Genomic DNA, 64,009 nt, shown 5'->3' on the forward strand with positions numbered 1-64,009 from the left:
TATATATATTCAAGCGCTTGTCGAGTAGTCTACCAATAAGGAGATTTATTCACCTATTGGAATTTGCAACAAGATTTGGCACTTACATGTGTGAATCCCAAACCTACACAAAAGTATCTTGAGGCTATCTCCTTCAACAACTAGGAGGTCAGCCATTTTGAATTGAGCTGAAAACCAAAACCTATACAATCATGACTTTTTTGACCTCCTGTCAGTTTGAATGTTTCCATGTTCCTCACTATATTTATGAGATTTGTGGGGTTTAAAGTTATCAAATGTTTTTTGGCAGATGCTTGCCTAATGTCAACTTCTGAAATCTCAACATCCATCCATTATCTAAACACGCTTTTCCTTGAAGGGTCGCCACGGGGCCTTGTACCTGTTGAGCGAGAGACGGAGTATGCCTTGGACAAATTGGCAGTCCATCACAGAAAATCTCAAGGTAAAAGACACATTTTTCACAATTCACAGAACGTCAGAGTCACCCCAAACTTCCCAAAAATGATTCAGATTTAATCTCCAACAAAACTAAATTTACAGTCTGACATCACCTGTAAATGCCTGGTTCACTGACAACAGGAAGTTACATATATTATTAATGTACAAGTCATGGTAAAATGGATCTACAGCACCACCTTTAAGAGGCATTCAGTTCTCTTGCTGCTTTGACTGATGTAAATGACATATGGATCACATGTATTTTCCTAGAATCAACAATAGAGTCAAAGTCCAACCAAACCCTACAGTAGGTCAGCCATTTTGGATCAAAGCTTTAATTTTCTTCACACTTGAGACTTGAGATTAACTCTGCTTACCACCTTAAAAAGTTTTTTTTAAAGGCATTGATGACTAAAGTGATGAAAAGGCTGACTCTAAGCCATGTGAGTGTGGCCACGCTTCGAAATCTGACTTCTAAATATCAAAGACGGAACTGCTATGCCTCCCACATACAAAATCCAGATAACCACCAACATTTCTGTTGTCATAAAAGTCCACTCCTCACAGATCTACAAGATATTTTGGGGATTTTCTGTGTCATCATTTAAGTCCTACCTACTAAAAAAAGAGAAGTCTCTCTTAAAAATTCTTAATCACGTGAGATTCAAACTAAGCCTGATTAAAAAATATTAAATTGAAAAGTTATTTTAATCTAACCCAACCATACCTCCACATAAATTTATAGGTATAACAGTATAGATTTTCACCCTCACCCCACTAAACTGATAGATTAAAAGATAGGTTAACTTTTAAATAGTTTAATTTTATTTTTATTCAAACAGAGAAGAAGGTAGAGGAGGGGTGCAAACAACATGTTTTGTATGATTTTTATATATATATTTACAGTCATGTCCGATCTGGAAATTTCTCCCCTTTTTGGTACCACAGCAACCTCGACACTTACTTCCCCTTCGCCAAAACCCCTTGGTGTCCCTCTTCTTCTGGTTCTGCCCTCCGCCGCCCTCCCTTCTTTCTCTTCTCCACAGCTTGGTTTCTGTTTTATTTGTTTCTCTCCTCCTCTCTTAGCACCCTACCCCAGAGTTCTTTCGACAAACTTGACCAGCTTTCCATTCTTTCCGTACACAACTTCTGCTCGCTGACATCTCGTTTAAGAAAGAAGCAGCCACTGAGAAACAAACTCTCTTTGCCATCACCTCTTCTTCTTTTTCTCTTTCTTGTTATTCTTTGCCCCCTCTCTCCCTTTCCTCCTTTCAGGACTTGCTAAACAGGACAAACATCATGTGGTTCGGGTGAGAAAGGAGGACGCTTGTGAGCGATCACTATGAGTCTCTGTTAGATACTTTAGGCTCTTCAGCGAACACTGGCCTCTGCAGAACTCTGCATGCATCTAAGAGACTCTTTTTCAGAATGCAACTTTAATAATTACAACTCACCACTGCTGCAAATCCGTATTTATAATGCAGAACAGGCAATGCAGAACTGCAAAATCGATTTGAGGCAAGCACTAAAAGACACGTGTGTGGGACATTGATCAGCTCTCACAAAGACTCTTCTTCTTATTCGGCTCCCAGCTGTGTGAACTTGGCTCACTAGATGGCTAACAAGCAGCCAGAAATGTTTGGTGTACAACCCCAACTGGAAAGCCCCACTCATACCCACCCAGCCACATGCACATGCATACACAGAGGCGCTTCAGAAACAAAATGTTACTCTGAGCAAGGGGCAGACAGAGGGACGGGCCTCACCCAAAAGAAAGAATGGTTTAAATTCCACAGCTGATAGAAAAACACTGAGGAGTGGGCAGGAACAGAGGAACTGATGTCAGCTCTCTCGAACCATCCCCACACCCACTCCATTTTCGGGGCTTTGCGGGGAAGGAATGATAAAGGCAGAGAGAGGCGAGGAAAAGAAATCCAGGAAATGGCATGCAGGCAGCAGGGATATATGTGTTTTGGCTGTTGTCACAGATACAGAGTTTCCTTCCAGGCTTGGGCCAAAAATTGCAGCAATCCAAACTGCAGTCTGTGAACACAGAGAGTGACTTCAGGCTGAACTCACTAATGCGTGGTGCAAGTGGAGGAAGGATTTAACTTTGTGTTTAACTAAGCTGAAAAACTAGTTGTTTTGCAAAACTAAAAGGATTTTTTTTTTTTTATTGAAAATAAAAACACACTTTTGAGGGCTACTTTATAAATCTCATTACGTGATACGTTTCAGAGTAAAATCATTAGACGTGACATTAAAAAGACAACTGAGCTATGCTGACGTTGACTTTGCATTCATTCTTTGAATTCTTTATCATTCCATGGTTTTTCTCAGAAATCTCTTTCAGGCTAAAAAAAATAATAAATGTTTTAATTCAAGAACCAAGCCTGAAACTTTGGAGGGCGAAAAGTGTCACCTAAGCCAGTTTCATTCACTGCTTCCAACTCGTGCCATATCAAAGCCTTCTTATCAGGCAGGTTCAAACTAGCACGATGCACACACCACTAACTTGTAGACAATATTCTATCTTTACTTCCTCCTCAATACAAGACAAACCACTGTTAGGTCTTCACCGTACAAGCTCAAATTCTAGACGGACTCTTCGCAATTTCTTTCGTGTGACTATTCTTGTTGTCAAGGCATGAATATGTTTTTCACTGTGTCTCTCATAGGGGGAGATAATGCAATTGTTTACATACAGTGTATTCAGTGGAGAAGAAAAAGAAAAAGAACTGAAAGATAAAGCCAATCTCCCCACATTATGTTGGTGGAAAAACAACCATTTTTGTCTTTGTTTAGCTCCAGATTGGACAGGCTGTTTTCATTACCATCTGGAGACAGACGTCTTGTTTTCGCTGTCTGCACGCACAGCCAGCTTGAACACAAAAATCTGGAATGTGCATCGGCACCCATCAGGAAATCTAGCGGACCCCAGGGTCCAGGGTAGGGATGTCCAAGCCTTTCATGCTCAAACGGACAGTAGAGCAACTGGGAAACTGACCTGCCTGGGATAGTGTTTCAGATGTAATGCCTTCCCACTTTAGCAACTTTTGTCTGGTTATTCAGCTACATTATTCCTGTTATTTTTGGAGGGGGAGGGGTCGAGGGGGGTCGTTGTTTTTTTGTTTTGTTTTATTTACTTTTTTATATTTTCGGATATTATTAGCATACCTATATAACTACAAGCTCAATCACAACTGAAAAAGAAATTCATCTGATAAAAAAATATATTCATGCCCTTTAAACAGGCATCATATTAGTGGATAATCTAGTTGTTTCTATATTGCATAGTGTTATTTATGGATCTGTTAGTAATTTTAGTCAATTGACCACACACTTAAAATAAACATGTAGCGACTGCTTTAAATTGTGGCACTGTTGGTCCTCCATAGAAATTTTTTGAAACGTTGAAACTGTCCCACTCACACGTTCTCCAACGTTTGCTGTCACTTGTGTGCAGGTTTTGTCTTGGACTAATTTCAAGTGACACACCCATGCTATTTTATTTATTTATTTTTTTTTTTTTTTTTTGCAAACTTCCATAAAAACAAAACAGAAACTCTTAAGTTAGACCATTAGCAGAACCTTAAAGTGCCTAAGCTTTGCTGGGAAATCAATCATTGTGGAGCAGAACTTTAAAAAGCAGTGGGATTATTGTGCAGGTCCTGGGTAAGGTTTGTCGATAAAGTGCAGAGCAGTTGAATAGCCCCAACTGAACCGTTATGCAACCCCCCCTCGCTGTCTGTCCACATGTAATCTGCTCTATCCTGCAGATTCTTTTTTTTTTTTTTAGGAGCATAAAGATTATATCACAAGTCCTGCATGGTGTCTCCTACCTTTTAACGCATTAGCCTCTGTGTTCAGCTCAGGTCTTGACGTCCGCTCTGACTTCACACCTCTTTTCTCTGATCTCTCCAGTTTACTCCGAGCAGCGCTCGTCCCTCGCCTCTCTCTATTAAGCTGCAACGAACAAACAAACGAGGTCCCTTCAGAACAATGCTGTCCCGCCTAAGATGACAGCATCTAAGATCAAAACTGACATATTGTAACACTTGCGGCGTTTCTCTTTTTCCCCCCCTCTCTCTCTCTCTCTCTCTCTCTTTCTCTCTCTCGCTTTAGCCCGGACTTGCAAAAAGTCTTCAAATTATCGGTTCAGCTTCGTGTCGGGTTAAGATCTGCCAGCGCTGACAGGAGAAAAATATCCCCGACTTCTGTAGTCGAGAGACGCCAGGAGGAGGGCAATTACACGAATACTGCTGCATATTGCAAAACCAGCAGACGCACTGTTGTTTGCAAGCCCCCGACACCCCGCCCCGCCGCTATTGTGTGCTCTGTCTGGGCAGACTTGTCCCGCTTGTGGTCCTGATGCGAGTTTGCTCCGCGTCCCTTTGTTGCTTCAGTCACACCTACAAGGAGGGATCGCATGGGGCGGAGGGAGACCTCGCATCGACTTTCTTTTGTCTGCCAGTTTTTACTCCGTAATATTCCTCACCGCATTGGCTGCAGCATATAGTCCAACCTTAAGCTAAAACCATCGATCCGATGCAGACACACACACACACACACACACACACACGCACGCACACACACGGCGGACGAGAGGATTTTACCAACTCGCACCTGATCATCACATGATTTACACTTTCGGTGTAAAGTGAGCACGCATATCAAAGCAAAAACTCGTTGTGCGCTCTGTTTCGGTGCACCCTACGTTTGTGTCCTCACCAGAATGTCACCCAGAAGTTTGGTCCTCGCGGGGCAGTGGGTGAAGACGCTGCGCTCTCCACCTCTCTCTCTCTCTGTTTTCCTTCCCTTCGTTGCCTCTTGTGACCGCCGTGGTGGAGGTGCAGCTGTGTTTCACTCCGGGACCATCCTTCACTCGCAGCACGCCGTTAGCCTATCAACAAGCGCGGTGACGACAGCCTCATTATGGACACTCATGCCACACCCATCCATTCATAAAGTGGAGCCAGCCTCTCCGAGCCGGGATGGTGCGCGCAGACGTGAGGCGGTTCAATTTCCGCCGAGTTCCTATGGAAGCTGGGGATAAAGGACGGAGCATCGTGTAGTGCTCGATGATTGTGTGACTCTGACGCTCACTGCTGTGTTCGTCCATTGACTTTTTGTTGAACCCTGCGTGCATTTACAGTTCTGCTTCATATAGACGCGTCTAAAAATATTATCAACAACAACAAAAAAATGGTAATTTATTCAATATTTAATTGTTTTTAAATAGATTCGCTGCAAGCAAGTCTATGATTTAGTTTATTTAAATAATAACACATTTAATCTAAAATTAAGGTTTTGTTGAATGGGCTTGTCATTCTGTTGGGGGAGGGTCAACAGAATCGGGTTGCACATCTCATGAATAGACAGTAGATGGATGTGGCGGTAAACCGTTTGGCAAATTTTGAATCTCACATGTTTTGGGAATCGGTGCAAAAACATTACAATTTTTTTCACTGGGGCACTTTAGTACTTGAGCGTATATCTCAAGCTTATATGCTCAGACTTTAGCATGTCCAACCAAGTCAGTCTGTTTATGCAAGGCTGGAGAATGCTAACCAATTGCAATTAACTGAAAGCCTTCACCGGTGTTTCATCATTGCCAAAGCTGATGTAAGACATTTTGAAACTGTTGGGTGGACCATGGATATAGATCAGATTAGTACAGGTGTTTTCACCATGTGGGAGAGGTTATACCAACTCAAACTATTGTTTAGCAAAGACTTAAAGGAGTGTTAAGTGGAAAGTATTAATCAGCAGTCAATATTCATCAGTATGTCTAGGTTATGATTTCCAAAAGTATTTCAGACTGTTTCTCATAGTTTTTTACCCATACGATAGATGCATCAGTTACCGGTTGAAACTCATTCGAATTTGCCAATAGAGAAACGTCAAATTGTGACTTATTGTCTGTGACTGACTTTCCTTTTATTTTGAAGAGAGCACAGTTTGAACTTGCTATCAATAGAGGTCTTCATGCTGTGCAGACAGACCTACACAATAAATACGTGACAACAGGAAAAAGGAACAGCAACAGCTGCAATATTTAGACATCCACTGGCACAGCACCGCTGCAAAGTAGAAGCAGAAGTCTGCCATAAACTCCACTGCTTGCAACAGTACTAGTTACTTCCAGATGTGAAAGTCTAGAAGCATTCTTAACATAAATAATTGACTAAGTTTATCTTTTTGCTAAAAATAGCCTAAGAAAAACATCACTACAACAATTTTCCTTTGTGTAGCTCAGGAGTCCGAAGATTTCTAATTTATAAACTTTTACTGAGTCCATCAGCAAAAGATTAGGGGGAGCAATAAGTACTACAAGAACGGAAATTAGTCCTAATTCATCCATATTCTTTTTAATATTCTTTTGAAAAAAACATATGTCTCTCTGCAATTCCCTATAACCTACTTGCAGCCAAATGATTAAAGCAGTCATTGTCCTAGGCAGGTAATGGAACAACCTGCCCAGGCTTGCTTCAGTGTCGGCATGGATGCAGGCTCTTGGCAACCGCCCCAAGCTGTGGCCACCAAGCATGGAGTCATCTCACGTACGCACGGGCACACACCCACAAGTGGTGGACAAGTAGTGGAACATGCTGTAGTCATGTATCAGTTTAGGATAAGCATTTCAAGCAAAATTATGCTGACAACTGCAGCTCAAAGGACACATCACTGACAGTGCCATTTGTTTGCTTCCGAACATTTGCTATGCTCAGTTTCTCCACTCTTCTTCATTTCACAACATAGGTGCTCCCAGCTTTTATCTCAAAGTGTCATCTGCAGCACTTTTCTCTTGCCCGTGGACACGGCAATAGCACTATTGATAGAGCCGCATGGGGACAATAGAGGTACAATGAGGGATCCACGTGGTTCGGCCCTCACTCTTTCTCTTTTTCCAAGAGGAGTAAACTGCTGATCCCAGTGGTTATAAAAGGCCCATATCAGCTAAATTTATACGGATAAATATGGCTGGATCTATGTGTTGCACTTCCAGCTCAACCAAATGTGCAGAAACAAATAACCTGCAGCCAAACAAACCGATCACAGACTGCACAGATAAATCCAATCTTTGACCAGCTCAGATCAATTTTCACTCAGAAAATCTGAACCTCCACTGTGGCGAGCCACAATGGCCTTTGACACAGGCCATTAAGTGACCACAATGCTGTCGAACTTAGGGTGCTGACACACTACAATGGGTCTCTTTTTGCCATGGAGCCTCTATTTTTCTTCTGCCTGATCTCCCAAACAAAGCTCTATTATTGTTGCACCAATTGAGCTTGAACAGTCAGGCACAAAAGAGTCTCTGACCTGACGGTTCAAGCCTTCTCACCGACTTTACCACCCTCTGGACATTGTGGTGACAGTAAACCGACGTAAGAGTTGGGTTGTAAATTTTCTCTTATATTTTTATTTGCTAATCACAAAGAACCACAATTGTGAAATGTCCACGTGAAGCTTGCTTTAACAACAACAAGAATTCAATAAAATTCTTGAATTCTTGTTGTATATATGTTAATATCTATATTAACATATATATATTAACATATGTTAATATTAAGTTGCAGAGTTTTATGTACTAAAATTACTAGCACGCAATTGATTTACTTTAGGAAATAATCCACACTGAAAGACTGGAAAGCAAAATCTGTGAGCCTTTACTGCAATAACGTAATCTCCAAAAAGTAATTTTTAAGTCCAATTTTAAATCAAAGAGCAAAAGGCTCTCACCAAATAAAAATGAATTTCACCTCTTCAGCTCAACAACTTTTACAAATAAACTTTTATATTATATTCTCTCCACTCTTCTTCATTCAGAGTCAGAGAGCTGTAGAGACGAGTGACCTCTTTGGGTCACTAAGTCTTTATTATTGCAGTTAGGCACCATGTAGACACCAACTGGTAGAAACACCAGTTCAATTATTTTCTATTTCTTTAAATATTGCCGTGGTTGTTAAGGTAAAGGGGTTTCGTCTTGTCTGGTCTGACTGGTAGCTTTACTCGAGATCAATACAGCTAAGAGATAAGTAAATCCATAGGACAGCTCTGTTGTCCCAATCACGCTTTAATGATATCAGTGAGTAAGGAGTTCCACAGGAGATTGCACATTATCCCAGCAAAAAGATATTGGAAGAACGTTTTTCTTCCAATATCTTATCTTCTACTTTCTAGACTGACTGTCTAAATTAAAGAGGTCAAGCACAGCCTAACAAACCTGCTAGACGCTTCATTGATAGAGTCCTGACATGCTGCTAAAGAGTGACTAGTGACTAATAGTTTCTCTTTCCTGCCGTTCACAATGGTGTTTCTGCTTAGCAGCTTTAACTGGCATCCACCCAGAAACTGGCAACACCTACAGCAAACTTCTATACAGGAATATCTAGACAATCCTGAAAATGTTGTCACTCATTTCAGAAGCTGACAGTCATTTATTTTGTATTTACATCATTGCACATAGAGTAAAAAAATAAATAAATATATAGGCCTTTATTTTTTGGAAATTTTATATTTATGACTTACAGATAACGAAAGCCCAACATTCAGTGTTTCAGGAAATTTAAATATTACATTATGTCAATAAAAAAAAATCAGATATATATAGTATGTTCATTTCTATGCAATCAGAATCTGGGTGGTCCTACTTTTGTATGAATTACTTCATCATCTATAATAAGCCTGTGATTCTATGGAGGGGCATGCCCAGGTTGCTTCAGGTCGTCCACGTTGCCTGGTCTGGTGTATTATCGTCCTCTTGACAGTACACCATGGCCTCTTCATGGGGTTCAGGTCAGGAGAGCATGCTGGCCAATACAGCTGACAGTAACACCAGGGTGACTAAATCAGCTTTTGGTCCCAATTGCCAGTTTGAGTATGTGCCAAGTCTTGTTGGAATATGAAATATTCACAAAGCTTTTCCACAGGAGAAAGAATGAAGAGACTGAAAAGTTTCTTAGTAGATGTCTGCTTTGACTGTGGACTGTGATTTGGCAACCCGAATCAGCACTGACTTTTAAACCTCACACTGGACTTAAAGCAACATGGATTCTGTCCCTCCCGGCTCTTCCCTTCAGACTCTGAAACTTGATTTCCAAATGTAAACTTTCCCTTCTGGTTGAGAGGAATGTGATAGTGAGAAAACTTTGAAATGTGTCAACTTTAATTTAAGATTTAAGTTGGCTTATAGAATTGTGTGTGTGTTTTTGTTTTGTTTTTTTTAGATCCTTGTAGACAGCTTTGGATCACCAGGCATAAATAGCAATTTTGTTTTGAATGCTTACGATAAAGTCGATCCGTTATTAAAGTTTGATATGAAGTGAAATTATATCTCTGAGAGGAACAATAATGCAGCGGGGTTTCAGTTCCCGGTTTCCCTTGACTCCACAACAAGCATGCATATGGGTCAGAGTTTGAATAAGTTTTCTCTTTGTCCTTTTTGCTCTTAGGCCAAGTAAGACGGTTGTAGCCAATGAAAATACTTTGTTGTTAAGATGTTTGCCATTTAAATGCTTTAAAAATGTGTGCTAAGGTGCAGTCATAAAACACACTGGGAGGCACTGAGATTTTATTTTTATTTTTTTAAAGGAGGAACGCTTGTCTTAAATTGAATGCCCATGCATATATGAAAACTTTGTTTATGTGTTTGCTTAATTTGAGACTATAGATACTAGAATTTATGCAATTTTACTCTGATGACTGAGGGGCCAGGTGACAATTTGTCAAAATGGACAAAGATCAAAGAAACTGTCATATAAGCCCTTCCAAGAGCTAATCCCTTAATCTCTCCAAGCATCCATAGACTCATTCAAGGGGTGCTATGCAGACTGTGGCCAGTTGGGCTCTTTGGCCCTCTGGCCCACTATCAGGGCTCCCTGTGGCCCCCCCGGGGTGCCTCTTAGGTGCTATGAATAGACACGGGCGTGTGCTCCGTGCTGTTGGCTGGGCTTTGGCACACAGGCCTCATGTCAGCACGGATGCCATGTAATACTCCCGAGCGGCGTCACTTCACCAACTGCACATTTGGGTTGCCATGGAAACACAGCTACCTCTGCCCTCCCATCTTTTGGCCGCATTTTCCAGACAAACTGATGTCCTTCTCAACTTCTTCCAGTCCCTCTTCCCTCATCTCTCCGTGTGGCTCTTGTTTACGCAACTTATGACGCTGAGCAGGGAACGGGAGGTTTGGAACTTGATCCAGAGGGCTTCCAGTTCCTCGGTTTTACAACTAATGAATAGGTTGTTCTTCTCTTTCTTATGAACGACATGTGGAGTACAATTACGATGCACTTAAGACGGTATCAGAGTCCTGTATATGCTCATTTGTGTATGCTGAAAAGGAACGTATCTCACATATGACATCTGTTCAGCACTTTGGTTACTTTAAAGTGCTTATAAATAAAACAGTCTGGCTATGCTCATGTTGTTGTTTTTTGGGGGGGGTTTTCCACTGTAAGTGACAAAAACAGCAACCTCTCTGGGTCATCCAGGTACATGGGGACCTCCGTGTCACTGTTCTCTTTGACTTTTTCTAATAGCTAGACTCCTTTGTCTTTGTTTTTTTCCTCAGTACATTCAAGCAGACATGCAGTCAGAGAGTGACCATCCTTAATGGACGGGTGTGTGGGTCACAGCATTCTTCTCTGACAGCGCATAGTTTTCTCAGGACAAATGGATGGATCGCTGTGTTTGTACTTTCGCTCCATTTCCCAGTTTGTGTTTAATCACATATCATTTACTGTGTCCTGGCTGACAGTCCAGCTGGCAGGGACACGTCTTAAGTTAATAAACAAGACTAAAGACAGGAGATTCACAGCAGCTGCTTCCTCTGCCTAATTGTCTGTTATATATATATATATTTTTTTTTTTTTTTTTTTTTTTTTTTTTTTTTTTTTTTTTTTTTTTTAATGTCCTCTGACACTTGAACCTGTTTTCTGAGTTTCAAATTTTTTTATATAACTATTAAAACTTGGTTATTTTTAAGAGTTTTGAAATGTTTTGTGATCCTCCTAGGACCAGAAGCTTTGGTCTTTCTTTTAAAATAAAGTTTTACTGAACTGTGGTTGCATCTAAACAAGGCATTTTCATACAAATGACTGTTATTTTCTCTTTTAAAACAGTCCTGAGTAACGACTGTGTTTCAAAATCCCAGTGGATCAGCAGTTTTAAAAATACTTAGAGCGACCTGCCTGGCATCAACAACCACGCCATGTGCGAAGAAACTTAAATCGCATTTCTTCTCCGTTCTGATGCTCAGTTTGAATTTCCCCCGGGCCAGAAGCCTAAATGCACTCATGTGATCCTGTCGTGTCATTCAGTAATTTATTGTTTGCGTCAACAGGCCATTGAACTGGTATGCCTCCTAAAATGGCCGGCTGGAATTTTCCTCAGGATGACTTTGGCTCAAAAATGTTCTTTAGAAGCCAAACCTTGCCAGGTTTAAAACGTGACACTGGCTTCTGTGAGGTTACTTTTACACTTAGCTCCTTCTTACCCACTTTCCATACCATGATATGACAAAGGTCTTTTTCTTTTTATTTAAATATGTGCTGATACTGTAGTGTGAACATACACTCACTCAACAGATAGCATGCACATAAACACAACAACCAGGAGAAACTTGCATACTGCTGTAACAACAGTTTTTTTCTAGCATGTACAAATGCAAGAAAAAACACAGGCTGGCGTTTGACAGATATGTTTTTGCGCTTTGAAATCCTGTTGTGCCCTGAAGATGGCCATTCATCTCTTTCATATTAGCTAAATTAGCAGTCTCACTGACAGAGCACCGTGATAAGGCTTGCAGGATATTGCTGTTATTATTGTTCTGACTCCATTTTGATCCTCGCTGACTGTCTCACCCCAACACATGTCTTAACGAGAAAAAGAAAATAAACAATGGATCTTTCATCTAAGATAAAGCTTTATACATATTACAACACTTCTAGACTTGAATGGAAGAATAACAGTGCAAATGTTTTTTTTGTGTGTGTTTTTTTTGTGCAAAATTAAAGGTTTTGTTTACAAAAGTTTGAAAAGATATGAGAGAATTGATTGATGTTGTGTATTAATCTTACATATGGCTTTTTTTAATTCAGTTATAAAACCAAAAGCAATTGTTCTCAACTGCACTTCTAGGAAAGCATGTAAGCAGAATATCAGATACAAACAGGGGCGGCATCGGATTCACCTAGATCCGACCATTCGGAAGTCGGTCAGGAAAATGAATCCATCACCATGTGTTTTGTGTCATCTGCACTTACTGGACACACAAAGAGAAACCCACACTCAACCATCAGCGCATCAGCATCAGTCAAATCAAACAGTGTCACGTGCTAGGCAACCATGTCTTTCCAGGGCAGATGGCAATGTCTGATCATGTTTATTTTACTTTAATCTAATGCCGTTAAGTCTCACTGCCTATCCGTGCTGTCTGAACGATGATGCTGGGTTTATGCGAGGAATGTGTGGATCTATGTGTGTGTTTGTGTGTTGGGGAGTAGGTGGTTATGTGGAAAGGTCTTGACAGACCTATCAATCACAGCTGAATATTGTTCAGTCAGTTTATTGCGTGCTCTGTGTTCATTTTTTTAATGTATTTAAAATGACTGCTCTTATTCACTACCTCCTGGAACCTTGACTTGCCACAGATGGCGGCTTGCAGAAGAATGCATACCCCATTTGCCATGTAATAATCACAAATATCAATAAAATATGTGGAGATTGTATTGCAAAGAATATTTGTGAAGTGGAGGAAAAATAACACATTGTTTTCTTAATAGTGTGCTACTTTCCTTTAGTGTAACTAAAAATCTACAACATTTGGTGTACATTCATATTTTTGCTACACTTTGATTTGATAGCTATAATTTAAAACTGCAAGAGTCAATTTCTTTGTAAAAAGTAATCTATAGATGTGAACCCTTTTCATATGGTTCCTTTGTCTCTGGATTTTGGGTATTTTAGATTTTCATGTATTTTATTTAGGGGAGACTTGCAGAACAAAAAGTGTTGGACCATTTCTTCAGATTAAAAAATGTACAATATTTAAATAATTCCTTATTTCTGAAACAACAAGACTTACGGGAACTATAGTACCTGATGTGCTCCATATTACCAAAGTCGTTAAATGAAAAGGGTGACATATCAAAACTCTGTAAGTACTATAACAAGTAATGAGCAAATTATAGACTGAGAAACAAAATCTCACTCACGCTTGACAGGAAAGAACAGGACACATGGATGTGGCTTTCAGTGACACATCCTTGGGACGCAGGCGGTGCAGCAGCACAGGTTACCGCAGCTCCGCTGTAATCAGGCCTATTGCAGTAAAGGAAAACTACTCAGTTGTACCTTGTCTCCACCCATTTTTGTAAATAGTCTACATTTGTGAGAACTCAAACTGAACGGGTCTCTCAAGTCATTCCACATTCCAATAAATGTAAACCCACAGAAGGAATCATGTTTGCATGATCTTATGTTCATGCTTTTCATTCTTCTTAGGATGTGGTGTATTTCTCCATTTTGTACCGCTTACTGTTGGACAATTCCTACATCGCTGAAAATATTTAAATTTACTGTAGCTTACCCTATTTATTACATAATAGTGGAACCTGAAAAGTAATTTTTTTTTTTAGGTTCTCCGTTGAAGTAATTTTACATAGGCCTACAAAGTGTATAAGTACTTTGTCAATCACCAGTCAGAAACAAAACGGAGAAAAAGTTGAGTGATTTCTTAAATAATCTTCACAGTTAATGTAAACTGTGAAGATGCTGGCCCTAAAAAATAATCTAAAAGCACTACAAAAAAGAATGTGTAACAAAGAATACAGTACCAGCAGAAAATATTACATTGTCTTTTCAATGTAATATTTGTACACTGCCTCCTAAAAGAAACATTCATTTTCCTTGAATTTTCTCAATATTTTAAAAACTATGTATCACAATCAATTGCCACGTCAGTTGGTCTACGACATAAAATCCCAAAGTTGTAAATGAAATGCAGAAGAAGGTTTCACATGACACCGTCATCAGAATGCGGAAAGACTTATGCGACATAAATACATTTTTCAGTGCAGTGATCATGACACTTTTAAGCCTCGGATGTCGTAGGCTCCCTCATTGCGTTCTGACTGGAGTGCATTTAAAATGCCTAAAAATCTTGCTGATATAATAATAATAATGTACTAGAGAAAAACAATTAAGCAAATGTTATTTTGTGAAGATTTGGATTTTATTGAATTTTTTATTTGTCTTATACTGTCTGAAAGTCCATTAGACGGCAATTTTTCTCTCTGTCAGTTTTACATAGTTCCCCCTTGGATTTTTGGTGCGACTCAAATAGAACATCTATTTATGCAAGATATTGTTCAGCCACTTGTTCACCAATTACTTTGTCAGACGGGTGGTAAGTCTGTAACCGCAAGCTGGAGAAGCTTTGGCTTGTTTATCCCACTTGTCGATTTTCTAACCCGACAGGCTTAGAGGCAAAGGCCCAGGCAGCTGCAACAAAGCCAGGTAGACAAAGGAGTGGTCTTTCTCCACAGGAAGGATAAAAAGAACACACACACACACACACACACACACACACACACACACACACACTTAACATAGGAAAGCCATGTCATAGTTAACACATATTATGACACAAGAAAATGTTGCTACCACACCTGAGACTCAGTGTGATCTTAATGGATGAACTTGTTTTCAGATGTGGAATTTAACTCTGCAGGTTAGGTCAAAACTTAGTGACTAACTTATCTCACTGAACAAACTTGTCTAGTTGGATGTTTGCTTTAAAAAAAAAAAAGAAAAAGAAAATAAATGTAAGAAACTAAGACAACATGCAAACACAGACACCCTAACAAGATGACTAATGTCCAGCTGGTTCCATTATGTCTTGTGTAAAGCTAAATGAGCCTTGTGCATAGCAAGACCCTCCCTGGGATTTTCCTCATGGGATACATAGATTGAGCATTTACAAAACCTTAAAAGTCCAAGAACCACCTTTAACAACTTTTCTTCCAGTTTTGCCCTCTATTTAGCTGCTTTATGCATCATTTCATCAACTCTGAGCACTTGTTCTGTCCATGCTGAAAAGAAACATCCTCGAAGCATGACACCTGCACCACCATGTTTCACTGTGGAGATTGTCTGCTTGGGTCGGCGTCCCCAAGCAGACATGTAAGCGTTTTGCTTGTACGCCAAAAAAATGGAGACTTTATTGGTCCTGAGCACATTCTAACAGAACGTTGATGGTGTTAGTTACTTGGTCAATGGAAAGTTGCAAGAGAGAATTGCTGTGTGTTTCTTTCAACCATTGCTTTCTTCTTAATGTTCTGTAATAGTCAGATTTTTGGAGTTTACAACTAATAATTGTTCTGTCAAAAGGTTTTCTCAGCTGAGCTGCGGTTTGCTTCAGTTCCTTGCTCGTAACTGTGGGTCTCTTGAGAGCTTCCCTTGTTGATATCCTTGCTTGACCCTTCAGTGGGGTCTCCTTTTTGCAGTACAAGTTCCACATTCATATTATGGATTGAACAGCACTCTTTTGTTTTAAACAGCGCTCTTTTGCATACATTTTCTTCACAACTTCATCCCTGACCCGTCTGCTCCGTTCCTAAGTCTTCATGATGCTTGTCGTTTGCTAATATTCCCTGTCAAACATATGAAGTCTTTCGAGACTAGTTGTGTATTTGGATTCAAACAAGTGGGCTTTATTTACTAATCAAGTTGCATTTAAAATGGTATTGCTTGCTTTACCATTACTATTTACTTGTCAGAAAAAAAGTCACATAATTTCCAATATAATGCGATTAAATATGTTGTGAGGATATTTCTTAGGTTTCATTTTAATTTGAAACATGAGCATATACAGTTAACAAAGTTTCACAAAAAAAAACAAACAAACAAAAAAAAAACATCTGAGAACAGTCTGTACTGAGGTTTGATCTTCCCACTGTTGTGTGCTCAGCTAGGAGCCAGCTATTGACATCTTCTGTGGCAGTGCCTAGCATGAGTGGCCCTGAGGCTGTGTATCGGACCAGAGAGCCGCACAGCACTGCTGACACAGTTAACGAGGGTTACATGACTGCTGTTGTCTGTCTGTGTTCTCAGTCTGAGAAACTTAGTTCTAATTTCTTGCCATTCCAACGTGTCTTCGCATATGCTTCAGGACAGCTATCTTAGTTATTTGCTTCCTGTTATTTATTTTATTTTTACCTATCTTTGTGCCACTGTTCCAGTTAGTTATGTAATATCAGTGTCAATCCGATTGGGACCAGCACATCGACACTTTCGTCCTCTCCGGTCAGCTCGACACATTACAAACTCAAAATTGTTGACTCCATAAAAGGCATGTGTGTCAATGTCGCAGTGGTTAATGTTTGCGTTTGGCCTGGACAAATCGTTAGCATGACAGTCACTTGGCGCCTACAAAATGTAGGTTACATAACTTGCCATGTGTGTGGGTTCAAAACAGCCCCGTCAGCTGATGTTTTGTGCCCAGTGTTGACTGCAAACCAGAAAAGACTAGAACTCTGGGATTTAATGCGTACTCAACAGGACACCTGCCTGACCTGATTCTTATCTCGTCTCAACGAGAAGAGATGGTGATGCCTGGTTACCTGATGAAGCACTGTGATGACATCAAAGCCAATCCTTATCTAAGGTTACAGAAGTATTTTCTTCCATAGTATTCTCTTTTAGTAGCAATCCAGAAGTTCAATATTCTCACTTCACAACCATGTGTGTCCTGGTAAAGTAGCTCACTTCCTGTCAGACTGTCCTGGAAATCAGGGCAAGGTCTGAGCCAACATGGCAATATGTCTGTCACTCAATTTTAAGATATGGACTGATATCAAGACAAGTAAGGAGTGAGATAGAGGTCTAGTGGGCATTAAAAGCACCATCCAGGATGAATCAACAAAGATTTTAGAATACATCACCAAGCTGACTCCCAGTGATGATCTGCTAAGTGAATGACTCAGGCAGCAGGAATTCAATTTAGGACCACAGGGAACCATCTTGGAAAGACATGCCCCTACATGGTGCATACTAATGACAAGTTAAGATGTGGTTGATATCAAGGAGTCTTATCAACAGCTTGAGTGGGGCTTGCTTGAAGGACAATACAGAGGCACCAATAATGGCGTCACAAGAGCAGTAGGTCATGGTCTACCATGCCAGACAGGATGCAAGCTACGCAAAGATGCCCCTGAAATAGTACAGCACATAAAAACTGAGTCCAAAATACTGTCAAGCAAAGTGCGCATGCAAAGAATGCAATAGTGACAGATGTACCAATCCTAAACAAAAGCAAACTGAAGTAGAAACAGGAGAAGCTTGAGAAATACCTAACGGAAAGTCAAGGCCTCGGTACTTCCAGTGGTCATTGGTGATATTTGAGCTGTCCCCAAACATGAGAACTGGCTACACCAGATTCTAGGAACAAACTCTAAGATCCTGGCTGTTCCTACAGTGCAGTCCTAGGAACAGCTAAGATCCTTTGCAGCAGTCATGTGATATAGGACCCAAGCTTAAAGTGGAACTACATGAGAAGAGAGGCCTTTTCTCAGTCATCCAAGAATTTTGAAAAATCTACAGATATTTGTAATTTGATTATATCATTGATTGAGAGGTATCATTTTCAAACAATTGTCATAAAATGAATGTACCATAATAACAATATTCAATGTGGCAGAGAATACATATATTAAACATATTTAAATATTTTAATATCTTTGGTTCACAAATAAACGGGCAAAATGAAAAGAAAGAGTATAAACACTCCACCCTTCCTTTGTGATCTGCCCACACTTACTGATATCTGAAGTGTGTCTACTGAGATCTGCACACATGCAATACTAGCCAGCCCCAATGTAGAGCTTCTCATATGGCTAAAGTAGATTTTTTTATGCAACTCTACCGTGCCCTCTAGTGGACTTTGTATGAACTACACGAACACTGGCCTTCTACATATGTTTGCTCCAGAGCTCCATCTACTGCTTACATGCTGAAATAGAGACTAAAGCCAAAACACAAAATCAATCTTCAAGTGTTTAATGTGGCCTTCATAAACAATAAACAAAACTACACTTGTATAACTTTCTACATAAAATAGACGCATAAAGTTAAGATTCTTTACATTACTTAGTCATTTAAAATCTGCTTCAGATAAAGGCAAACAGAAAAAAAATCACAAAATGCTCCCTTTTGACAAACCTATGTTTAATATACACTTTATATGAAAGTACTAAATATCAAATTCACATTCATGCCCTTAGCCTTACACATGACAAAGAACTACGACTGTACATACCGTATGATTTCACTCAGATCATAACCTGTCACTGCAAAAGCATAACCATCTCCATCACAGAACTTAGCGCCACAAATCTGTGTATCTGTCACACATTCATTGTGCAAGTGAGCGATCTGCAAAGATGTTAGAAAAACAAAGTTAGGTTCTGGTTCACAGAGGCGGGGAAAATACAGGAGAATAGATTTAACCAAGTGAACAGCAAATTAAAACGGTTTTTATTTACAGTTCTGCTCAGAAGTTTACATTGCATCAAAATGAGCATAAGTGTCGTATTTATTTTGGGCTTTTAATGATCCATCCGCTACATAAAACCTACAGTGTGTCAAAGCAAACGTCTGTGGCTTCAGTGTGTATATGTATATCTGAGCTTGACTGTCTAAATTTTATCTTGTATGGACTGAAGCAGATTAAAACCTTAAAAAAAAAGAACAGTGAAAATACAATGTTAAAAAGCCCAAAATTGAAGACATTAATGCCCATGATGAATAAATAAAAACCCCTCACTAGACATATATTAAAGTAGTGTAGTTTGCATACTGATCAGTTACCTCCACACTGTTGGTTTCCGGTGTAATAGACAGGTGCCAAACCCTGACAAAGGAATCCTCAGCAGCAGACAGGAGCTAAACCAAAGGCAGAGGATGCCTGAGTAAAGCAGGTGCAATGGCTTCTGAACTTTTACTGCCCCCCCACAAGCATGACATGTTGAAAAGAAGTTTAAAATGAACCAAATTTACAAATAACCAAGTTGTGTTTGAATTAGTACTTTTAGTTAGTCATGTATTGGAAACAGTCTTCCTTTTAAATAAAGAAAATAAAACAACAGAATTTTCTAAAAATATTTTTACTCGGCAAGAACGTCAAGTGAGTAAGAATGTAGTATTTGCAATTTAAGCCCTCTTAACCCACATTAGCAAAAAGCCATCTACAAATAATAAGAACTTCTATGTGATTTGAACCGATTCATTTCTAGTATGCAAAGATTATGATTTCTGAGAGCATGAATTTAAAATGCTTGACAACAGTTATAGTGTTTAACACCTGTACCATTCACAGCTGATATATGATCACTTGGATTACCGACAAACCCTAAAGGTTATTTTAATCACTTAAAGGTAATTTAATGATTAACTGTCTTTATAATTTTCTTGGTTACAAGCTGATACTGGAGATACTTCACTTAGTTGAAACCAGGAAAAACTTAATGTTTGAAAAGTTACAAAAATGCAAATAAAGTAGCTCCTTCAGAAAGTGCCACAGCGATCAAGGTTTTCTCCAACTGTAGGCTCTATCTCTGCAGATAACCCGACCAATCAACCAGCTATTATCAGATGTCAAACTTGTGTTACGTTATACAAAGCAGAACAGCAGAAATGTTCTGCTGACCTCAGCGTGACAAATTTCCATCATGGTAGGCAAGTTTACATTAAAAAAGCTAACGTTAATTCAAACGTTTTGCTAAAGTCTGTTTACATTAAATTCAATAAGCTATCATAACTGTAATAAATAAGTTATATTATTAATGCAGCAGTAGGAATAACTGTTGCTTAAAACGTTTTTTGTGTGAAGGGTTCCTTTAGATGCTGTAGCACGATGTTGCTTTTACTCAAGGTTATCGACAAGTGGAATCTCATACTGGCCCGTGCCAAATTTATGCACAAGAAAACATGAACTTTTAAAGGTGTTCATACACCTGTTTTGTTATATTTTACTTCAAGTGGGCATCTCATGCGGGATATCTGGTTGATAACAACTTACCAGACCAGAAAAGGGAGCGATGTCCAGAGAGTAGATCCAGCGAGCGTGAGCGTTGACCTCAGCATGAAGAATTCCCGTCACCGCTTCGTAGAGACGGATCTGACCCGTGCCGTAGCCCGCCAACACCGTACCTTTCCACAGCTTGACAGACGAGCAGGTCATGCTGAGGGACGAGTGGAAAACAGAGGATCGATATTATTCAGAAATTAAAAGTAAAGCAAGCAGATGTTATGGCATAAAAGCAAAAGAAAGTGGACAGGCTAAAATAACTGAAGACCAAAAGTAACAAACAACACATCAGTTTAAAAAAAAAAGAGAGAGAGAAAGAGGGGACGGGAGGGGAAGCAACGAAAGATAAGTTATAAATTCTTACAGTTGGGTTTTCATTACAAGACTTTAATTTAGCTAATTTTTGTGTAAGAAATTTGGATTATAAAAGAAGAAAAGCAGTTAGGGTATTACTCTAAACCAGGGATCTTGTTAAGTAGTTGAAATTCCTCTCCAGACTTCCACACACACAGGTTCCCGCCGTCATCTGCAGTGACCAGATTAGCTAAGAACTCCTAAATGGATGAAGACAGTAAACGGGACGGATTATGCAATTTGTGCCTTCTTAAATAGTTCATATAGTACTATATAATTATTTTAGGTAATATTACTTGTGGAAACAACTCCTAAATAACACAATTGTAAAGTAAAAAAAATAAAATAAAAAAAAATACACAATGTACCTGGCTGCCAGAACACTCTGAAGCAATATCAGTGATGGCCTCTTTGTGCTCCTCCAGTACCTCAGACAGGGTAATGTTGCTCCCTTTAGAGGGAACATCAAACACCAGAACTGCCCCCGATGAAACCCCTGGATACCAACATAACCAGTTTAAATAGTTTGGTCATTTATGGTAAAATATATATGTATTTTGTACTCACCAACACATATGTAATTGTCAGAGACGGCTGATATTCCTCGAGCAAACACTGCATGTGCTGGAACAGAATTCAGCCTGGTTAGCACGCTTGATCTGATATAAGTGTAGTAATAAAAGAAAGTCACTGCAAACGTGCAGACATGGCGTGGTTCTGTCAGAGCAATAGAGGACACGGATTGAATTTTAGACCTTTGTGGACGTTTGCGGAGGTAGACAGGATCGGCGGAGAAGTTCAGCTTCACATTTAAGTATCGGCCAATCACAGACCTCACTAAATTATGGAAATGGGGGGCCAAATTGTCAGTGCACCCCCAGGTTTTAGTTGTTTTTGTATTTTGAAAATGCATCAAGTTTTAATGCATTTTCAATAACTAAAATGTGTGCTTGTGTTATATCCGCTTACATATTCACATAGATTAATTTCATTCTTCTCCAGTGCAAATTAACCTCACAAAAAATGAATGGGTGGATTGATGAACAGACTGTGTATTATGTAAGTTTTACCTGTAGGTGCTTCCGGCGTGTCCAGAGCATGCCAGTACACCATGATTGAGCCGTCAGATTCATACATCTATACGACAGATTTGTTTTGGAGAAAATATGCTGTTAAGATGAACATTTTTTTGAGAAGTATAACTAACATGTCGTGTAAAAGAATTTCCTGCCTGTGACGGAGAATGACTTTACCTGGATGCCTTTTTGAGAAGACACCACCAGCAGATCACGAGAGGGTAAAGCACAGAAAGCAGCCTGTAGTGAGAAAGTTCACTCGATTAAAATTGAAAGGTCTGAGTCACAGTAAATAAGACTTACCTTCGCCCTCTCTATTAATTATTATTATTATTATTATTACTGCCAAAAAAAATTCTACCTAAGCATTATTCACAACAGACTCATAACAGATGTAGTCTGTTATGAGTGGCTGAGCATCATCAAGTGTCGATGTATCATGCACACAACTGGCAGTAACAAGGGCTACATAAAATTTTAAGAGAAACAGCTTACCAAATATCAGAGCCAATATCTTATGTTAGTCCCAAAAATATTGTTATTCACATCGAATATGAACTAAGTGGGCCTGGGTTCAGAATGTGATACTAGTACAGGAGCCACTCAAGTTGAACTGAGTATGTGGGTCTTGTGCTGACATAGTTGTTATAAAAATCTTATAAGATCAGTTACCATGTGGACAATTTCTCTTGAGCCAATTTTTCAGCCTACTAAATGTTAATGTTTAACTTTGCCAGTGATGTCTGTTGATTTGCCAATCAATTACAAAATGGTTACGAAAACTTTGAGATGTCTTTTATTCTGTTTCACGCAAACCATGTATGTAACACAAGAAACTGATCACTGTGAGTAGATGGTAAAACAGATATGGAGACACACAGCTGTGGTTGCTCTATGGGCTAACCTGCATGATGAGCGATGTGCTTGTGGCAACATTGGGTTCTTTGGACTGCAGCTGACGGTGGGAGTAGTTGAGGCCGTCCCAGGACGTGCTTACCATGTTCACAACGTTTGCATGGACGACTGTGAAATAGGTAAGGCGCCTCGGAGCGATGCGAAGCACGCTCAGGTTGTTGTACAGCGCCGATGCGCTGTTTTTAAGCTGGATGCTCTTTTCCTTGTGAAACATGGCGCAGAGTTACTATAAAAACTGCGTTCACTGACGTTCGCTAAAGACAGAAGAAAATAAATAATCAGAAGACAACAGGTGGTGTAAATTTAGGATACATACACGAAAACTGTTGCTTCTTAGAAGCAAATGTGAATGCTATGTCTAGCATGCTAATAATGTTAGCAAGGATTGCTATTAAATACTATGAATTAAGACTATAATTGACATTTTTACGAAACGCACTGTTCATACCCTTGTTTCTGATGATCAGTCAAAGCCTGTCTTTGTATTCAGCTGTCATTATGGAGTATTTTCTCATAAAACATTGCATACAAAAGACAGAGCAGCTTTCAAGCAAGCGGCAGGATTACTAATGCGTCCTCCGCAGCCATAGAGACAACGCACTTCTGCGTGCTACGTCATGGGGGTTGCTAAGCAACCATAGATTGTGTGGGTGACGAGTACCAGAGCGACTTAGAAAGTTTTTTCCGTGTATAAATTAGTGAGGTACGTCTCAAATACTCTCTTACTAATGTTCCATCTGTTGAAATACATTTTTATTGGGCGAAGTCTCGTGTTAAGATGCACCACTTTCTTTTTAATCAGGGATAGTTAGTCATCATAAAACGATGCTAATTCACCACTTAACAATATGGCGTTCCTTCATTTAACAACTGTCAGACCTAATCGGCATAATCGTGTTTAAGCCGCTTGTTCACAAGCAACATGTGAGGAAAAGAACCGTCAGAAGGTGCACACATGCATAAAAATTGGAGGTGGTAAAGGAGCATAAATACATCTGTGTTGTTCACTGAGACAACAGACTGGCCTGGAGAATTTAAAGGGAACCGCTCTATAAAATACGACAGGGAACACTGCTTTTTTATCAAATGAAGGAGATAATTCACAACCATTAGTATGATTTTAACAAAAGTGTGATGTGACAACTGAATATTTTCAGTCAGAGAATACTTCAGATGCACTTTAATACATATCAGGTGTAGGAAATCTTTCCTTCCAGCCATTACCATCTCTAATGACTGAAGAAACTTAGATTCATCCATTAGACACTATCATCTCAGGAAGATTAGGTGTTTAGGACTACAAAAGGCGGTTTTATTGCTTACTTTGGTAGACAGGTAGAAGTCCCCATTATGCCGTTCTTATACAGGAATTTGGTTCAATAGTTAAAGCAAAATTATTCAATTGTCTTGCAAACAAAACAAAAGGAGAACCAGAAAGGTCTGTTAAGTCTTGAATCAAGACTTGGAAGAGATGAATTCCACACAACTAGATCCTGACGTTGACGCTTCAGGATCATTTGTTAATTATATTGCTTTCAAGATGTTCGATGAGTTTAAATTGCAATATTTGGATGATTTCCAACTGTTTTCTTCTGATTGTATTTCATTTTTACAGAGCCTCTAAGCCAAGATGAAACGCCCCTCTCAGGTCCGCAAGAAGGATAAGCAAAAAGGAAAGGCAAATGTCAAGGAGGTCCCAGTGCCAGAGCAAGAGGAGGAAGTTGTTAACCCCAGCCAAGTCAGTCGGCCCCAATGGACGGAAATGTTGAGCCATGCAGATGAAATAGTGGGGGACATAATGGACGACCTGCAAGGCCTAGTCATGGATGGCTGTTATAAATCATACATTGAAAAACAGGTTAAACTTCATATTGTCTAAATTTATCTCATCACCGACTTAATATTAACTGCCACACATTGGACAAAAAATTGCTTTTTTTTTATTTGTTATCTGTTTTTGCTCCATACTATCATTTAAAAAAAATTACAATACTATTTAAAAAGTAATTGATTTTATTAACTCAGTTCACTATGTGGCACACGTTTTCTACATTAATTAAACACACACTGATGTTTTCAACCTTTTATTTCCATTAATTATGAGGATTTTTCTACCCACAGCAAATGAAAACAAAACAATTAGAATATTACATCACAGCAATTACAAAGTACCTTTGTAAAGGAGGCTTAAGGAGAACATATATTTAACACCTGGCTAACCATTTGTTTTAAAAGTTGCTTTTAATATGACCAACAAGCCTCATCGAAACGCATATTTTAATTTGTTGAATATGACTGTATGTTGCTGGTCTTTGCGTTCAAGCTTGTACCATACAGTTTGTCCTGGGTCAAGAACTACCTCACTGAGACTGTGGAGTGCCAAATCTTGTGCCTGGATCAAGGAGAGGAACCAGAAGAATTAGCTTCAACAGAAGACCTTGAGCCTTTGTCGACTATTCCAGATTGCTGGGCCCAAGGATGTGTGCCTACAATCCATACTGTAAGTCAATCTCATTGCACTTCACAACAGGTACCACTGGCTGTGTAACTCTTATTTAAATCTTGTTTTGAAAATACATTTGTGTTCAAATCTTCGACATTGCAGGAGCATTCCTACTCACTTTTAACGTTTTCTAATGGTATAGCTAGAGATCTGAGAGTTTTGTTGTTTTTCTTTTTTTGATGGGGCAGAACAAAGAGAATGATACTTGGTTTTCAAGTGTATTTGCACAAAAATAATTAGAAAGGTATGATGTTCATCCTGTTAATTGACTTTACTCTGATGCCCCTAAATAAAGTGTCTTGCTACACATTTCCTTCAAAAGTATCCTAGTGAATAGACCTGGGAAGAGATTAATTTCATTATAAATATAGTAAGGTGAGCTCAAAATGAAATGCCTTAGCTTACACGCGTAGAGCTGTGTTTGGCAGAAAACTGGCACTGTAAATGCCACTGAGCACACCGTCCTTATAGTGGAAGATGGTGGTAGTATTTTGTATTTAGGAGGGGCGGGGAAGCTGATCAGAGTTGATAGAAAGATTGGACCTAAACACAGGGCAATCCTGGAGGTTTGAGGCCACAAAAAACTTAAGGAGGTTTACAATCCAGAGGTACAGCAGCTCTGAACCTATAGCCAGGGCTACTACAGAATAATTTAAATCAAAGCAAATTCATATTTTAGAAAGTTGAAACCTAAATCTGAAAATCTGTGGCAAGATGAAAGAGGTAATGTTCTTAGAGACTCCATCCCATCTGATGGAGCTCGAGTTGTTCTGCAAAGACAAAATGTTCCCCACTTTTTTATTTTTATCTTTTACACATGCTGAGATCCATGTGCCACTTTTCTTCCAATTTACTGTTATCCACTACTTTATCTTGGCTTATCGCATAAGATCCCAATAGACTACATTAAGGTTTGGAGCAATATTGTGATAAAATGTAAAATTATTCAAGGGGTATGAAAACCTTTGCAAGTCACTGTCTAAATGTTTTTCTATGTCTTTCTCACAGGACGTTGGTAGTGACCAAGAGTCATCACACACAGAGTCAAGTGCCCGAAGGCGATCTAGGCATGGTTCCTTAAAAATCTTGGGTTTTAAGCATGATGAAATGGAAGAGAAGAAGGATGAAAGTGACCTCACATCCAATGTTTCTAGTACTTGTGCCCCAGAAAGCAGTGACACAAAGAAGCTCATTCAGGTGAGAAAGCCCCTCAAAGATACTAGGAGGAAACTACTGCCACCTCTCTCCGGTTCGTCAGAGAAAAAGGATGTGGAGGTGGAGGTGGAGGTAGAGGGTGAAGACAAAGACAGCGTCGCTTCCAAGACCCCACTGGGATATCGCTGCAAAGACCTCCAGCCGATACCAAAGCTGGATCCTAAGCGATTGCCTCGACATTGCATTTGCCCAGAGTATGAGATTGTCAGTAATGACTTCGCAAAACCTAGCCCCCGAAAATCTGGTGTATTACCCAGACTGGAGCCAAAACCGACTAAGCAGAAATCTAAAAGGGCAGAGACACCGTCAAAGACCATCTCCAAAGAACCACCAGAAAGGTTTCACCAAAGACATTACGACAACATCCATCTGCATAAGCAGGACAAGGAACGGCTTAAACTCTTTGGCCCGCTGAGGCTCGACACGATGATTTTGGCCAAAGGTGTTTCTCTCTTGGATTCTCAAGCTGCTGAAAATATTCCTCCCAAAATGAGCTATCCTTCGCAGGCTACCAATCTGAAGCCGATGCCGAGTGATGTTGCTGTGCCGATATATTCAGTTGACCAGGTTGCTGCTGGTCCAACACCTCGAGTCACACCAATAACGCAGACCAAGAACTGTGACACCTGATTGAAAGACTTGACATGACTGTCACTGCTTAAAAAGATGATCTAGATCTTAATGACAAGAAAAAAAGCTCAATGCAATGCAAGAAAGTTATATTTTGTCCTTTATGAGAAAGTAGTAATAAAAGTTTGTTTTTAAATCATACATTTTAAGTTATACATGTAATCAGAATTTCCTTTCTCATTGTCAGCGTTCTAAAAAGATTTTCTCTGTGTGAAATAAAGAAATAATAAACAACAAATGCTCTGGTGTTTGCAAATATCTATAAATGACTGATATCCATAAGACAAAGTTGAGACCTTTGCAAATGATTATTTTCTGTTTTTTCCAGCTGTCCAAAACATTTATGCCGCCATCTTCACCAGAAGATCGCATATGAAGAGATGTTGTGTTTTAGTGTGACCATCCTGGCTGAATGATGGTTGTGTTCTTCATCTCTTTCAAAAGACTTTTATTTGCTTTTAGACTTAAAGTCTGGCTTTAGCACGTTCATTTTTTTGCTTCCGGAAACAGAAAATACAACTTCAGACCCACATGTAAAAACTGATAATGGTGCCAAAGAGCCCAGAACGTATTAACATGCCTCAAAGAGTAATGACAGAAACCAACCATAATACAAATTATATTTAGTCGACATTTAACATCAACGTCTGACAAAAAAAAATAATAATAATAAGTAAATACTATGATTTGATAGCCAACAGAAACAATGCATGCTTAAACTAGACTGTGTAGAAATAGGCCGGGACTGTGACTAGACTGGGAACCATATCTAGTGATAAAAAGACAAGTCAGAAAGTGTGAAACACCCCACACAATCTAACAATTATAGAACGAGTATAAATAAGTGACCAATTAAGCGGAAAATTAGATGTTTTATTCGGTTGGAAAACAGAAACAACCTTATGTTACATAAATAAAATTCTTAGCAATCCTAATTAAATTTGGAAAGGATAAAAACATTTTGTTGACCGAAATAAAAGCCGCGGTACATTCCCTCAGTTTCATGAATAGATACTCTGACGCAAGAGCGGTGCTCGTGCAACCTATCTTGCTGACGTAGGCGTGAAAGCTGATAGGAAACAGCCAATCGCCACTTCCCACCTTCTCTCTGAACCAATCAGAGAACTATTTTCACATATAGCATGTTAGACGCTCTCTTGGCACATGTGAGACCATGATGAAGAGGAAGCTGTGTTAAGCCGTATTTCTTAAAGACGTGTTTACATCATTCCTGCGAAAAACATTTTACAACATGAAAAAGAAGCAGACAGTAACAGAAGAGCCTGGAGAGGTAAGAGTTGTCTGATTCAGAGATATTCAATTTAATAGTACGAGAGCATATTGTCAGTGTTGTGCTGTTGCTGAGAGCTTGGTTTTTCCTGCGATAACTTGTAGCATATAATTTGATCCACGTTTTTTGTCCAGTGCAAACCTTTACTTTTTTACTGGAGTAGTTTTTAAATGCTAGATATCAATGCTAGTACCTCGTTTTAATTGGAATATTCTGGAAAGTTACGTTGTTTCAGTGTGTAAAACTCACAATGAATATAGATTGTATACAGATTGAATACACACAGACTGAGCCTTTAGTTCTGTTAACGTGTATAATTAGGGCTTACAGTAAAGACAAGTATAATACAGAATTTAGTGTCTCAGCAAGTTGCTCTAAAGGCTCCAACTGTCCTTGTTAATTGGACACCTTTTTAGACCACAGTTTTTCTTTCCACTCAACTCCCCATTATTATACTTTGAATCTCTCTGAATAAATAGCTTCTTTAGCTATTGCGTTTTATGGGTTACCTCCTTAATAAAGATGTGAATGGCCGTTTGCTGGACAACTTTCAAGTCAGTGGTCTTCCCTGGCCATAATACAGATAATACAAAATTTATATATGAAAAAGTTTCTTTCAATTGTATATTATATATATATTTGTGTGTGGGAGACATCAAAGTTTTACTGGAGTAAAACATTTTCATGGTACTCTAATTTATTGAGATGCGTCTGTGTCAAAATATGTTGCATCACGTTGAAGTTGATCCATTGTCGTTTGTTCTCCAGATGCCTCCGTCTGATTTCTCTCTTGGTGATGGAGAAGAGCAGCTCGGTGCTCCGAACAAACCCAAACGGGTGAAATCCGGTGAAGAGGAGGAGGTGGTCTACCATCCGGTGAAACTGTCCCGGAATGATTTGTACAGACCGCCAACAGCCGAGGAGCTAAATCACCTAAAAGAAGCCGAAAGCCTGTTCCACTGCAGCCTTCTGAAGATGCAGGTGAGAGGCTTCTGTCCTGTTTCTCTCACTCTGAATCAGCCTGGAAGATCAGATTGTTTTTGTATTTCTGTTTTGATTGAGTCAGGCTCTTCATAAACCTTATTAAAATGTCTTAAGCTGACTGGCGACCAGTCAAGTCTGTCTTCATCCTACCAGTCAACTGGGTAGCTTTTGAATCTCACCCGCACTCCACTTTCTAATTCACTGCTCATGTGCTGTGTGTTTTGTTTTTTGTTTTTTCCATTTTGCTCCAGGTTACAAATTATGTTTGCTTCAGAATGCTGATTCTGCTTGTTGATCCCAGTCTAAGTAGGGATTTAGATCACAGAGGAATGACGTTTTAATAATTAATGTTACTGAAGTTATTGCAATGTAATGACTTTTTAAATTATGTGTTATTTTATATCGCTTAATTATGTGAACACATGCGAGCTGATGTAATTATATGTGGAAAAGCAGCATTTGATGCGATTACAGTTTAACGTATACTTTTAAGAAAAAAGTTTTAGTCATTTATGTCATTTTTAAGGTCTACATATTAAACAACATCAACTTATGATATTCCTGTTATTTTACTTCTATTTTTGCTTTAATTATGCATTTTTATATCTATTTAAATATTTCAGTATGTTTATTGCAGTTTTGAACAATTTGAACTAATTCCAAGTTCTTTTTGCAAAGGTGTACATTCCATTTGAATGACTATGTCGGTGCCTATTTTGTGTAGCACTTTTCACTGTTTGAATGCATGAAAGATTTTTTTGTTTTATAAATAAACACTATCTTACACCTTTCATTAATAACAGATGGAGGAGCTGCTGAAGGAGGTTTCCCTGAGTGAACGGAGGAAACAGCAAATCGACTCTTTCGTTAAGACCGTCACCGAGCTGCTCGAGACTGTGCCGGTGTCGCCAAAGGTTGAGGTGTGTATTGTTGCGAGAAGTGAACAGGCTTCACAGTGAGACACAGAGTATTATCTCTGTTGCACGACTTAGGCTTGTCACTCAATCTCTCACTCTGTGCTCAGGTAAGCGATTTGTCGTGGCTGTCTGGTGCAGTCAAGGTTCCTTTTCTCCTGGTGCCCAAAGCCACAAAGGGAAAGTTTCACATGGCCCCTCCGGCTTCTGTTGATCTGATCGGGAGCTACCCCCTGGGCACCTGCGTTAAGCCACACATCAAGGTGGACCTCGCTGCTACAATCCCAGCTGTAAGCCATCCCTTTAAAGCCTCAATGTTTGTTTGAGCCTTGACTTGATTATAGTTGTTAAAAAAATAAATAAATAAATCTTGATTTATTGACAATAGTTCATTTTGTTCTTTCCTGTTAGGATGTTTTGCACCCAAAAGATTTCTTAAACCAGAGGTATCCCAGGAAAAGGGCCCTCTATCTTGCAGGACTTGCCCAACACCTGAAATCCTCGTCTGACGTCGGGGAGTTGCGTTATTCCTGTCTCCATGGGAACAGACTCAAACCGGTCCTGCTGCTGAGTCCCCCTGGTAAATAATTTGAAATGAACAGCCTACCATATGAAATTCTTCAAGATTTTAACGATGTTGCTTATATTGTGTTGAATATACTATCTGAGATCAGATGTGTTTTGGTGACCTTTTGCTTTTGTTTTGTTTGTTTTTTTGGGGGGGGGGGGGGTTTCAGGCAAAGACTCTTCGAGCTTCACCGTCTGTGTTCATGTCTGCCCGCCTCCTGGGTTCTTCAAGCCCAGTCGTTTCCACCCCCAGAGGAATAACATCAGGACAGAGTGGTATACTGGACTGCAGGCTTCCAACGATGGTAGAGATGCCATTTATTTCAATTTAAATTCAATTATTTCCCATCTAATAACCACAACCTTTCCCCCCTGATTATCAGTAATTTGACTAATAGGTTCTGATCTGTCCATCCATTTTTGTGTCAGGTGTGACAATAATACAATTTCAGGGCATTTTAACCTAAAATGGCTATACAAGTTTGATTTTATTGCAGAATATTTTCTATGAGGGTCAGATTGATACTTTTCTGGTCAAATCCGCACTAATACCACTGGCAGCATGTACCACTCGCCATGCTTTCACTGCTGTTGTGGCCAAAAATCTCCATATTGTTTTTGTCCAAAGGTGACGTTTTGGGTCAGATGATTGAAACTTTGACAAAGTTGGCTTCTCCAACAGGACAAAGATCCAAAGCATGTGTTAAAACTCATTTTGGAACTGATAATGCAGATTTACATGAAGCTTCTGGAATGAACTCTACCATTTTCATGTGAATGGTCAAAAATCTGTATTTTGCCAGAAATTTGACTCCGACGGTGAGCAGGTAGTTTTCCTCAACTTCGTTAAGATTTTTCTGATTATCAGATGTTTCTCATTTACTTGTGTTTCAGAGAACAGCGAACCTCCGACTCCACACTACAACGGCTCTATTTTGGGAGATTTATTGCCGAGGGCTCACCTCCAGTTTCTGTCTGCCATCGGCTCCCAGTGCTCGGCTTTTTCTGATGGGGTAGCGTTGCTGAAAGTCTGGCTTCATCAAAGAGAGCTGGACCAGGTCGGCAGCTTGCACTACGTGGTTTACACGCTTTTCATATTGCTTATCTGTTCAAGATATGACAGCTGCATTTTTGTCAAAATGTCTTCTTAGGGTGCTGGTTGCTTCAATGGATTCCTTGCCTCCATGCTCTTGGCCTACCTGTTGATGAATCACCGGATCAGTAACACCATGACGGCCTATCAGCTGCTTCGAAACAGCTTGAATTTCCTAGGTAAAGTTAGTAGCAGCCTAGATCTGCCATTTTGGTTTCTGAGACTTAAATTCCACTGTGTGATTGTCGGGAATCCTCAATTCTTCTTCACCTTTTAGCCTCCACGGACCTGACTGTGAGCGGGATAAGCCTGGCCAAGGATCCCGACTCCACAGCTGTGAGAGAACTAACTCAAATGTGAAACACTTCACTTGTCCAGACTTTTACTTTTCAAAATCTAATATTTTTCGTTTCTTCTTTGTCTTTTTTTTTTTTTTCTCCTGCAGCCGTCTCTTGCCGAGTTCCACAACGCTTTCCAGGTTGTGTTTGTTGACCCGTCAGGACATCTTAACATGTGTGCAGACATGACCGCTTCCACCTATAAACAGGCAAGTACTTCTAATACCAAAAGCTGGTCAAGTTACAGCGTTTGTGCCCAGTGATGTTAAGTGACCTGGCTTGACGTTTTTGGTGTCCAGCTGCAGCACGAGGCGTCGGTTTCGATGCAGTTCTGGGACGACCCAACGGTGGACGGCTTCCACTGCCTCCTCATGACTCCGAAACCAATGATCAGGACGAGCGACTGCGTCTTCCAGTACGTTTGAGCTCTTCCAACACAATCCATCTACAGTGCCCAGCAAAAGTGGCTTTTTTTTTTTTCCTCCCCTATTTTGTTACAATACAACCACGACTACCATTAATTCAGCTGGGTTAAAATGAATGAATTAATTGAAAATATGAATGAATTCAGAGTTCACCACCTAAATATTGTGAGTGAAGGGTCTGAATACAAATATGTGCCACAATTTTACATTTTTTTTGTGTTGTCTTGCATTTTGGATAAAAAGTACATTAGTAGCTTGATTACTCACTTCAGTTATTCACTTCAGGATATTTTTTTTTTAACTCAACCTAAGAAAAGAACTGTTCCATTAAACCCCCACTCAGGTTATGTGACTTGGTGAAGCTCCAGGTTACCTGTAAGAAACAGAACCTGCTCAGTGAGTCAATGGACCACAGTGGGAATTACATCCAGACTGTGCTGCCGTTTCTTCTGGCGCTGCTCCAACAAGGACTCGGCCAAAGGATTCACCTCCTCACCCACTCCCTGCCTCCTGACCCAGAGGTTGGGCAATTCTCTAAGCCTAGTCGAGTAAAATATAGGCTAACATATGAGCTTATATATCTTTTTTTTCTCTCTCTTTTCTTAAAGTGGTCTGTGGAGAGCGAAGCCCCAAAGTACAAGGCTCAGCCTCCCCTTTCCTTTGGTTTGCTCTTGAACCCAGAGCTAGCAGCTTCTGTCCTGGAAAAAGGCCCACCTGCAGACAGCCCCCAGGTAGTTATGGAAGTAATCATTTATTCCTCACTGAGGCTAAAGAGTTATGGTCATTTTGTCACCATTAAGGAGAGTTCAGATGTTGCAACACTTGTATGTAAAAAAAAATATATGTTATAGTAATAAAATTTTGAATTTCAAATGATTAAGATTTCAGATTGCATAAAAACCTTACAATAAACATTATTCTTCATTATTTCACATCAACACTAAAACTTTTCTTAAAGAGGAATTTGTGTAAATTCTTTAGGTGTGTTTAGTTAGTTCCCTTTCTTTCGAAATGAAACCCGATGTTTCAACTTTAAAAAGAAGAAACCGGTGTGCCGTCTCTCCGCCAGGCGGCTGAGTTCCGTCAGCTGTGGGGCTCTCGCTCCGAGCTGCGTCGCTTCCAGGATGGCGCCATCACCGAGGCGGTGCTGTGGGACGGAAAGAGCGCGTCCCAAAGGAGGCTGGTCCCCAAACAGATCGTCACACACTTACTGCAGCTGTATGTATTAAACTTTAACAGGGTTGATGGTAATCACTAATAGAAATGCGGCTGTTTAGTTTGGTTCACAAATTTCTTCCTGTTAATAAGGCCAAAGTAATTCATACTTCTAGCAGATTTATATTTATTTTACTACGTTTCTTATGGCTGGAAGGAATATTTAATATTTTGGAGTAGCCTAGCCAGAGTCCTGAAACTGTGGAGGGAATTAAAAGATTAGGGTGATGGCAAGGAGGTCTTCCAACCTCAAAGACTAGGAGCTGATGATCAGTGTTAACAAAAATCCCAGTGGGAACATGCATAAAGCTGGTCAGCAACTATAGGAAGGATTTGATCATTATATTGCCAATAAAGTTGTTGTTTTTTTTCATTAATTGAGAATGGTATATATTTTTAATTAAAATTTTCACATATTTTTCCAGCCTTTTGAGACATACACGCTGTGTCACAAAATACGTATGTCTTGGCTCTGAAAGGAGCCAAGAAGTTGTGAAAGAATTTAAATCTGAATCTGCCAGGTGTAGGAATAACTTTCAGCTTAACCACGTTACAATTCTAGAAATAGACAATGTATTTGTTTTTTCCTGTGGTTTTTATTCCAATTTATAGTCTGCAGTCTTATCCACTTTGTAACCAGATTCAGTTTTCTTTCGATTGAAAGGTTCTACATCACAGTGAGTTTTCTTTCAAAAAGTAAAGTCCCCAGAATGGTAGAAGTTCCACAGCTAGGCCAACAGGCTCCCCCATTTTTATTATTATAAACTCAACCTGAAAATGTGCATAGACATGACATACAGAACTACATTAATGGATGACGATAATCTACATTTCCAGTGGAGGACAACATTTAAGATTGTTCCTGTTTTCTTAACAAAACGACGTCCGTGTTAAATGACATTGCATCACTTTAGGCCCTCATTTCTATCTGACTGCTACCTGTAAAAGCACAGGACTGTTTCAATGCTTTTGACAGCTTGATGCAAACTCAAGAGGTTTTCTTTTTTAAAGGTTTTTTTTTTGCAGTAGATGGACGCAAATAAAATGGCAAACTTAAGGACGGTTTCTTTTAAAGATGGTAAATGGTTAATCTTGGCTAATATTGGATTATATGCAAATTATATAATTCTTTTATTTGTTAGCCATCGGTTTTCCACAACTCTGAGAATCAACTTGTCTACAACCTCACTGTGACATGTCGTAAATCTTCTGCAGGTAACGGAATCATTTCTGGTAGCTTCACAAAACCTCACAAAAAATAAAATTGGCTCTTTGATCAGATCATTCATGTTCAGTCACAGATTCCAGTTCCTGTAATGTTAGTGAAAATAAACTGCTTAAGTTGAAGGTAAAACAAAAATAGGACTGCAGAATTACTAGGCAGCTGACTTCATATGTTGTTCATCTTGTCATCGTTTAACCAGCCGATTCTTTTTTTTACTGCGGAAAAACAAAATTCCACCCAGTTAATTTTTAGCTTCATCCAATGACTTCAGACAGGTAGAAACCAGAGAAATGTTCATGTGGAAATACTTGAAATGCAACATTGGAGTCAAACCAATGAATTTAACATGTTTTCACCTTGCAGTGACTTTTATAAAAAAAAGTTGAGATTTTAATTTGCCTCTCTTTAAAAATAATGGTGCCGCTTTATTAACTATACTCATGTCTTGTCTTGTTGAAACAGATTCAGCTGCAGACTTTGAACTTTAAAATAAAGTTCTTGCACTTTATTTTTAAACACAATCACATTGAGTTTTCAGCAGCCAAAACGTATCTTCTGAACATGAATTTATTCAATAGATAAGGAAACAATTATTTTTGACCATCCATCTATTTTCTTACACCATTAATCCACTGCTGCAAGAAAACAGTGCAGCCCGTTTTTGATTGTTGGAGAACAAAATTCTAAACCCAGACTATGATCTCGTATGTAGCATTTTCATAAAAATTGCAACTTTAAACAATGAATTGTCATAGTTTGCATGCAGCAACTAACTTAATACTTTCATTACATCTCTGCTTTTTGCTTCTAAATTGTGCAACAGCCATTCAGTGTATCCCTGCCTTGCTATATTGATGCATTTCTGTTGAGAAAGACCATCATGTTTACATGCTCTGGGTTAAGCCTTGTTCGCATCACCGCAAAGCTCTGCCCCGCATCCGTTAACAAAGACGGCAGCGACACGCCCGGTATGCACAGGTACTCTCTCGCCAGACTAGCCAGTTTTGGGAACCTCGGTCCATTCAGCCTCCACCAGTCGAGGGGGTTTATGTCAAGCGAGGGAGCGATGTCTCTCAGGTAGTAATCTACCTGAGCTTCAGAGTCCGTGGCATAAGACGAGCTGTAGTTGTCTCCGAGAAGCAACATCATGGTGTTTTTGGTGTTGCTTGGTGGTTTTCTGGCTGTGGCCGTCTGGCTGAGGTCAGGTGTCACCTCAGTCTCCAGTTGTTCGTCTTTGGGGCTAGCTGCGCTGGCATCCAGCTTCGAGACGAGCTCATGCAGCTTCACCTTGGCAGCCAGCCTCCCTGCTGGCATCAGGAAATTGAGGTGCTTGTGGCGAGGATCCAGCATGGAGGCGATCAGAGCCGGGTTGGAAGCCAAATCACTGGAGTCCACCTGCAAATAGTAAAAATCACTTTAATAACTGTGCAAAGGATTTTTGTACTTTAAGGTAAAAATTGAGCTTTAAAGACAGACTACCTCCATGTGATCTCTTAGAGATTTCTGCACTGCGAGTTTGAAACTCGAGACTTGTTCAACGTCGTTTTCTTTTGGAACCAGATGCGTCTGGACGAGGCTGAACGTTATCGGGTAGATGTTTGAAATGGACACCTCCGTCTCGGCAGATATGACCGTCGTGGCCCATTTCAGAGTCGCCAGGACAGGCGTGAAGTTCTCTATTACTTGCCAGCAGTCGTCTCCAATCTCCAGGGTCTGGGCCTCGTGCTTGCTGGTGACTGTGCGGTCTGAGAGGACGGCTTTAATCGCCCACCGTTGCTCCAGCAAGCACTGGAACATGTCGCAGACCGTGTCCCACCTGGCTCTGTTGGACCTAATGAGCTTGTGCTGCGGTAGGCACATCTGCGCTTGCTTCTCCTTCAGGGCTTGGGCCGCCGGCGAGCTGTGGCTGAAGTGCCGGACCAGTCTCCCTGCGGCGGAGATGATCTGGAGAACGTCCTCGCTCAGGCCATCGGAGACGGCGAGCTGCAGCGTTGTGGCGAAGCAAGAGACGTAATTCCAGGTCACCTGGGCAACGCCCTGGGTTAACTGGATGTTTTCTTTGTCGTTATGCACACACGCAGGAACTTTTCCTGCAATCATCCAGGCCTGTGTTGTACTGAACAGCTTCTCTGCGACACACTCTGCGGTGAGCTGGCCTCCTGAGGGCAGCTTGTGTGTGTGGAGCACAGCTGACTTTCCCTGCCAGTCCTCTGTTATGAATGAACAGGACACTGTCATGTACTTCTGAGATGGCATGGCTGTCCAAAAATCAGCAGTGAGAGCCACTTTCTCCACTGTAGCCAGCTGCATCCTGAGGTCTGCTGCCTTCTCTTGATAATGGCATTCAATACTGCGCGTGATCTCATCAGCAGAGGGCACGTTATAGCTATGCACAATATCCGCCAGCAGCTCCCTGAAGCCATCCCCGTCCACCACGCTGATGGGAAACATGTCCTTCTCTATCATGTTAGTGACGAGTTTAGTTACCTGTGCCTGCGTGGGCATGGCCACGCTGTTGTTCTGCGGGTTCTCCGTGTGCTTGTTTTTAATGTGGTACATCATGCTGGTGGTGCTGCTCATGTATTTCAGCTTAGTGTCGCATAGTTTGCAGTGGACCTCCTCGTCCACTTTGACGAAGACGTCCCACACGGAGCTCCGCTTGTTTCTCCTCCTCTCCGAGGGCTCCCGCTCCGGGTTGAATGCGCTCTCCTCCTCGGTGTCCGGAGCCCTCCAGCTCGGCGGCGTCTCGCTCCAAGAGCCCCTGGCTGCGGACCGCAACGGAATGGACACGTGGTGCTTCGCGGCCATGTGGGATATCATGGTGCTGGTGGCTCCGCCGCAATACTTGAGTTCGGCGTCACATTTCTTGCAGCGGACGAAGTTCGCGCCCACTTGTTCAAAGTAGCTCCACGCGGAGCTCCGTCTCCTCACCGTGCGCTTCATCCTTTTAAATCAGAATTTAAAAGCCAAACTCGCCGTGGTGACGCCCCCTCTTGCTGCTTTAGACGGCTCTGGCAAACAAAGGAGTTAAACGACCAAAGGCTTCTTTTTTTTTTAGCAAATCTTCTGTTTACGGGTTGTATTTTAAAAATGAACAACAAAGCCTTTTTTGTTTTTCTATCAGACACGCAGGTATCCCAGAGTCCTGTGTGCGTTTTGTCGGGACCATGGTAGATGACGTCATCACAACAGGAAATGAGGTAAATATTTGAGATTGAACCATTTTTTTCATTACAAAAGCTGCAAAGCCTTAGCTTAACTCGAGTTTGTTTTTTTTTTATTTAAGTGAAATTTATTTATAGCGCACATTTCACAGTACTATGCGGATATGTTTATCAAAATGGATCTGAATGTTACAGATGGCATTAAATAACGATTACAAATAATACTGTCCTATTATTTTTGCAGCACTATGACGAATTGATGCTTTTTGTTTTAAATGATTGACAATATTGGTAATGTTTTAATTATTTTTGTTTTAAGGTTAATTTTTTGTTGTTCTTAGTGTAAGAACTTCCTACTGACCAATGATATTGCTTTCGTTATGTAGCACTTGCTGCCAATGCATGTTAGTTCAATTGAATTTTCTTTCTGTATGTTATTCACAATAAAATATTTGTGTGAATAAGCCAAAAAAATAAAACCTTTTTGTTGGCTATTTGTGTTTAGATTCGTCCAGCTGAAAATCCAGTATATATCTTAGTTCAAGAAAGTCCTAAAGAAAGATAAAACATATGTAACAGAATACTTGTGCTTGTATCTGCTTTTTAGAACAATTTCCAGTGTTTGCTTTATTAGATTTATTCAGATCAGATTTTTTAAAGTCTGCTCCTTGTTGTGCTTTTTAGGTGCCTAGTACTGGGGAAGAGGAAAGTTTACTTGTTGTGCAGTCGTACGATGACCTGAGCAGGAAATTGTGGAAACTGGAAGGTCTGCCACTTTCTATTACTGCAGTCCAAGGAGCCCACCCTGCCCTTAGATACACACAGGTAATACTTGTCATCTATAATAGCAAACATCTCTACTACTTTTTTTTTTTATGTTTAGGTGAACTTTGCTTCTTCTGTAGTTCTAACTCTTGAGCTTTGCTTTCCAGGTCTTTCCTCCAGAGCCAGTGAGGCTGGATTATTCCTTCTTTGAGCGAGAAAAGACTTGTAGGTTCTTGGTCCCAAAGGAAGGCAAACCTTGCCCACATTATCTCACCCCCATAACAGGTTGGTGCAGCGACATCCAGCAGTTGATGAAGAAGTTTTCTGTTGTCAGATGGTTGTTTAATTTAACCTTGGCCTTACTTGTTAGTTATGACTCTTTTTCAAACATAGGCATAACTTGATTTCTTCTAATCAAACATGAGTTTTACCTTAGTTAAAATTCTTCCCAAAATGCAGTTCCTTTAACTGTACATGTCCCCAACTTTTTCTCTTTAATGTATTTTAATGGGATAGGTCAGCAAAAGATATAATTTGTGTGTGAAGTGGAAGGAAAGGATTTTACTGGTTTTCACACTAATTTTTTCCTGTAATAAGAGTCTAATATTGTAGCTTATCTTTGTACCCAGGTCCTCATCTGTTACGCCCATATGAAAGGTGGTGTAACCCATTACCTTCAAATGGGTAATGGGTTACATTAGACTATATAATGGGTAGATAGTCTACTTGTGTGCAATTTTTAATCTCAGAATAAATGAGCACATTTATCAGAGAACCAACCAAGAGGGCCATGATGACTCTGGAGTAGCAGACACTGCACAGCGACCCCAAATGTCTAGAAGTTGTAATTGCAATCAAGGGTGGTTTTACAATGTATTAACTCAGGAGAACTGAGCATTAATACACTACACTGTTTTGATTTTTCATTATAAGAACGTATTTGTAACCCAGCATTGTTTTCCTATGTGCTATTTTGTGTTGAATTCATAAAACTCAAGTAAAACACACCAGTGTTTGGGGTTGTAATGTGGCAGAATGTAAAAAAAAAAAAACGTAAGGGACGTATACACTTAAATACTCCTCGCTTTCTTACTGTTTTTTTTTTGTTCTTACAGTTATTTGTCACATGGAGGGGAGTGGCAAATGGCCTCTTGACCGAACTGCAATCCGCCACATTCGAGCTGCTTTCCACATCAGCCTGGCAGAGATGCTTAAGAAGCACCACGACTATACCTGCTCGCCCTGTCCCACTCACGTAGATGTGTGGAAGGTATATACTGCTGCCATTTTAAAGTTCTATTGAAGTTTTGCTATTTGGAGTTATGTAGAGTTTGCTTCCAAAATTATTATATCTGATCAAAATTGCTGGCTGAATATCATAATTTGTCTGTTGTGTTGTTTAATAAGTGGCATAATTTTGTTTTTAAGCATTTTTTAATCTTCTTTTTGCTTCCAGGATGGTTTGGTGTTCCGGATCCAGGTGGCGTACCACCGCGAGCCTCAGGTGCTGAGGGAGAGTGTGAATGCTGAAGGCCTGCTGGTTGTCAGGGACAATGAGGAGGCTCAGGTTCTGGAGATGACCACTGTTCACAAACCCCTCCTTACAAGCACGTTGCATGGGTACGTTTGTCGAGTTTGCATTAGAAACTTGAGTTTAGAGATCTTTCATGTGTCTTTTTTAATTATTATTTTTTAAATGTCTCTTGAATTGGTTATGTGGTAGTTGCAGGTCATTTCTCCTTCCAGTTTCTTCACTGTTGTCCTACCTGCTGCTCACGTGTATCTGCTTTTCATCTCTTTTGTCGTTGTCGTTGTTTGAAGTCTCCAGCAGCAGCAGCCGTGTTTTGGAGCCGTGTGTCGCCTGGCTAAGCGCTGGCTCGCGGCTCAGCTCTTCAGCGAAGACATCACAGAGGACACGGCGGATCTGCTGGTGGCATCGCTTTTCCTGCAGCCTGCCCCCTTTACTCCTCCAGGGTAAACGCTAGTACTACTTTTTAATCATTGGTCTAACTCTGTCTCCCAGCAGTTGGCCTGCTTTGTTCAGTAGGTCATGTGAATGAATTTCTCCCTCTTCCGCAGCTCTCCGCAGGCGGGTTTCCTCCGATTCCTTCGTTTGCTCTCCGCCTTTGACTGGAGGAACAACCCGCTGGTAGTCAACCTCAACAAGCAGCTCACAGGCAGGTTCTCCCTCACACACACACCCCCCGTTTCTCAACCGCAAAACAAACCCCCGGCCGACCTCTTTCTGTTTACACTCCCGGCATGCTTTCACATCCTCCCTATATGAGCCGATGTTTCTATGTCAAGTTGAATTGTTGTTGGCCTCTCTGTCACGTGCAGCCGCAGAGTACACAGAGATCAAGAATGACTTCATGGCCTCCAGAGAGTCTCTGCCCGTCATGTTTATAGCAACGCCTAAAGACAAAAAGACGTCTTTGTGGACCAGACGGGCACCCAGCGTGCAGGTCAGCAAAAACACAACATTTAACAGGTTTTATGAGAAGAAATGAGTCAGGCCAGGCTGGATACTTAAAATGCATGTGTATATTTTAGTTATTTTTCACATTTTTTACAGTGGACAACTTTTTCATTAGACTTTTTAAAATATGCTGAGAATTATAAACAGCGGTGGAGAAAGGAGTTGCACGTCCTGGGAAGTGAGCAGTCACATAGTTTTCCAATCCTGGATCCTTTTCTTAAAGCGCACTGTTCTCCTGGATCACACTGTAACGCAACACAAGTTAGAATAGAATATACTTTATTGATCCTCAAGGGAAAAAATGAATCATTAGTAAATGCTTTTTAATCAGACTGAGTTGTTGCATTTCTTACCGCTGGCAGATAGCTGTGTTTTTTTCTTAGAGCTGGGAATTGATTGTGTTGAAGTCTTTCCAAAACCTGATGTAAGTCATTGATCTGCAAAACCAGAATTTAATCATTTAAGCTGTAAGATTACTCCCCTCTTCGTAATAGCATGAACCTATGCCAAAGTAACGAGCATCAAATAAAGGCGAAAGCAAAACTTGTAGCTCACCAGCTGCCTTTCGTTGCCATCCTCTGTCGTAGTGAAGTAAGTTAAATATTTCGTTTTGTACTCCTGTCCTTGAGTCTGAGCGAAGAGTCCAGTGGCACAAAGTTGCACATAAAAGAAAAGCGCCCAGCAGCCTCCCATAGTGACCCAGATAGGTTTCCTGTTGCTCTCCAACAAATGCAGTCTTAATAAGCGAGCTTCTCTTTTATACCGCCTGCAAAAAGAGCAGGATCTTAGAGCTGTGACGTGTTTACAGTGATGTCATCGTGAGGAAATGGCACGGTATCCTCATCTAGTCTTACAAAGAGGTTTGCGGAATATCCTTTTAGTGTGGTCTGACAATGATAATTTTAGATAGACTGCCTAGCTGTTTCCCTGGTACTGCAGTTTTATTTACATGTTTATTACATATTTGAAATGATTATTTCTATTCATTGTCTTATGTTTGATAACTATTGAAAATCAATCATTAATTCTCTCTGAAAATATGAATATTACGTAAAACATATTAAACAGACATTTTTTCATACTGAAATCTGGCGACACATGTACTTGGAGTGAAATGTGTTGATTTGACAGTAGTTCATTAAATGGTCATGGATACCTCCCTCAGGCAGGATAAGACACACCAAAGGTCAGCGCCAAAGAAGATTCTAGGTCGGTATTCAAATGTTGTAAGACAACCCACATTGCCACCCTGCATAGTGCTTTATCCAAGCATTTTAATGGAATGTTGAGAGGAGAGGAAAAGTGTGATAGAAGCAATCCTTGAGAGGATTGCTAAAGAAACTCCATTGGAGTCTGTGCTTTAAGAATCCCCTCACACAGGCGAATCCAGGACATTCTGTAGGAAGCCATCCTATCTGATCCAAGTCCAAAGTCGTGGCACTTCATGCTTACTTCTGCTGAAAAGCTTTATGTAAATGCTTATGTAGACTTGGCACATGTCCACATTGACAAAAGTACCAGGATTGAGCTTAATGTCTTCTTGGACACTAAGCAGGACTCTCAGGAAGAAGATGATTCATCAAACCAAACGATACAAACAAGCTGAATGCTTCCATTCCACCTCAGCAGATCTGGACAGGCTGATCACCTGCATGCCAGATCTGGAATACAAGCCCCAACCAGTTCCTGAGGGGACACTGTGCACACAACATTGACACAATGAAATTTCTATTGCAGCTGTTCGGGCCTTATAGTTTAGTTTCACTTTTTAAATTGATTTTCTGAAAGTTGTTTTTAATGATGTTCCAATGTATTGATGTACAATATTTACAACTCTCTGATACAAAAGATATGAAATGGAGTTTTGTTTTAGACAAACACTCAAGGAAGTTGAGCACATCACAATCGTTCATCCCCGTAGAAGAAGTATTTCAGTTTGAATTTTGATATTGAACTCCATTTTTGTGATAGAAACGATGTTTATAGAAACATTTCTATACCTTAAGGTCACAAATGTGGATAGGATATGCTGCAACAGGCACGCTTAAAGTGCTGGTCCAGGCCTGTGACTGCAGGTTTACGTCTTTGTTAGTAATAGAGAACATATATGCTACAGAGTTTCTCAAAAGTGAGGCAGCTTTTAAACAAAAAAGTGAGATTCTAAGCCTATTTATTAAAAGCCATGCTGTTGCAGATTTCCAGGGGGCACGGGGAAAGAAAAAAAACAGACTGAGTAGCCTGTTTACTCCCAAACTGATTCACACTTGCCCATGTGACTTAATTTAAAACTAGCAAAACTCTTTGATACCCAGATGTTTCTGCAGTTTTTCTAAAACACCACTAGAGGGAGCTCATTAACGAATTATTCAGTAATCAAGAAATGTTTAAATGGCTCATTAGTTTTAAACATAGCATAGATATCAGAACCTAAAATATTCACTTAGGCAGAATTTCTATCTTCAAAGCTGATTGATTTTTAATCTTGCTTTGTAGTGTTTTAAAAAATGATATTTTTGAGGGAGAATTATTCTTAAATTATTTTCTTTTCAAAATGTATACATATGTTTGATTAAAGGGACATTTTTCATTTCTTAAGTCACACAGTCTAAAACAGCAGTAAAGTAGAATGTGATCTTTTTTTTTTTTTTTGCTTGTGTTGCTTTTTAGCATCCAATTATCTTTATCATTCTGTGTGAGTTTTTTTGTAGTTGTCAATTTGAGTGCTAATCAACTCTTATGGAAACTGATAAAAGATGTATTTCAGTAGAACCTCTTTTCAGTCTAGAACGTCTTTGTTTCATGCAACTTCAGATGCTTCAGCGTGTGATGACAGTGGCTGCCGAAAGCCTAAAAGTTCTGGAACATCAGCTAATGGACGGCAGCCAGATGCAAGATGTCAGGGTGGGTGCCTGGATTCAATCACAAGCACACTCCTCGTAGACGGTTATTAAAATGGATGAGTTCTGACTAGAGACACACACCCCCTTAATGCTTTTTGTTTGTTCTCCCTTGCGCTTTAGGTTATAATGCGTCCTCCACTTGATGCCTATGATGTCCTAATTTACCTGAACCCGAAGCATGTTCCTCTGCTCAGACATGCTGTGGACCCTCCAGCTGTCACATTCAGCAGGGGAGTGATGAGTAACGGTGCGGATCAGGCTGGAGGAGCGTTCCCTGTCGTCGACTACAACCCTGTGTCTCTCTACCTGACAGAGCTCAGAGTGAGTCCTAAACTGCCCTGCAGACATATTTTTTCCCTTTTGACTTTGATGGGAAAACCCAGAAATATTACGGGATTGATCAAAACAAAACAGTTCAAGTAAAAGGTGCTTTTTGTAGAAACATGATGACTTTCTTCCTCTTTCTCCTCAAGAGAAGCTGTATTTGTGGAGTTTTTGATTAAAAGTTATCCCGTCAGTAGACTTTTCCACCTGAGCGGTGGATCTGAGCAACTCCTACAGAGTCGTCATGAGCCTCTTGCCTGTTTCCGTTATCAACCCTGTTCCTTCATGGCTTATTATCGGTTTTAAATTTTAGGTTTTCCTGTGGTGAACAACCTTTTCCCTTAACAATTGATTGAGATTAAATTACACACGTCAGCTGGGCTTACTCTAATTAAGTACCTTCTGAAGGCATTTAGTTTCACTGGAGCACATCTTAGGGGATCCAAGTAGAGCAATCGAAAACACACCACACTTAAAAATTTTTGTTCATTCAAAGCAATTAAATGTAACAGATTCCATCAAGGTCATAAATATTAAATACTTTGTCTTCTTCCTCATAAAATCCTAATGAATTATTTTTTAGTTACATTTTGTCCAAATTTGAAAAGTTCAGTGGGCATGAATACTTTTTGCAGTTGTTCCCAGAAACCCGAGGGTGATTTTTCAGTAATGCTTCTCAGACTGCATGCATTACACTTTTCCTCGTATTAAAAAAACCCCAAAAACAAACACGTTTTTGAATATAGTGTTTTAATTTTGTGAAAAATATGACCACATTTCTTCATCTATTCCATTTTGCTTTTACAGGAGGCGTTTGGAGACCTGGCCCTCTTCTTCTGCGATCCGTATGGTGGAACAGTGATCTCAGTCTTATGGAAACCTAAGGCTTTTGTCCCTGCACCTTTTAAAGTAAGAACCCTGCCCACCATATCTGCCATTAACGAGTAACATTGTTTTCAGCTGTTGGAAAAGCGTTTTGCAGTCATCCTTGTGTTACAATTTGTATCATTCTGACTGCCTGATGTTTTGACATTTCCTCTCAGACGTCGCACATGGCGGCCCGCAGCGTTGAGGTGACAGGGGAGGAAGTGAAAACCATTCCCAATGTGGAGGCAATCCTGGAAGACTTCCGAGTGATGGGAAAGGGCTTGGTGAAATCAGTGGAAGCAAGAACTGAGAAATGGATGTTTTAGACTGAAACGCCACTTTTTTTTTTCTTTCTTTTTGAATATCTTGAATAACTTTGTCTCCTTAGCAGCCGACATTGTAATTCCGTTTCTTGGAAAGACAGCCTACATGTTTGTTTTTTTGTAAGGCTGTTTCATGTTTTAATAAATTTATGTCAACCTTTTTGGCTTTAAATGAGATTCTTGTCACCATTTCAAACATTGGCGTGTGGTGTTTTTAGGGTGATATGCAGGACAATTTGTCCTCCGAACTTGATGTTGACATTGACATCCAGGCTTTTTTTTCCAGGGTGGAGTCTTATACAAGAAGTGTCCAGACCAATGCAGTTTCATTACTCACTGTTTACGTGGGGAAAACTGTATGTGCTAATTCCACCTACATTCCTAATGCTCTTTACAAGTAGACCTTGAACGCCTCTTCTGATCACTCCTTTGATTTATCGGAGCAGATTATGACCCTGACGAGGCTCGGCGCAATACTGGGAAGTTTAGAAATGCATCTGCACATGTTTTGCACCAGTGTGATTGTGAAGAACTTCAGAGAGCTCATTGTTTTTACCCATCATGCTGCATTTCTTGTGCAGTTCCTTGGTAATTATTTACCAAAAACTGGTGGGGAACAGATTTTTTATTTATTTATTTACTTATTTTTTTATAATACTGACCAATTTCCACCTTCTGGAGATTTTTGCACATTCTTTGCTTAAAGCGTTCAACATCTGTTCTCTGTTATTCCACTTTATTAATCACATAAATCGATTCTTGTGTGGATTTCTTTGAGTAGATCATTTATTACATATATATGGTACTAACTTCACGTCGATAGGCCCGTTAAATGTACATTCAGAGACAAACCTCGACGGTTTCAGACCTTATCTCATGTTTGATTTTTAGCTTTTGTTATTGTTTCATATGCCAAGCAATAATAAAAGCCAATCCAGAGAAATGTGGCCAGTTTTGATCTTTATCCAACTTATTTGGAGCATTTCTCATTGTGAGACTATGGAATCATTCTAGATCAAAAATCAAATGTATAAAGACTGTAAAAGACTGTAAATTTATTATTAATATTATTGTTTTGATTCAGTTAACTTTAAAAAGAGCGTGCAGTAAGGCAGCAAACAACCCGGCTGACCTTTCGTCAACCGAGTTGTCAGTTGAACTCACTGTGAAGCGTGTAATTTTCTAACTCAAACTGGATTCTGTTTTGTTTTTTACGTTTGTTTGGTGATGTATTACGTTGAGCATTGTTTTTGATACACGTCGTTTCAAACAGAAACTGTAGTCAACGCACCGTCAAGCAGAGACATGTGTAGTTGGTGGTTTTAGATGTCTTGCTGTATGGGATTCGAGGAAATGGCTGCTCCCTCTTTATGCTTTCTTGGAAAAATATCAAGGTAGATAACAGCCACAGCCCTCAAGGCACAGCTATCATTCTGGGCCATTAGCTTTAATCTTTCAGCACAAGGCAGCTTTAATGCCCTTATGAATGAAACTTCGAAAGATCTATTTTGGCTTTAGACTGATTTAGTTTGACAAGCATTTCTAAGAAATGACTCAAAATGTGGCCGAGGATCGTGCAACCATCAGATTATCCATCCTACAAAATCATGCTGACTTGTAAATAATAAGGCTGGGTTTCTGTTGGGGTAAATGTTTAAGTTTTTTTTTGTTTTTGTTTTTTTTATATATAAATTAAAAACTAAATAAGTGTATCACAACGACTGAAAGCCTAAATAAAGTTTTAACAGGACACAGATGATTTAGGCAAAAGGGGGGAAGATTCAAAGGAAATTAATACGAAACTATGCCCTTTATTGGGATTTCCAATAAAGGTGGGTTTTGAGAAGGGACCTAAGGAGGGTCTCTGCTTAAATGTGCTTCATCATCTCAAACCCTGAGGGTTCAGACTTCACACTCTCAGCCCTTTAGCTGACCTCTGAGAAATAGATCAAACTCCTGGATGCAGCTTGCAAAGTACGTTCATGTGCAGCATTATGGAGTCAGAGCCAGGAAGGGCCACGGAGAGCCTTACTCCGGAGTGAAGCGGTGTGTGGAAAATTGATTCTGAGACACTGTTGGAACCAGAGTGAACAGACTAAAATTAAAGCAACATCTCCTGGCTCCTTGGCTAAAACAAAAAAAAAAAAAACGCTCTACCTTGAGCTCCTCACCATCTGGACCCGATTAACATGTTTTTGGTTGAGACAGGTAAAAATGCTGCTGCAGTTTTTTTGCAAGAACGGTCAGATAAAAGCTTTTGAACTGAATTTGTTTTGCTGCTGTTTGAAGGGAGAGACGTCACCTTCACAGAACAATCCTGTTGTTGTATTTGAAGACTGGAAACAGAAGGAGTCAAAACCTGGGTAAAGTTGGCCTCACAAGTTGTTCATATGCTGATATATTGTCACAAAAGTCAGCATAGCTGTAAAGCAGTGTGGAGAGGATACGCTGTTTTTATTTTCTTATTGCATTTTCATCATTTCTTAGTTAGTTCATTGATTATTGTGGGCTTTTCCGTCAGTAACAGAGTGATACTAACTTTTTTCTCACCTTCTCCCATTTGTTTGGTGTGACATGGTTGGCGGCAAAGATTAGGAGTAAATCGGAGAGGTTTCATCTGGATATCGAATTGTTACTGATGTATTAAAAGTTCCTAACAGAGACAAATCATGGATTATTCTAGAATTATTTTTTTGTTTGTTTGTTTTTTGCTTGTTTTATTTTTTCCAACTTTGATTTCCAACAGAATTTTCCCACAATGAGGTTTTGAAGCTCTTTACAATACTGAAGAATTACCCAGACATATGTTATAAGGTCTGTTTTTAATAGTCTCAAAAGAGATTCCTCCCTGGGGAGAAACTGCAACGGTGATCTAGACGATTCACGCACATTCGCATAATCCAGAACATTCCTCTACAGGAGGAGGACTCTGGAATGTACCACATGTAAACAAACGACCACATTCCTTCTTAAACTTTCAACACTAATCGTATTAGGAGAATTTATTCTGCTGAGTGTTGAACAGGAGCGAGAATTGTTGTGTCTCACATGGACATTGATATTTCTTAAACGACAAAATATGAACTAAATATGAATCTTTCAAGCAGCTGGTGCAGGGGAACGCTTCAGCACCTCGGGTTTCTGAGCAGATTAAAATGAACCTGTGGAGCCTGTCGGCCACGGGAACAGACTCAAATATGTGGACTGAGCAATGGTCTTAGGCAAAGGTCTTAGCAGTGTGGTGTTTGGTTTCTGAAAATGGCTGTTGTGACAGCTGGTGAGACAACATGCTGGTGGGTCACTTCTTAGTGTCTCTTGGACGTTTCCTGCAGCCAGCGGTGCGCTACAGTAGAGTCTGCCCGCTTGAAGGCTTTTCATTGTCCAAGAATGCGGGAGCAATCTACAGACAGCGAGGGCTTGATTTACCACTCAGACTCAAATTTTGAGGGTTAAGGTTAAGGTTAGGACTAAGTAAGCCTGTTTTGGAACATCTCAGATTATGAGGTTCTGTGTTTGCTTTTGTGCCCCATCCAGCGGAAAACTCCAGCAGGCACAAGCGCAATTTGCTACCAGGATGCGAATCAGTAAGTCCAAGCCTGAGGCTGTTGTCCCTTATAAGGTGAGTTTGGTAGCTCCCAACTTAGAATAAATTACGTACGCCTTCATGAGATGTGTTTTGGCCCCCATTCATGAAGAAATTGGTAGGAGAATGACTAGATAATTATAGAATAACTAAAGATCTGAGCAATGATACTTGTTAAACAGGAGAGAGGAGTTCACAGCATGCCTGGAAACACCTTCTGGTGCGAGAGTGGTCTTGTTATCTAAAAAGGGGATCAAATGAGAGTCGATGTTCTGCTATGCAAAAGGTCATCTAAATGGGTTCCAATATTTCATCAGGACACATTCTGGACGTTTCCCAAATGAAATGGGGATCAAAATAGACCAAGGAAATGTCTTGCCTAGCTTCAATGAGCTACGCAAGACATTATTATTAAAAATAATTGAAGTTCTTACTCATTTTGTTAATGTGAAGTAAAACTTTAAGTAATGGCATTTATGTTTTACTGATATCAACCAACTGAATATCACCTGTATTTCACATCGTGATGTTACAACTGACTATTCAAATGACCATTTGACTATTTTTTTTAAGTTGGACATAGCAATTTTTTGTTTTGTTTTGTTTTATTTGACCAAACTTGGCAGTTTTTCTTCAAATAAAGATCATTTTTAACACAGTACAAATTTGACCACAAAATTCCAACCTAGACAAATTGATGCGACTGCACGGAGATGATTTGCTGCAGTACAAGACATGGGCGTACTTAATGCATCCTTATTGTTGTGTATCCTCAGTTGTACACAGTTCCTAGAATTCGTTCCGTTGACTTTCCAAGAACTGACGTGTGCTTGTATTCTTTCTTGCTAAGACTTGATTTCAGCGTCCAATCCCTCTCCTTGCTGCCTGAACTTGCTTTTTCCAAGAACTGAGACTATACAGAAAAAAGTGTCTCTGGACGGTTATCGCACCTTAAATAAATATGCAACATATGCAAAGAGATAACGCACCTGTATCATTTTGCCTGAATTCTTGATGTTCTTTATGGGAGGAATGAATTTACAACTTGCTTTTTACTTAGACTTTGTCTTTATGCTAATGAGCGTGCCCATGTTTTGGGATTCAGCCTTATGTTTTTGTGTGTTTTGGAATCCGTGAAGCGTGACAATCTGCCTGTCAGGGTCTTGCAGAGATTTATCTAAGATTTCAGTTGGGCTGGTTCCACATTTTAATGAAAGGATAAACAATCCTGTATGCACCACAGGTAGTGATTAGATCATGACAGAAACCTTTGTTGGTGAGGTCTCTGCCAGGGAGGCTTTTGTTTAATTCTCCTTTCTAGAGAACTAAATCAACTTCAGTTGACCCCAAATATTAGAAGGGTAAAATCTATTTTAAATGCATGTTGCTGGTGCAGATCTACATTTAGGTACAACACAGCAGTTTCTTTCTTTTGAGTGAAGACATTCCGTTTTTATCTTTTAACAATCGAGTCCCCTCAACCTCCCAACCCTCACAAATATGAATTTTGATTTTTTATTTATTTTTTTGTCATATTACAATCACGTATTAGAAATGTGACCAAACATGAAATTGCAAACATGAAAGACAAGGACTCATGGTTTTCACATTTTCATAAAAATTAATATTTGAAAAGTATGGTTTCCAAATGTGCTCAGCCCCTTTATTTAGGCACCCCTAAATTACATCCAGGACAACCAGCTGCCTTCATAATAGTAATTAGTATCCACTTTGTGTGTGATTTATCTCAGCTTACACACCTTTTCTGTTGACGCTTCACAGGTTTGTTAGAGAACATCAGTAAACAAACGGCATCTGGAAGGGTGAGAAATCCAGCAGGCCAGGCAGGAAAAACCTCTTGACGTAGATTAGAGGGGCGGTATTATGTATTTTCCAGGAACATCGGCATTTTATGGGATACCTACAGTTGTTATAAAATCCTTGTATCAAACATTTGATGCCTTGTCTCTTTAAGAAGCTCCAACTTTTTCCGACATTCTGCCTTCAGCACATCATCACAACAATGCCTCTCATTGTGCCATTTACAGCTGTCCTCAGGAGCGTTGCACTGAGAAGTGTTTTTTATGATAAGCTCATCAGACTTGCAGTTCCACTACGCATTACCCAACTGCTGCTGCCACTGGTGGAGCTGAGTGGGGAAGGCCCGTCTCCCCAGAGGGTTGCTCTGTGAGGAGACATGATGTAAAGTTAAAAAGCCAAACAAACAAAGGTCAATTTTACCTGACCCCACCGAACCAGCATTATGATACGGGGATGTTGATAGAACAATAGATGGAACTAAACACAGGCCAATCTTGAAAGACTATGGAGAGAGAAGAGTGCCAAATTACAATAATTAAATCTATATAAAAAGTGAAAATGTAATTAATTTATTAAAAATGAAAAATAACTTAATAAATATATAACGCTGTGTGCCTCTTTATGTAATACGATAGTTTTGTCAGACTTTACAACTAAACGTGCTAAAGCAGCTTTTAGTTTTCATGCATCAAAAATCTGAAATAATCTTCCTGTTCAGTGTAGGAGTGCACCCACCCTGATCTGATTTAAAACAAGGTTATTAAAACAAGGTTATTAAATCAGATCAGGGTGGGTGCACTCCTACAGTGAACAGGAAGATTATTCCAGATTTTTGTCTTAAACTTTTTTTAACCTGATTAATTCTAACCTGCTTGTGCTTTTTCTTAATGTATGTTGTCTTTAACTTCTTTGAGGCGTCTGTAGCTGAAAGATGCTATTTAAATAAATTTCCCTTGCCTTGGCTAGTGTTTAAACTGCTCTTTGACCTACTGTTTGCACTTGTTTGCTGTGAAATGAATGTTGTACCTAGTTGACTTTGATGGTATGGGTAGGAACCATTTGGGCTTCTATAAATGTCCCAAGAGAACCGCTTGGTATTCTTGCAACTCCCACCGACACAAGACCTCTGTGGAATCTGCAATCTGCTATGGCATAGTAAAATAAACATTTTGTGTTGTTCATTTTACTTATCACTGAAAGGTTTGAATTATCTTTGGTACTTTGTCTTGGTCTATCACATGCAATTCTAACAAAATGTGTGAAGCTGGTAGTTGTAATGTAACAAACGGAAAAGGCTGATCACTTTGTGATAACTTTATATGGTTCCCAAAGGCTTAATTTTCCTAGATTGACAAAGGAAGAAGTAACAGGTTACTTTTTCCTTTGCCATCCTGATAAAATGTGCAGATGCTGTAAACAACCAGATCATTTTAGCGAGTAGTTTTGCAGACACAGCTGACTAAAAGTTATGCCCCCGTCCCTCAATAAATCTTCCATTACCTTTCAGCGCCTGTTAGGTCTTCCATGATGGAAAACAACAGGCACACTGGCATGCTCAGTAACAGTCGTACACATCTGGTAGACACATTGTTTACTGGATCACCCATAACAACCTTTAAGAGGGAAGACACAAGATACTAGGAAAACACAAGATAGAGGCTTCGTTATTCTAATGACTCATTATCCTGGGAGCAAGGTGGCAGAAGTCTCTTAGGGAAGTTGTGCACCATGTCTTTCTTAGTATCGTTTATTTTTTTTATTTTTTTTATGGTGAGCCAAACTATTCCAGGAAAAAGATACCTAGAAACACATGGCTCAAAAATGCAACTCTTGCTTTAGTTTTGACATCACTCTAGAAGCCGAAAAATATAGAATCACAAAGTAAAACCATGTGGACAAGTCAGAATCAGAACCTAAATGTACCTTTAACGCTTTGAGGTCCCCCTCACCTTTAAGAAAATGCACTTATCATCTAGAGATACCAATTAGGGCCAAATTTTATGCCTCAGGTTTAAGTTGTGTAGAACTGAATATGAAATAGGAACACAACAAAATTCAGTAAAGCAAAGAGAATACTTATTCAAGTAAAGAAATTAAACTTCACAAACACTAAGGATCCTTTACAGAAGGTGGCAGTATGCCGCAGGAAAAAACACTGAAGAAAAGTGTTTTGTTTTCAGTTGTTGGTTTAAGATCAAGAAGCAACCGCCAAAATATGTTTGTTGAAGCTAAAACTAAATCAGCTATACAGTTTTTAGTAACACATTCCCCAATGAAAGCTATTTGGATATAAATACAAAGGAGTAAAAATCTGCAGAGGCAGGGTCATGTTTCACAGATGTAACGCTCTAGCGCTTACATCTGTGAAATGTAAGCTGAAATCCAACATGCAATAAGACTTAAATTGTGTAAACCCAAAGATAAAATCTGCTTCGCTAAATTGTTAGAGTAATAATACTGAATATTAATGAAAAGAAGAAGAAGAAATTGTGCAAATCTAATGACGAACGCCTGGCAGTTATGTCATGACTCAAACTCCCTTCAGCAATGCAACATGTCAATTTACAATTCATTGAGAGAAAATGCTCGTACATGTTTTTTGGTGAAACTCCCCATGTCAGTATCGCCATGTAATTCAACAGAAGTATTATTGAAATTGCTCAGGGACGCTGACTCAGCGTCGAGTTCTTTTAAAGTTGCAGCGGAACTTAAAATTTTCCCAGATTTTTTTGCACTTCATCCTTTAGCAAGATCATAAAACTTGAGTCAGTGAACCCAAGTTTTCAACTGTAAAAAGGTGCAAAATGAATGGAAAAATACAGGAAAGGTACTGATATGCCTGTGAGTAATGACATGGGCATGTCTGATTGGTTTTAATTGGAACCACATTTCTATTGAATGAGACAGTGCCATGGGGCTGATGAGCTTTCAAAAGAGACAAAAGAACCAATCCGATAAATACATTGAGAGAGAACAAGCGACGATTGTTATGTAAATGCATAAAACAGGCATGAATTACATTGCAGATGAATTTAGAGCATCACTGCAAGGAGCTCAGAAACTTAGGATGTCAAAGCTGACTGAGGATGTGCTGTATTAGGATTACTCTTATTACAAAAGTGTTGACCTATTTAGACAAAATATTTAATTCCAGTCTAACCTTATAATCCAAATAGTTTTTGGGGATGGAGGAACCAGCCAATGTTAGGTGCAATTTAGTTATCGACCAAAAGTGTAAAAGAATGCTTATAAATTTAACTCCTAGAAAAAAACATTTTTGGAATTTTATACAGACTTTTGTATTTGCTTACTGACCACTTTATCAGGTGAACCTGCTCCATTACTTTAACACAAATCAATCCACTTAGGTTTCTACGGGTGGTGAAGACTAAGAATTGAGGAGGAAGGGGATTTACAGTTGATATTTTCATGTCCAGCATGTAGGTAGGCTGCATGCTGCTTGCTTGTATACTCTGTTTTGATCAGACTTGTTGATAATTTGGCTTTGAACGTATTTCAATGCTTTTCTGATTAATTTTGTGCTGCCAAAACTTACAGAAAAAGTTGTTCACCTACTTTGGAAAGTTTGTGCTTAGGACTTAAAATGACATAAATTGATGACTCACAAGTGTGTACCTGAGCACAGCTAGCAAAGCTCTTTACATAACAGCTAGGCTACAGGGGACCAGTGGAAAACCTCTTTGTCACCAACCCTGTGTCATTATAAAGGAATAAAAAGCCATAGGTTAAAACCAGAAAATGCAGATTTGATAAAACATGATGTGCACAAACAACAATACAGTTTTGACAGACATGCCAAAAAAAAAAAAAAAAAAAAAAAACAAAGTCTGGTAAACTGTATGCAAAATGCTACATATATATCACTAGTACTGACATAAATACACACAGTAGGTTGACAGGAGACAGTGAAAGTTGAACTTATTCAATGAGTGGATCAAGACAACCCATGTTTCGATATTTCCATGTTACCAGTTTAAATACCGTGGCTGGTATGTGTCATTACACAGTGGAGTCTGACACCAAGTATTGTGATTTAAACTTTCTTTTTAGAAATGTGATTGTTGAAGTCCATTTGAAATGTGTTATTTTACATCTCACTTTTTTTGTCTGAACATGAACATCAGGTTCTCTGTGGGTTAGAGGAAGCACCGAACAGGGACTCTGCGAGTTCAGAACACTATGCTTGTTTAGGTATTTGTACCGGTTTAGTTTTTTGTTACAGAGGCCGATGCTGCACTTCACCCATAATTTTAGAGAAGTGATTTAGATCTGCAACAGGTTTCCTGCTCTTCCAGTGCTGTAAGTAGAACTGTGGTTCTAGGTACTGAATTGTGGTTTGTATGATCATTCTTACAGAGACCAAAATGCATATTTCATTTTATCACACTGTGGGAAAAGATTAAATGAAGAGTACCTAGAAGTGGGGAAAACTAGCACATGTTAGTAACTTTTAGGGAGCGGGAGAGAAAAAAAAGAAAAGCCTGGTGAGAGAAACCAGTCTGTGAGTCACACGTGACGGGAGGTGCAGTGGGCAGGTCCCACATATCCAAGCCCATTTCTGCTATTTAAGAAGGAGAACTGGCCCTCCACCTTCAGATCCACTCAGGAAGATCCTGTGTACTTGTTTGCGTCTTCTCACCAGCTCGCCAGCCTTCGACAAAATGGGTCGACAGAAGTTTTATTTGGACAAACTGGCCCGCTTCTTTCAGATCCGTAACCTGCTGCTCCGCCAGGCCCTGGCAGAGTGCCTTGGCACTCTCATCCTTGTGGTAAGTCGGTGTACATGTGGTCCAGATGCTACTTAAGTTGCTCAATTAGAGGGATAAACTGTGGTATGCAATAAAATAAAAAAAAACACTTAAGAGATGTTATGTACTTTAAAGGGACTCAGTGTAAATCCTTAAAAGTCATATATACACTCACATTATACCGATTGTATGAGCAGCCCATATTTAATCTAATGAAAGGTAAACTCTATTTTCTGATAAGACATGAACTCTGCACCAGAGAATTATTTTGTCTTTCTCTTCACTAAACCGTAAACATAGCAGTCCTTCTTATCTGACATCTTTGAATGCAGAAAGTGATGGATGACAGTGAGATAAAACGGCTTGACGAATGTTGCTTACTCAGTCAAAGTGAACTAAGATCAAACAGCAAAGTGACACGCTGTTCAGGGTCACATGTTAAATAAATTAACTTACCAAAAAAAGAGCCAAAAAATAAAAATAAACCTCATTTTATTTTTCATCATGTGACAAATTTGTGTTTGCAGTAGAATATGTATATCAAAATCTGCATTTTTCTCTATAATTACTCCAATGGGAAATAAATTTTATGTTCTGCTTTTCATAAGCCATAATTTAGGGATTGAATTTGGCTTTCTGTGCCACAATAACTTCATTTTTTATTTTATTTCAAACATGACAGCAGTGTAAAACTCAGTGAGTTGTGGCTTACTTCAGACACTGTTTAACTGATTCTGTGGATAAAAATAGTTTTGAAGTTATTAATTTGAATGCTGCTAGAACATCCTGTTTTGACTTTGAATCAGTATCACCCAGACTCCCTTTCACGATCGTTCAGGCAAAACGGCTCCAAATTTAAATAGTTTTGACGTAAAAAGGATTCAATTGTGACTGCTGTGATGTAACTAGGTGTGGCGAAGTTACCTGACAGGTGACACATGTCCGTACCTGGAACAATACGTATCTAGGCTTTACAACAATGACACGTTTGACAGGATTTTACTTCTTCAGTAAATTCAACACATGTCATATAAGGGTTTTACTTCTCCCAAAGGAACTTATTATTTCATTTTATTTCATATGATTCAGTAATTTTCACTATTTAGATTTTAAATGAAACTGTTTGGTAAATATAGAACAACTAATAGTGATAAATGACATTTTAGGGTGTGTGTGCGTGCGTGCGTGCGTGCGTGCGTGCGTGCGTGCGTGTGTGTTTGTGCGCACGTGTGTGTATGCGCGTGTGGGTGTGTATCTGCATACCTCCATTGGTTTGGTCTCTTTAAATTGTTGCGTCATCAAAGATGACTTCAGTCCATGTGGGGACAAATAATCTAAAAGGAATCATCCATTGTCAGACATTTTCACGTCTGTGTCAGAACTGATTATTGATTAATCTTGGTTAAAATGTGAAAAGCAGGAAGATAATGACTTTTGTTATTATAATGCAGCAGGTCAGAATTTTCCATCAAAGCATGTGACAGTACTGCCACGGCCCTGTGAGATCCTCCTGCTGAATTCGAAAAGATGCCACACAGGTGGGGATTGAGAGAAAGGGATCTGGCCAGGAGGGTTTTTTTCCTTCAGACAGTTGCCAAGTGTGTGTCTCAGTTGGCTGGCTGCAGAGGATTTTTTTTTACAAGCTCCCCAACTGTGTTCAAAGTTCTACAGTAGCTATGATTAGATGCATAAGCTGGCTCAGTCTTGTTTGCTGCTCCGAAGCGATCCACAGCAGGATAATATCATGTTTTGTCACACTTACGTTCAATTAAATGTAGAGCTTTTAAACAGAATTCAGTCTGAGTAAGGAAGCATGCACTTCCAAGCTGAAGGTTCATCATTTGTAATCTAATGCGTCTGACATTAAGGACGAAACACTGCGGTGCTGTGGCTGCATACACTTGTCTGCAGGAAAATTTCCCATAGTTTTTCTTTTTTTTGTGTGTTCTTTTCTTGACTTATAGTTTTAGCAATAATGACAGTGGTGTGTTTGCTATTTTCTAGTGCATCTCCTCCATTTCACAAAATAATTTTTCTGTATGTTTTTTTCTTAAATGAGGTTTTATTGTCCTTTAGCTCAGAGTTTTCAAATTATTCCTTCATCTGTGAACAGTACAAATTTGCAGATGTAGCTATATTTCCCTTGAAATGTTAAAGAATGTAACATTGGTATTATGAATAACATGGTTATGCAGTTGAATCCTGGTGTGAATGTGAGGCAGTGATGACTGTGGGCTTTGAAAGGGTCAAATCTGATGAGGGATTTTGAAAGTTCAAGTGAGTGAGTCTCAAATTTGGAAGAATCTCCTTAAGGCCTTCTTCAGATGCATCTGCTACTGAAATGGAATGCACACGCTTTCGGCCAAGCTGTAAACGCAATTCCTCCAGCCATAGTGGCCACAGCTGGAAAGACTTTAAAGTTGTTGTTTTGTTTTTTGTTTTGTTTTTTTACATATAATTTATCAAAGCCTATGCGCAAAAGAAAACAAACAAAGGCAGGATTACTGGTTCAGACTACCGAGTTCAGTGACTTTGGCCACTCAGGCGCCAGTTCTCACTTTGGTTAGCCCCAAGCCTAACCTCAACTTCTGAGCGGTGTGGTTTTGCTGAATAGCATGCTCATCCTTTGGCTCACAAAGTCAAAGCCTAAACATGGATCACACAGATCTGTTAAGCCAAGCATCTAAAAAAAAAGAAAAGAAAAGCAGAATGGCAATTAAAAAAAGTGGGGAGAAACAGTTGAAAAGGCCAAAAACAAAACAACAAAGCTGTAAATTCTTATTTATGTTTTCCATAGTGAAATCCTTTTTTGACCACTGTCTTCAAAGAAGTGGTCAAAAGCATGTGACAGTACTGCCACGGCCCTGTGAGAATAGTGGTAGATATTCTTTTCTTGCCCCCACTGGCTCCCATTCTATATATTTTGTATATAAATTCTATATCTATAATTTATGTGAGTTTAGACATTCCATTTTATATTTTACATTGATTTGTCTAAATGTGTATCTTTTCATTGGTAGTTATTTGTTGTTGTTGTTGTTGTATACATGTTATTTAACAGAACAGACCAACTTTAATATAGTGATCATGTAACTTGTGCTTTCAATGTATGAGAATAGCCCTTTTCTGGTTCCCCTTTTGCAACTTTTCTTGCAGATTTACGCTCAAAATTAGGAAACTTCAGTGACCTGTTCACACATACAGATCACTCTAGTCCTCTGTGACTTCAGAACCACAATAGAGCTCATTTTTTCCAGCTCCAATAGCTTTTTGTTGACCGGGGTTCACTGATAACAATCGTCCAGGAACATTTTCATCTCTCAGCTTGACCTTGATGCATGACAAAAGGAGTGTTGTTCATGTGTTAAAATGACCAACAAGATGGCTGTGTGCTGGGACCACACTGAAAAATCCATTGTTAGAAGCAACTTTAACAAAGTGCATTTTTGTTCTTTTTCACTGACAGCAACTGTGTTTTTTCATTACTGCTCCTCACAAATATTTACAACTGCAAACAATATCATATTATTTAAAGTCAACCTGATTTTCTGCCTTTTAGATGTTTGGCTGCGGCGCCGTGGCCCAAAGCGTGCTGAGCTACGGTTCCCACGGCAGGTTCCTCACTGTCAACTTTGCCTTTGGCTTTGCTGCCACATTAGGCATTCTGGTCTGCGGCCAAATATCAGGTAAGCAAACTCAAGCACATTCCCACACTCCTTGCTAACTGCAATGACGATGATCGTGTGATCAGTTCAATTTTACTTAATATAAATTTTTACATCACGTCATGCCTGCATTATAGTTCACACGGTGTTTGCATGATGCCCCCTGTAGGTGGACATTTGAATCCTGCAGTGACCTTTTCACTTTGCCTGCTTGGAAGAGAGCGCTGGAGAAAGTTCCCCATGTACTTCCTCTTTCAGACAATCGGAGCTTTTTTTGGTGCTTCCATTATCTTTGGCATGTACTACGGTAAGTAATGACTCCTATGGGGATTCAACAATTATCCTATCACATTCAGAAAACTTTCTGTGTCGGATTGTGATGAACATCAATCACACGGGACCACAGTAAATATTGTTTTTTCCTTCTTCTGCTTTAGATGCCTTGTGGGACTTTCCAGGATGCTTCAATCTCACTAGCGAATATAACACTGCTGGCATTTTTGCCACCTATCCCGCAAAACATCTCACAATTGTGAATGGATTCTTTGATCAGGTACTTTAAAAAAAAGTGTTAACAGAAAACTTAATATCATCATGAAATCTACGTTTTTTTCATTCCCACGTCAACTTTTTTTTTTTTTTTTGACACAGATTATTGGCACGGCAGCCCTCATCGTTTGCATTCTGGCGATTGTGGACCCATACAACAACCCGATCCCACAGGGTTTGGAGGCCTTCACTGTGGGATTTGTGGTTCTGGTCATTGGACTGTCAATGGGGTTCAATTCTGGTTACGCTGTCAATCCTGCCAGAGATTTCGGACCACGTCTTTTCACTGCTATCGCTGGCTGGGGAACTGGAGTTTTCACGTAATGAACAAATTCTTGGCTTCTTTTTGGCCAGTATTAGGGGGGAAAGTGGGCTCCATGTGAGATCTAGATTTGTTAGAAGCCTTTGGACTTGCGTTGACCCCACAGCGTAGATCGTAATGGTCATAGCTTTTACCTTTCAGAGGTGCTAAGAATTGTTTCTCTTAATAGTTATGTTCATTTCAGTGTCTATTAATGAAAAAAGCCACTAAATTCAAAAGTTGACAAGTGCATTTGGCTCACCAATCTCAGAGACAATGGCTACCCAAGTCAAAAATAGGTGATAGTAGTCTGACACTTGAGCTGAACTTTATTAGCTTTTCATCAAGTGATGAGAAAGAAATCCCTAAAATCTTAGATTTCTATTTTTTTTTCTCCATAATCTTTGGAAAAGGGTGTTTCCAAATGAAAAACTGTTTATAGTTGGTGACATTTTCACATGTTTACTTTCATGGAGCACTACCAAAATTTATCTTTGGCGCAAAGTCTCTATTTTCTTTTGGTCTGTCAGGACTGATATGAGTTTTTTTTTATTTTTTTTTATTACGTATCAGTCAACATAAAAAAATGATGAAAGAAGTCTCATTTCTGTTTCCCATGGATTTGATAGAAATGTTATCATATAGAGAGCTCACTCTCTGTTTCAAAGAGAAGTGCAGGCAAAAGGGGTTGTCATCAAAAATAACTTCTAAAGTAATTTTTCTGCCCTATAAAAAAACAATAAAAAGGTTATGTCTTACACTTTCAAAATGTATGCTTTATTGCTCTGAAATGCTGTATGTCTTCCTCCTAATTTCACTTATGCCATTCTTAATGTCGTCCTTGTCTCGTTTTCCTCTCAGGGCTAGAGACGGCTGGTTTCTGGTGCCGATTTTCGCCCCATTCCTTGGTGCCATTATTGGCACGATGGTTTACCAGCTAATGGTCGGCTTCCATGTGGAGGGAGAAGTGCGTGAAAGGGAAGAGAGAAAGAACGAAGAGGAAAATCTACAACTCACCGTCAACTCCAACCCCAAATCTAATTCCAACGGCAAAGAGGCTAACTGCTAAAGCTAGCCTCACAGAGGCTAACTGCTAAAGCTAGACTCACAGAGGCTAACTGCTAAAGCTAGGCTCACAGAGGCTAACTGCTAAAGCTAGGCTCACAGAGACTTGTCCTGAATGTTAGACATGCAGCCGGTCTTCTGACTATACCGGCGGCTCCGAAATCTACACACGTAAATACCGACATAACACAGCTGTATTATTCCTGCCACTTATATGTTATGAGACACAATAAAAAAAATACATTTTCTTTACATTGTTGTGTAGCTGTATTATATTGTAGAGGAATTTCTATGTACAGTATGAGTAGAGACAATATATCTAACGGACGTTATTTCACTTCAGAGACGTAAATCTGAATGAACATGTCTTATCGCACTTCATCTTTTAGCAGTATTTTATACTTTGATATTGTTTTTCTTGCATTTTTTTTATACTTTTTTGCCTGTCAAGTAAGTTTCCTTGTAAAGAGTCTTTATATGGCAATTTAAGATTTTGTTGTGTGTGTTTTTCTTGTCCTGGTTGTTTCAAAAGATGAATTCAAGATAACATCTAGCAAAATGCCAACCAATGAAAGTACGTATTTGGAAGAACATTAAAAAAAAAAAAAAAAAAAAAACAGGACAGAAACCCGTAAACCTCAGCTAACAAATCATGTGTGTTAACTGTGTTAAGCTGAGCAGACAGCAGGTTTCCGGTTACATTCTGAGGTTAGCCACTGCTCTTTTAAAACAACTATTTTCAGCTGGTGTTCAAGCAAGTTCAGTCCACCAAAAATACTTTACAAAGAACCCCAGATGTCCTTTTCTGTGTGAAACAAGTACATTTTTTGAAAAAGGTTAAAACTGTCCCTTTTAAAGAATGTTTGGTGCTTATAGAGAAATTATTAAACATATTGTTTGTATAAATGTTTTGTTTTTTTATGGGGTTTTTGTTATTGGTACTGTTGTTCTTAACAGCTGTTGATGTTTTCGCATATTGTGCAACTGCAGTTGGGTGTAAAACTAAAATGTTTCTGGTTTGTGTTTTGTGCAAAGGCTGAGAGGAAATGCTTTGACACCAAAACAATGAAGTTCTGTTTTTATGCTGTAGCCTGAAAGCAGCTTGTATTACTTTCTTGCTTGTATCAGGTGGTGCATGTAGTCAGATTACATCCGATAAAATAAAAAGAACAACTTTAAAAAGTATAAACTTACCGTGCCATTCTGTAGACTTTTTTTTTTTTTGCAAATCATGAATATTTTCTTGTGGATGACACAGTAGTTGGACTATATAATTTTGGTCATATTTACCCTATGACATAATTTACTTCTCAAGTAAATATTTAGAGTTTTATTATTCCACAAATAAAACATGCCTTTGCAGAAGTGAGGTGAAACAAACAGCAAGACTAGACAGGAAAATCAACAAAGGATAAACTCCTGCAGGCGCTGGGTAAAAAACAGCTGACATTGCGGTATTTTAAGCTTCCCATTTCATGGTTGTTTCTCAGCAGTATCTCCAAGCTCTGCTTTCTCCATATGCACAAATCATCTCAGGCCTTGGCACTGCATGCCAAACATTCCTCTTGCAAAAATTTCTTGCCAAATCTGGGATAAAAAATATTGGGGATTTAACATCGTTGCCCTTTATCCAGCTGCTGATGTGCATACTGTATCGACAGACACAAAAAAATTAGTGCAAATCCTCCCCAGTTTCAAGGGAGGATTTGCAGGTCAGCTTTTTGTTTGGTATAGATCCCAAAATCCAGCAGTGCCCAATTTACTTTTCAATTTACATAACTGCTTCAGAACGTTTGTTTCTGCAAGGGAAAAAAAAAAGTAGTTTCATCTGTTATGTTTGCACAAATCCATCTAATTTAATTAGAAAATAATTGAAAGTTCATTTATTTCAATAACTATATCCAAAAGCTCAGAGGAAGAGTAGAGAGGCACAGAATCCAAGATGCTTGTCTGTAGAGATGTTGTGTCGTCTGCACATGGTGGATCACTGGGTTTTATCAGATCGGCCATCTAACAGAGATTTTATGCCGCACTTCATTCTTTGTTTATCTGACTTGCTTTATGAAGTTACTGGTTTCATTTTCCAGCAGGATTTTGCATCTATCCATACTGCTCCTCTTGATCTTACATATGCCATTCATAGCCTTCTGTATATA

At 39.5% G+C, this 64,009-nt stretch overlaps 6 protein-coding genes across 10 annotated transcripts in view; 3 read left to right on the plus strand and 3 right to left on the minus strand.

Annotated features, from left to right (window-relative positions):
• The window catches only part of LOC103145202 (rho-related BTB domain-containing protein 1-like), a 29,613-nt gene extending 24,271 nt beyond the window's left edge, over window positions 1–5,342 (minus strand). The window contains exons 1-2 of one of the 3 annotated variants that reach the window (XM_007562565.2): window positions 5,170–5,340; window positions 4,281–4,404 (exon numbers count right to left, since the gene is read on the minus strand). The gene's annotated coding sequence lies outside the window, so the exon portion shown is untranslated. Of the gene's footprint in view, window positions 1–4,280; window positions 4,405–4,484; window positions 4,970–5,169 lie in introns of those variants that run through there. The other 2 variants (XM_016676857.1, XM_007562570.2) reach the window with 2 other exon arrangements.
• A 13,146-nt stretch (window positions 5,343–18,488) lies between these two features.
• wdr54 (WD repeat domain 54) lies at window positions 18,489–23,456 on the minus strand. The gene is made up of 10 exons (XM_007562626.2): window positions 23,327–23,456; window positions 22,868–23,132; window positions 22,141–22,203; window positions 21,958–22,024; window positions 21,455–21,511; window positions 21,256–21,383; window positions 20,987–21,087; window positions 20,525–20,687; window positions 19,315–19,389; window positions 18,489–18,879 (listed from the first exon to the last, which is right to left on the minus strand). The coding sequence occupies exons 2-10, from the start codon at window positions 23,090–23,092 to the stop codon at window positions 18,748–18,750; spliced, it is 1,011 nt and encodes a 336-aa protein (XP_007562688.1). The 5' UTR covers window positions 23,093–23,132; window positions 23,327–23,456; the 3' UTR covers window positions 18,489–18,747.
• An 18-nt stretch (window positions 23,457–23,474) lies between these two features.
• On the plus strand, window positions 23,475–27,464 carry c20h2orf81 (chromosome 20 C2orf81 homolog). Of its 2 annotated transcripts, none has more exons than XM_007562594.2 (4): window positions 23,475–23,581; window positions 24,494–24,736; window positions 25,202–25,378; window positions 26,390–27,464. In XM_007562594.2, the coding sequence occupies exons 2-4, from the start codon at window positions 24,509–24,511 to the stop codon at window positions 27,224–27,226; spliced, it is 1,242 nt and encodes a 413-aa protein (XP_007562656.1). In that variant the 5' UTR covers window positions 23,475–23,581; window positions 24,494–24,508; the 3' UTR covers window positions 27,227–27,464. The 2 variants fall into 2 exon arrangements, with proteins under 2 accessions (XP_007562656.1, XP_016532362.1); XM_016676876.1 differs by lacking the exon at window positions 23,475–23,581 and adding an exon at window positions 23,653–23,802.
• Window positions 27,465–28,355: 891 nt separating this feature from the next.
• On the plus strand, window positions 28,356–46,275 carry nol6 (nucleolar protein 6 (RNA-associated)). The gene is made up of 26 exons (XM_007562647.2): window positions 28,356–28,517; window positions 29,286–29,498; window positions 30,305–30,421; window positions 30,526–30,705; window positions 30,827–30,995; window positions 31,153–31,287; window positions 31,877–32,040; window positions 32,134–32,254; window positions 32,353–32,411; window positions 32,521–32,622; window positions 32,713–32,828; window positions 33,182–33,359; window positions 33,447–33,569; window positions 33,908–34,056; window positions 38,403–38,478; window positions 39,127–39,267; window positions 39,375–39,492; window positions 40,323–40,477; window positions 40,664–40,827; window positions 41,029–41,181; window positions 41,287–41,384; window positions 41,548–41,672; window positions 44,498–44,587; window positions 44,707–44,907; window positions 45,718–45,819; window positions 45,954–46,275. The coding sequence occupies exons 1-26, from the start codon at window positions 28,479–28,481 to the stop codon at window positions 46,101–46,103; spliced, it is 3,438 nt and encodes a 1,145-aa protein (XP_007562709.1). The 5' UTR covers window positions 28,356–28,478; the 3' UTR covers window positions 46,104–46,275.
• On the minus strand, window positions 35,762–38,396 carry LOC103145266 (zinc finger BED domain-containing protein 1-like). Its single transcript, XM_007562637.1, has 2 exons — window positions 36,758–38,396; window positions 35,762–36,673 (listed from the first exon to the last, which is right to left on the minus strand). The coding sequence occupies exons 1-2, from the start codon at window positions 38,219–38,221 to the stop codon at window positions 36,125–36,127; spliced, it is 2,013 nt and encodes a 670-aa protein (XP_007562699.1). The 5' UTR covers window positions 38,222–38,396; the 3' UTR covers window positions 35,762–36,124.
• A 9,827-nt stretch (window positions 46,276–56,102) lies between the features above and the next one.
• LOC103145284 (aquaporin-3) lies at window positions 56,103–63,046 on the plus strand. 2 transcript variants are annotated; one of them, XM_016676897.1, is made up of 6 exons: window positions 56,103–56,294; window positions 59,833–59,959; window positions 60,108–60,245; window positions 60,376–60,491; window positions 60,590–60,810; window positions 61,653–63,046. In XM_016676897.1, the coding sequence occupies exons 1-6, from the start codon at window positions 56,187–56,189 to the stop codon at window positions 61,855–61,857; spliced, it is 915 nt and encodes a 304-aa protein (XP_016532383.1). In that variant the 5' UTR covers window positions 56,103–56,186; the 3' UTR covers window positions 61,858–63,046. The 2 variants fall into 2 exon arrangements, with proteins under 2 accessions (XP_016532383.1, XP_007562721.1); XM_007562659.2 differs by having other exon boundaries at window positions 60,590–60,807; window positions 61,650–63,046.
• Window positions 63,047–64,009: the final 963 nt, after the last annotated feature.

Source organism: Poecilia formosa, unplaced genomic scaffold (assembly GCF_000485575.1).
Source record: "Poecilia formosa unplaced genomic scaffold, Poecilia_formosa-5.1.2 Scaffold5, whole genome shotgun sequence".
In the NCBI taxonomy this organism is placed as follows: Eukaryota; Metazoa; Chordata; class Actinopteri; order Cyprinodontiformes; family Poeciliidae; genus Poecilia; species Poecilia formosa.

Coding starts and splice junctions, on each gene's coding strand:
- LOC103145266 (XM_007562637.1), bottom strand. CDS start 38,221: ATGAAGCGCACGGTGAGGAGACGGAGCTCCGCGTGGAGCTACTTTGAA. Junction 36,674..36,757: donor CTCTAAGAGATCACATGGAG/GTAGTCTGTCTT, acceptor TACTATTTGCAG/GTGGACTCCAGTGATTTGGC.
- nol6 (XM_007562647.2), top strand. CDS start 28,479: ATGAAAAAGAAGCAGACAGTAACAGAAGAGCCTGGAGAG. Junction 29,499..30,304: donor GCAGCCTTCTGAAGATGCAG/GTGAGAGGCTTC, acceptor CATTAATAACAG/ATGGAGGAGCTGCTGAAGGA. Junction 32,041..32,133: donor ATCAAAGAGAGCTGGACCAG/GTCGGCAGCTTG, acceptor ATGTCTTCTTAG/GGTGCTGGTTGCTTCAATGG.
- LOC103145284 (XM_016676897.1), top strand. CDS start 56,187: ATGGGTCGACAGAAGTTTTATTTGGACAAACTGGCCCGCTTCTTTCAG. Junction 56,295..59,832: donor TTGGCACTCTCATCCTTGTG/GTAAGTCGGTGT, acceptor TCTGCCTTTTAG/ATGTTTGGCTGCGGCGCCGT. Junction 59,960..60,107: donor GGTCTGCGGCCAAATATCAG/GTAAGCAAACTC, acceptor TGCCCCCTGTAG/GTGGACATTTGAATCCTGCA.
- c20h2orf81 (XM_007562594.2), top strand. CDS start 24,509: ATGAAACGCCCCTCTCAGGTCCGCAAGAAGGATAAGCAAAAAGGAAAG. Junction 24,737..25,201: donor AATCATACATTGAAAAACAG/GTTAAACTTCAT, acceptor TTTGCGTTCAAG/CTTGTACCATACAGTTTGTC. Junction 25,379..26,389: donor GTGTGCCTACAATCCATACT/GTAAGTCAATCT, acceptor TCTTTCTCACAG/GACGTTGGTAGTGACCAAGA.
- wdr54 (XM_007562626.2), bottom strand. CDS start 23,092: ATGTTTCACAAGGAAAAGAGCATCCAGCTTAAAAACAGCGCATCGGCG. Junction 21,384..21,454: donor TGACAATTACATATGTGTTG/GTGAGTACAAAA, acceptor GTTGGTATCCAG/GGGTTTCATCGGGGGCAGTT. Junction 18,880..19,314: donor CGGAAACCAACAGTGTGGAG/GTAACTGATCAG, acceptor ACATCTTTGCAG/ATCGCTCACTTGCACAATGA.